This window comes from Amblyomma mixtum, chromosome 6 (genome assembly GCF_055824585.1).
Source record: "Amblyomma mixtum isolate Tamu chromosome 6, ASM5582458v1, whole genome shotgun sequence".
NCBI lineage: Eukaryota > Metazoa > Arthropoda > Arachnida > Ixodida > Ixodidae > Amblyomma > Amblyomma mixtum.
Window position 1 is genome coordinate 13,891,508 of NC_143017.1, and position 72,089 is coordinate 13,963,596.

Below are 72,089 nucleotides of genomic sequence, written 5' to 3' on the forward strand. Positions count from 1 at the left end.
GCAGACACATGCACAAATGAAACCTTTGTGAAAGTAAGGCAGTTGAGAACCCTTCAACTTTAACTAAGCAATGCAAAGTATAATAAACTACATGCCATTCATATATCTACATAATGCCATTAGTGTCATGGTGCTCTTAAAGAACAGATCAGAGCACCGCTTAAAATGCAAATTCAACTGCACAGGAACGTAAAAAAACAGACAACACAAACAGCCAGGGACTGGACCCTTTATTGTTTTACACTGTTATTTTGGAGTGTTTCAGTAAAGCAAGCAATGATACCAACTTGTAAGTGCTGTATTTGCCAAGGCTTGACCCCGTAAACACCTACAAGCAAGAAAATGTGTCCAGCTGCCACTTGGTCCTTACGTCTCAAGCTACCTAACGAGTAGAACAGCTATGCACCTGATATATCATTTGTTTGCTTTGGGTACTGTTATTGGAAATAGATACAACTTTCATGCTGCACCTCACAGCAGAAAATCAAATTGCAATGGCTCACTGAAAACATTTTTGAGACACTTAAGACCCGTATACAAGCATATTGTTACGGCTATAATCTTTATAGCCGGGGTGTTCTAGTTGGTTCAACAGGCCAGCGGCGAGAGGTTCGATCGGCGAGCGGGAATCAGCATCCAGCGGGGCACAACACTCTCAACCTCTTCTTCTTTTGTTCTCCGGCCTTGCTCTTCCTGCGTTTCTCCAATCCCGTAACACTTCCCCCGTCGCAGGCGAAGCCCGCTGGGCGAGTCAGGCATCGGCACGTGGATGACAAAGTTTCAGCCGCGCGACATGGGTGAGTTCTGTGCGGGCAGAACGTCGGCCGCTTGCGGTGACGCGCGCAATCCTATAAGTGAGGTCACTGAGTCGCTCCAAGATGACATAGGGACCGGTATAGTTCGCGAGCAGTTTCTGGCTTAAGCCACGCTTCCTGAGTGGACGCCAAACCCAGACCAACTTGCCAGGGAGGTAGGTGACTCGGCGATGATGGTCGTCATAGCGGGCTTTGGAGCGGTCCTGTGAGGCGAGAGTTCTCAGGCGGGCTAGTTGGCGGGCTTCTTCAGCATTGCAGAGGATCTCAGCGATGCCAGGGTCGTCGTCGGTGCAGAACGGAAGTATAGTGTCCAGGGTGTGTCGTGGAGAGCGGGCATAGAGGAGGAAGAACGGACTGTAACCCGTAGTTTCGTGTTGAGCGGTGTTGTATGCGTATGTGATAAAAGGTAGGATGGAGTCCCAGTCTTTGTGGTCAGGAGCGACGTACATGGAAAGCATGTTGGTGAGTGTCCGGTTGGTTCGCTCCGTTAAACCATTGGTTTGTGGATGATAGGGATGATAGGGAGGAGGACCGGTGGAACGTTTGTGACTCGCACACTGTGCACAACTAGCCACATACTTCTCTGTCGTATCGCGCATACGTGGCCAGTAAAAGCGCTCTTGGATGCGGTGGAGTGTCCTCGCAGAACCCAGGTGTCCCGAAGTGGGATCGTCATGCATGACACGCAAAACAGATGAGCGGAGACTTTCAGGCACAACCAGAAGGAAACGGAGACCAGTTGCGGAGTAGACCTTCTTGTAGAGAAGACCATCACGTACACAGAATGCACAGGAGGTTGTAGGGGCCTGCGCAGCGGTAAAGAATGACGTGAGATGCTGATCCTTCCGTTGCTCCTCGTGGAATGTACGGGCATCGGGGAATTTAGGTTCTACGGATGCGATGTAGTGGTCAAAGTCGTCGGCGTCACATTCCGTCGTTGCAAGCGGCAACCGAGAGAGACAGTCTGCGTCAGCGTGTCGGCGTCCACTCTTGTACGACACTGTATAATCAAACTATTGCAAACTAATTGCCCACCGTGCAAGACGGCCAGATGGGTCACGGAGGTTGATCAGCCAACAGAGGAAATGGTGGTCGGTAACCACTGTGAAAGGTCGCCCATAGAGGTAGCAGCGAAACCGCTGAACGGCAAAAACTACCGCAAGGCACTCCTGTTCAGTAATGGTATAGTTACGCTCAGATTTGCTCAGGCAACGGCTGGCATAAGCAATGACGTGTTCCTTGTCGCCATAACGCTGAATTAACACGGCACCAATGCCAACACCACTGGCATCAGTATGCACTTCTGTTGGGGCAGAAGGATTGAAATGGCGGAGAATTGGATGCGATGTGAGGAGAAACTTAAGCTGACGAAAAGAAGAATCGCACTCAGATGTCCAATCATAGGGAGCGTCTTTGTGGAGCAAGCTCGTGAGCGGGTGAGCGATGTCAGCGAAACGGGGAATAAAGCGGCGAAAATACGAACAAAGTCCGAGGAAGCTGCGAAGTTCCTTTGCAGTCTGAGGTGTTGGAAATGATGCTACAGCCGCGGTCTTCTGCGGGTCAGGGCGGACACCTTCACTGTCGACGAGGTGTCCGAGCACCAACGTCTGACGTTCACCGAAACGACATTTCTTCGAATTAAGCACCAGACCAGCGCGCTTCAGGCAATCCAGCACAAGGGCGAGGCGTTCGTTGTGCTCATTGAATGTCCGGCCAAAAATGACGACATCATCGAGATAGCACATACAAATATGCCATTTCAAGCCCCGTAAGATCGCGTCCATAAATCGCTCAAAAGTTGCAGGAGCATTACAGAGCCCAAAAGGCATTACGTTAAATTCAAAAAGGCCGTCCGGTGTGATAAAAGCGGTCTTCTCTTTGTCCTCGGGATGCATAGGGATCTGCCTGTAGCCCGACCGTAGGTCAACGGATGAGAAGTACGATGCAGAGAACAGGCAGTCAATGGCATCATCAATCCGAGGAAGCGGGTACACGTCTTTCTTTGTTACAGCATTCAGGCGGCGATAGTCCACACAAAAGCGCCATGTACCATCTTTCTTTTTGACCAGAATGACAGGAGCGACCCAAGGACTGCAGGACTCTTGTATAACACCCTCTTGCAGCATATCCCGAACTTGTTGATTGATGACCTGTCGTTCTGTTGGGGACACTCTGTACGGCTTCTGTCGAATGGGGTGTGAGTAACCGGTGTTAATCCTATGCTGTGTACGTGACACGGGAATGCTACGGGAACCACTGGGCTCTGAAAAGTCAAAGATAGACGAGTATTTGACCAGCAAGGCTTCTAAGGCATCACGCTCGACACTGTTCAGAGACTTGCTGATCATCCGACGCAGCTGTGAGTCAGTGGCTGGAGTAGCAGCTACTGCGTCTGGTGCGTCAGCAACCAAAGCCACCGAGGCAGGGACATCTTGATTACACGTGGCGACCTTCATGTGAATTGGTAAAACAACTGGTTGCGAAGAACAGTTGATGGCCCACAACTGGGTCCTGCCCTGGAACACTGACACCAGGCAATGTGGAACCAGAATGAGTTTCTTAGCGCAGTTAGAATATAGAGGCGCCACTGTGGCATCGAAGGTATCGGAAGCACGGCTGGGGCATGAAACTGGGACGCACTTGATAGAAAGCGGGGGCACACTGGTATCCTCGGATACACAAAACACATCTTGTCGAGCCGGCGTCTCTTCGAAGAGTCCAGATGGAAGGGAACCATCAACGCAGAGTTCCCCAGAGCGACAGTCAACAGTTGCGCCACACATTCGTAAAAAGTCAATACCTAAGATAACGTCATGCGTACATCTCGGAAGCACTGCAAACGCCGCTGTAAAAATGGCTCCGCCGAGGTACACCACAGCACTGCATATCCCCAAGGGGCACAATGACTCACCGCCCGCGCCATGAAAATTAACACTGCGGTCCCAAAGAAACATAACTTTGCGGCCTAACTGGTTCTTGAATGACAAACTCATAATTGAGACAGTTGCACCCGTATCCACTAACGCCATTGTGGGCACACCATCTACAAGCACATGAACTGTGTTCTTCAGCATAACAATTGAGGGAGGAATTTCTAAACGCAGCGCACAGTCTCCAGCGGCCTCACCTCCCGCGGCCGCGCTGACTAGTTTCCCGGCGAAGGCGATGGGGAACGTCGCCGGGGTGACGAATAACGGCGCACAGAAGAGGAAGGGGGTGGTGAGAAACTTCGGTCGGAGACGGGAGAGTGGCTGCGTTGTCCGTCGGGCAGAGGATAATCGCTCGAGGTCAAGGGCCGTTGAAAAGGAGGGTCGTACGAATTGTTGACCGGCGGAGGAGGATGGACGGGCCGCTCGTATCGAGGTGGTGGACGGCGGCGGCAATAGCGAGCGATGTGCCCCTCGATGCCGCAGCGGCGGCAAACGGGAGCGGTGCGACGAGGAGCTTGTTCTCTTGAAGACTCTGACGAGGCGGGAAGCACTGAATACCCACGCGCGTCCTTAGGCCTTCTGGCTGGGCGCCGGAAGGAGGGTGCAGGCGGTCTTGAACGATGTTCATAATCTGGATCGTAGTTCAATTCGAAGTCCGCCGAGCGTGGGTAGGAATGATAGGGATGACTGGGTCCACCAAACCTGGACGTGTGTGCAGTGTTTACAGAACTCAGCCCAGGCATCGAGGGGACTACTAATGGAGAACTTTGATAAACGGGAACTTCAGACGGCACAGATGGAGGACACCGTGCATGGGGCTCGAATCTCAGAAGTTCCTCGCGAACGATCTGGCGGATCGTCGTTGAGAGATCCGTAAAACGCTCTTCGACGCTGGCCACAGTTGGAACGTTAGCCAGTCGCCCAAATTTAGGCGTAATACGACGAGTCTTCAACGTCTCGAATGTGCGGACGTGCCGAATGACGTCTGAGACGGCCCCCAAGTCATCTTTGGTGATTAGAAAATTGTACACATCTTCTGCAATTCCCTTCAGAAGATGTCCTACTTTATCATCCTCGGTCATATTACTAATGCGTTCGTTGTTTTGCATAACTTAAGTATTTCTTCTATGTAGGTCGTGCACGTTTCGCCCGGTAACTGAGCCCTGTGTGCCAGCGTTTGTTCGGCCCGCTTGCGGCGCGCGAGGCAATCGCCAAAACACTGTCGCAGTTCAGTTACGAAGCGGTCCCAGGTGGTGAAGGAGTCCTCGTGGTTCTCAAACCACACCAAAGCTGTATGGGTCAGAAAGAAGACCACGTTGGCTAGCTGAGTGGCGGCGTCCCAGCGGTTATAGCGGCTCACCCTTTTGTAATGGGTCAGCCATTCCTCCACGTCCTCGCCTGCTGCTCCGGCGAAACTGCGAGGCTCCCGATAGTGCTGCGTTGAACCGGTCGCTGTGGCCACACGCTGGTCTGAAACTTGGATCGAAGCGTCACTTCGTGCTGCGGATGGCTCTTCGGGAGACTGCATGGTTTCGGTCAGCGGTTCCAGGCCGGCACGGCGACGACGCCGGCGGGGCTGCTCCAGTTGTTGCTGCGCCGTTTTGTTGCTGAGATCGTTACCCGGCGCCTCCACCAAGATGTTACGGCTATAATCTTTATAGCCGGGGTGTTCTAGTTGGTTCAACAGGCCAGCGGCGAGAGATTCGATCGGCGAGCGGGAATCAGCATCCAGCGGGGCACAACACTCTCAACCTCTTCTTCTTTTGTTCTCCGGCCTTGCCCTTCCTGCGTTTCTCCAATCCCGTAACAATATGATAAGAAAGCATTAATGGCTCCCATCTGCTACTAACCTCGCCGATTTTTAATTGTATACATGCACCTTTCTACTCAACATCTGATCCCTTAATTTGTGCCTCCATTGTCTCATAAATTCACATTAGCAAACAGACATATGTTTCATGGTCAAGACCACCTGACAAAGACATAAATCCCCGCTTTAACCAAGCCGCACGTACAGTCTTTGTCAAAAGTACACAGCCCAAGGGGTCTGCTTCTGAGCCGTGCAGCGTGGCTCCTCTTGCATACTCAGGGACCCTAATCGCACGAAAGCAGGAGGAACTTAAGCCCTCAACCCTCCCACGGTTAGGACTGTCAAATGTGCTTAAGAGGTCCGCTACACAGCTTGCAAGCAAAAGCAAACTCCTTGGGCTGTATATTTTTGACAAAGAGTAAAAGAACATCACGGTATAAAAATCTATTCTAACTTACTCAGCAGGTGTAGATGAACACCGCGCACTGATCCATGTATTCTAATTTCGAATGCATCATTTGAAAGAAGAAAGCACTCTTTTTTTTTTTTTATTCGTGAAGTCTGCCTTGAGGCATAAGTTGAGAAAAGGGGGAGTGGAATGTAGGTTACAGAAAGTTAAAAGAAGGAGTGTAGACCAGTTTCGGCGAGGTACTCGCATAGGCTGCTGGTGAAGTGATTGTCCATAGTCCACTTCACATAGTCCCCGTCGCGGTTCCACCACAGGCCGACCTCCCTGAGGAGCCGTTTTCTAATAGGGGCCGTCGCTGGGCAAGTCCACAACAGGTGCCGCACATCACAAATGTCCGGTGCAGCGCCGCAGTGAGGGCACCTGTCAGTTGCTGGCAGATATTTATCACCCCACCGATAACGGACAGATGGGGTCAGGGCCGCCCCTGCCCGAATCCGGCGCACTGATACCTCCTCCTGCCGAGTTAGACTACGGGGGAGAGGGTGCGAACACGGAGGAATTAGAGCGCGTGTTCGCTGGCGCAGAGCTTGTGAATCGGAGACATGGGACAGGAACGGATCTGGGGGAAGAGGGGAAGGTGGCGGGTCGTCTGATGTGTCAATGTGAGTCATAGCATCTGCTTGAATGCTATGTGGATCGTGAGCATGACCGCGAATCCAGTGTATGCGTACAGGACATGGGTATTTTGCGCAGAGTAGGTGAATTGATTGTGTAATCTGGAATGTGCGTCGAACAGCCTTAAGCTGTTTAAGGGCGGCGAGGGAGTCTGTACAAATATGAACTGCATTGAATGTGGGAACGAGCGGAAGGGAAGCAATGGCATTGTAAATGGCTTGAAGTTCCATTGCCAGGGGGGTACATGTATCTGCGGTGTACGTCGCACGAGAGTTGAGATGCGGATGGGAGGGACTATATACAGCGGTAACTCCCCGCTCTGCAGTATGTGAAGCATCGGTGTACAATATGCACCCTTCAGGCAGATGCGCGGCTGATACCGACGGGGAAACAGTGGGGCGATTGTCTGTGAGCTGACAATACGAGCACGGAGGGAGCGTCTTTAAACGATGAAGTTGTAGAGACTGTTTGCGAGCTCTGTTTGTCACTCTTGCAGTTGTAAGCGGCCAATCCTCGTATATGGGAGCAAGAAATAAAGATATATTCTTCAACTATTATTTCTGATAATAAAGAGAAAATCCTCAGCTTTCTTTAGAGATGGGAAAGTTGCTTTTCTCAGGCAGAACAGATGTGTAATAAAATCTTGCTGACATAATGAACAGCAAATCTGCTCCTTTCACACGGTAGCAAGTACAAAACAAGTGCTTTTACACATTTTGAACCTGTTACGGAAACGACACTATGGCAGGGAGTTTGACTTGACCTAACTTTTTACTGCAGCTGTGCTACTTATGCCTTGGGGATGCTTACTAAACATAGTGTACCAGAAAGGTCACTACAGCTTTCTCCAGGTGCACATAGCCTATGTAGCCAATCAAACAGCTAGAGACAACTATTATTAAGGAAAGCAAACACACATAAGGAACATGCACTTAAAATACCAGCTAAACTTATAAGGTGGACTGAAGCTTATCTAAGAGACAAAAGATAGCGAGTGATCCTAGTTGACGTATCGTCATCTTACAAGAATGTCTTGTATGGCATCCTGCAAGGTCCTGTTTTGAGCCCAGCTCTTTTCCTGGTGTTTACAATTGACCTTGCTGAAAGTGTACTAGCGTGAGTCAGACCTTACGCTGATTATTGCTGCTATTTATTGCAACGTTTTCTCCGAAACTGATCCCAACTCCTTGCAGGTGACCTCAACTCTCCTACCGTGGTGCAGCATGTGGAAGAAACTGTGACAAGGTTCACTGATAAAAAGTGGTCTTCCATTAAAGATTACCTGATCAATGACTTTCTCTTGCCTGTTATGACAGAGTTCAAATACCTAGGGGTTATATTTTCAAGTTCAATGTCATGGAACGCTCTTGTAGTGTACTGAATGGAAAAAACTAGCCTGCTGTGTGTTGAACTTCTTGCGACGCAACCTCAGAGATGCTCCACCGGAGCTACACAAGCCTTGGACATAGCAAATGTTTGCTTGAACATTGAATACACGTCCATGGCATGGTACCTGACAATAAAGAATATAGATATACTCTAATGTATACAGAAGCGTGCAGCACATTTCGCGACAGGAGACTATGATTTCACGAACTGGTCATCTGATAGTTTGAAATGTTTGGGCTGGCCCTTGCTTTCTGATAGGCGTAAATAATTACAACTATGTTTGCTTTTTAATATCCTAAAATCAAACTGGAATTATCAGTGAAACTTGCATAAAGAAACCTTCTTATGTGTCTGTCCGTGTGGACAACAGCATGAAAAAAAGAGAACACAACTCCCGACTAAATGTTTTTTAAATTTTCTTCCCCCCCCCCCCGCACAATACACGAGTGAAACAGTTTGCTAGATCCCATCGTCACTGTGCCTTCTATGTTGTTTGTTTTTTTTTCATTCCTACATGACCAATTTTTATATGTGGACAGAGCTGATCTGTTGCAGTGTTTCTCTTTTCTAATTGAATTCTCATAGTGATTCTTTTCTTGTGTACTGTCCACGATGTTGCTATCATCGAAAATGTTGCAGTGCTTATTTTGTTCATTTGCATACTGCATGTACTGTGTATAAAGCACTGCATTTCTACATTCCTTCTTTTTTTTTCATATCTCTGCCCTATAACAATGGCCTGAAGTGCCCTGTAGGAATGTGCATAAATAAATAAATAAAACTGCTTTCCTTATTAGTGTTTCCGTGTTTTCAAGCAGCGCCCTGAAGGCTGTAATGCATTATATGTACCACTTCTGCCAGCGAGTGAAACATCGCAAGGAACCATTTGCTTCTCTTTCAGAGCGTTTCTAGCTGGACGTTGACAGCTTCAAAAGCCACCTGTTTTCCATATCAGTTGCCTGTGAAAAATAAATAAGGGTCAAGCGACAGCCATAAAGTGAAGAGCACATTAATGCCCTTCATTTTCTGTTATACAAAATATGAATCGTCTAAGAACACAACTTGCCAACCCAAACTCCAGAGTGGTACAAAAGGATTCGCCCTTGTAATAACACTGCGGTCAGTTAGCATTGTTATCACAAATACTGCCAGCACAAATATGCACGGAGAGCCACAAGGAAGTCATGTAGGAGAATTAGCGTGAGAAGTTGAGCTAGTTGGTATGTATTAATGGCAGATGAGCACAAAACAGATGAAGATGACAGAGAAGACAGCACGACACAAGTGCTTGTGTTTTGTTGCCTTCTCTGCCACGAATGTAAAAGCATGCCTGACAATTTCAAACCTCGCGACACTCCGTATATTACATGGTTCGTACTAATGTAACTGCATTATTAACAAAGCAAGAAATATACAAAGGCTGCAAACACACCATTGTGGCCACTGCCTGTGAGCAGAAACATGAAAACATCCTTGTTTTTGCATATCACATGCCCCTATCTGCTCCAATCTACACCATAAAACCAATGTTGTGTGCTCACCAATACCGGCCATAAAAGCATGTGCAAGCTATGTGCAGCGTCACAGCAGGCTCAAGAGCGACGCTACGGAAATGATGACCCAACAAAACCAGTCACGGTGGTGATTATTTTGATTAACAGACCACTACTGAAAGATCCTAAACTTGGAGAAGCTGCGTATAGGTCATGTGCATAATTGAAATGCATCATATCAGATAAGCACACATAGTAGCAGGCCTTGCACAACACTGCATCTCCTGGTGACACTGCAGTTCCATTTTGAGCTTCAATTTGCTGATGCAGTAAGTACCTTGCCACAAAAGGTATTTTACACGGTACTAATCAGCCTTTGTACAGCTTAGGAAGACTTGCATTAATACCTCATGTGCCCTACAATTATACCAAAAGTTACATAGCTATCTTTTGTACTTGAGTCTGGCCATGGCCTCAAGTGATTTCAAGACCAACCGAGCTGCCCTTACGTTGACTTGTCCTGGAGACTATTATGCATTTTGAGAACTGCAAGCCCAGCCACCCGTCAACATATATGAAGGGGCTGTAGATAACCGAGTAGCCGAAGATCAAGCTCAGTAGCACCACTAACTTTCCAAAAGCCCAAGCATCTCTAGCAGTTCTAAGACTACAAGATAACAGTGGCCGGCCTGCAGTCACCTGAGACAGGAGCCCCTTCTCAAGCACTTGGCAGGCCTGCGTGGTCTGCACCCGGAAATACTTGGTTCCTCGTTGTTACAGAACACAAAGTTGACCCTTATATAAATGCAAGGTATGCAGGTCTGCTTGTAGACCTTGCTGTGGCAGAGGTATAGGAGTGAATCCAACAGAATTAAACTACAAGCTAAATGCCCTGTCCTAAGAGGAGCACATACTCCGGATGCACTGCAGATTTCCCACTTTTGGCTGCTGTCACATATGGGCGATATTTTTTTAGCATAATACACACCACAATGACGTCAACACCTTGGGAACCAGTACAAATTACAGGCACAGCGAGGAAGTGCACAGGTGCTGTGGTGCCCTTTTCTGGCGTGTGTTAGCCCTTTGCATTGCTTTCTCAGGTGATGCCACGGTCCATACAGCCCGCCAACTTTGCCAATAACAGAGCCGCATGGTGAGGATTTTAACCATTTAGAGTGTTCTATAGGGACGTCGCAAAGCACAATGGTATTATCGCGTCTAGCTTCTACAAAAAAAAAAGTTGCCATGTTTAGGGCTTGACCTCCTAGCACTAGCAGCCATGCATCACAGCAGCTCATCCACCACGGAGCAAACGTCAGAAAGCCCTGTTGCAGATCCTTGAAATCTCAAATGAATCTGGCCTTCCCAATCAGTCTGCTGCCCTAGTCTTGAGCCAGCTCACACAGAGGAAACCGTCCGCGCTTCCTTGGAATATCAGCAAAGACTAGAAACCTCTCGTGTTTGCAGCATCGGCGCCGTATGTTTGCGATGCCGGCACAAATCCCACCACCGGTTGTCTTCGTGAATCTAAAATTTTTTTCCCCGTGCTAACCACACTGTTTCTTTTACACAATAGCCGGATAAAAAAAAACGAATTCTTCGATACAGGGGAGTTTACTTTCCTTTTGGCCAGCATTTCAGGCTTCGAGGAGCAGCTAAAAGGCACTACGCAGATGCCGCCGTGATAGGGCGATATGCTGCACACGATTCTAACCGCTGACTTTGAAAATGAGCTACGTTTTGTAAAAATGCTACCTTGTGCGTCGACTTCCATTCAGTAGCATAAAAGTCAGCGTTTGTAGCAGGTACTCTGCGTTTCTGAAAGCACTGATTAACCGTCGCGGGAAAGTCCTCACTCACTACTGAAACCCGCAGTGCTAAGCAGTTCAATACACGAATCGCAAGATGTAGGAAGCACACATTTGTCAGCCGAAGGCACAGAATTCCTTGTGGTTACTTGGCAGAGGTCACTGCGACCTCGATCGTCTCGTGCTTGCGGTTGGTCAACGGCGACACTGTAGAACGACCCTCCATGCAACATCCATCACGCAAGCGTAGACCCATTTCGTCCTGTCGACATGCTTCCGGCACTATACTTATCATTCACCGAAGCGGCTGAAAACTGCGATACCAAAGCACAGTGGAACAAAATGGAACACTACACCGCGAGAAATCGTATCATGAATCGCATACACGCAACGCCTCAACCGCCATGGTCGTGAAAGCAGTCGCCCAGTGTTGATAGACCAGAAGAGGATCACAGGTCTGGAGCAGTCTGGAGGTGGAGCCCCATCAAAATAGTTGAAATGGCCTATTTTTATTAAAGCGGGGGTAAAGAACAGCTGATTTTTACAGTGAATGCATAATTCCGGTGTCTTCTTAATCTTTATCCGCTTATTTCAACTTTGTCAGCTCTACCGTATCAGGATCGTCTGCTACCAGCTTGAAGGCGGGAGAAAGTGCGACGGGTGCGCAGCTCAGCTAACGATTTCATTGTGCCGATCTCCCCAGTCTGTGTCGGTGGTTTGTTACATAACATTTACGCCTTGAAGCAAAGCTAAGGCGACGTCCTCTGCAGTCCTGCTGCACTCGGAGCACATCAGCCCAAGCTCGCAACAGCGCATCCAGCGATGTGAGTGCCTTTCCGATCGTCGTCTAGACGCGGGCTCTTTTAAGAGCTGAAAAAAATTTAGTTGGTTCTCGGACGCTGTTTTTTCTTTACACAGCACGTCAAGTCATTGCAGACAGAAATGAAGCGCTGTAGGCGCCCTATACATGACCTCAGTGAGCGACAGGTTAAGAGAAGAGTAGCCGAGAGTATTCAAAACCATCTTGCATGCATGTTTCCGACCGCCTTGCATTCCACACAAAAGAGCGGAAATGCTGGAGAACAAGCTGAAGACAGTAATCTTGACATCGGAGCTCCAAATGCTTTGGATGAGTCAGGAGCCATCGACTCTGTAGAACCTAGCTGCAGCTCAGAGGCTGGAGGTATTAAAAATAACATGCTAATCACAAGTGAAGAACAGCCAAGCCTAGTCAGCGAACTGGCAACATGGGCCCGTGATACAAAAGCTTGCGCATCACACGTTACCTTGCTTCTCAAAGTATTAAAGAGGCATGGCCACCCTGAACTTCCTGGTGATGCGAGAACACTCCTTAGAACTCCAAGGTCTTGCAACGTCAAAGAGATGGGATCTGGACTGTATCACTGCTTTGGAATCAAAACAACCTTACAACAAATTATGAGAAGTGGCAGCATCACTGGAGACACAATTTCACTTCTGGTCAACATTGATGGGCTCCCCATATCGAAAAGTTCAACAAAACAGTTCTGGCCCATATTGGCATCAGTTGCAGAAAATGACAAGCTAAAGCGGTTTGTCATAGCTTTGCTTGTAGGCAGTGCAAAACCCCACAGCGTGCAGGAATACCTTGATGATTTCATTGCTGAGATGAGTATGTTGCAAACAGAAGGAATAAGTGAAGGCGGACAAAAGTGCGCAGTCAAACTGCATGCATTCATTTGTGATGCGCCAGCGAGGGCATTTCTGAAGTGCATCAAGGGCCATGGTGGGTACTACAGTTGCGAAAAATGTACTCAGGAGGGAACCTTTTCCGCAAGAGCCAGGAAAGTTATCCACCCAGAGGTCAGTTGTCCACTAAGAACAAACGAATCTTTCCGAAACCAGCTGCAGAAAGAACACCATCACCAACAATCTCCTCTACTTGCTTTGCAGTTTGGCATGGTGAGGGATTTCCCACTAGAGTACATGCACCTCGTCTGCTTAGGGGCAATGCGGAGGCTTCTCCACTACTGGGAGCAGGGAGGGCCACACAAGGCAAAGCTGCCAGCACGTCTTCAGACTGCCATTTCAGGAATGCTAATGGAGCTGCAAAAGTACACACCTCAAGAAATGTCCCGCAAGCCAAGAAGCCTCTGTGAATTAGAAAGATGGATAGCCACTGAGTTCAGAAACTTCACAAGTAAGCTAAACTGGGCTAGTCGGAGAAGCGCTCGTGTCCTGTCTTCACCTTACCTGTGTCTTGTGTTTCGCGCTACGTTTGTTCAGAAACTTCCTCTTCTACTTTGGTCCTGTAGTACTGAATAACAACGTCGAGAAGCGCTACTACAATCATTTCATGAAGCTTTGTGTAGCAGTGTCCATCCTGGCAAGCCCTGGACTTTGCCAATCAAAGTTAAATGTAGCAGAGCACCTCCTCAGAGAATTTGTTATGGATGCTGAGAGCGTGTATGATGAAGGAATTTACGTATATAACATACACTCCCTAGTGCACCTTCCTGCTTATGTGAAGAAGTATGGACATATTGATTCCTTTTCTGCATTTCGTTTCGAGAACTTCTTGGGTAAACTGAAGCAGGACCTGAAGTCAGCAAACCGGCCACTGCAACAAATTATCAGGCGCTTTTATGAACGACATCAGCTCCCCAGAGCATGCGCAGTTAGACAAGCAAGTTTGCACAAGCCACACGATTCTGGCCCTACACCGCCTAGATTCACTGGTGAACAATTTCGCAAAATTGCTCTGCCAGATATGGTTGTTGAAATTAATGCTGCTGATTCGTGCCTTCTTATGGAAGATGGCAATGTGGTTGTTGCAACAAATGCTCTATCCCATGATGGAGACATTTAGATCTGTGGAAGATTTTTCACACAGCTCTCCAACTTCCACCAAGGCACTGCAGACACAACTGAACTGCATCATTACAAGGCTTCTGGCCTCTCGCCCACAAGTGCTGTGTGGTCTGTCAAGCAGATCAGATCAAAGTGTTGCCGGTTTCCTTGTGGACATGGTTTTGTGGTCATGCCACTGCTGCACACAACTTAATTTGGCCTCCATCCCCTGTACGGCGATTTGTACGCTCTATCGTAACACTGCTGTCAGACACATGCAGAATAGTCACAACTATTGTATGCTCTAATGCTGCTATGCATGGTGTAGTACAGTTTCTGAATTCCCAGCTGGGATAACTACCATTTGCATTGGACCATCCTCCAGATCTACTGGCCAGCCTCTTGCCTCCTCTGCTGTTGAAAAAAAAAAGAGCCTCAAAGGCAATGGTTAGGAGATTTTCCTGCGTGCAATGAAGAAAAATGAGAGGGATTCAATGCTGCTGAACAAAATGTGGAGCGAAAGCTCTGGCTGCGGGCGATCGAGTGTTTCATCGAACACAACCAACCTGCGCTCCGTTGAACGCATCAAAGTTAACTGCCGTTCCATGCTGAACCCACCTTCACGCTCTAAGCATGCGATGCCGGCAGACGCTTTCCTGCTCCACTCGGTCAGCTCTCCGCAGCAGCACGTGCGTCCGCAGTGTGGAAACTACCCTTCTCCTCCTCTCCACTCCGGCGCGCGCTTCTATTGGGATGCCACTACCGTGTCCTTCTCCTCTCTGCGATGAGCACCACGTACCTGACGACCCATTGGGTGAGCCACAAACGATTTGCACATGCACAGAGAGGCTGCATAACGAGGCACGTGAAGTCACAAGTTGGGGAAGCAGCGGAACAACTGTGGAACGGCGAAGCTAGTTGCCATGGTCACGGTGCATGTGCAGTTGTGGCCTCGGTTAGACACGGCGAAACTCGCTTCTACTAGCCTAGTGTAGCTTTCACTACAAAAAATGAAAGCAGGCATCATGAAAATGAGTTTCATGATAGTTTCCAATAGCAGCACCGGCAGCAGGATTTTGGCTGATGATCCCACTAATACAAGGACAGCTTCCGCACAGGGACACATGCGTCTAGCATTCTTTGGATAAAATTACCTCAAAGACCCATTTTCAAGCACATCACCCCAGAAAGTTAGCACCAGGCCAGGCAGGTTGCAGCAAAAGCTGGCGACTCCTTAGCAGCACTGGGGCCAAACCTCGCATTTATAGCACATAAGGTGTATGGGACATTATACCATGATGATTATCCAGAAGATGGCACACTCTGCAACACAGGTAAACATATGTTTTTCTAAGAACAATGAAACACATTGCCATAACCTCTTAGTGACCTTGGGCTATCCAGGAAAAATGCGCAGCCCCTTCTGCGCGAAACACTGGCTGTGTTAACGTGCGGGAGGCATCCCGTAGAAAATTGCATACTCCTTGCTCTCACATTGCAAAATTTGAAACTTATGGCACAGAAGCTCAGAAAATTGGGGACCTCAGCCAAACATCATTTCCTCTCTGTTCAATTGGCCACAGGCACATAAAAACATCTTGTAAAATGTCACTGATGACACATGAGGAGTAGAGCATTGTTGTAGCTGAGGTGCTTCACACGGGGCATACATTTAATGTATGCCCCTTACTCTATTCTTAGTGTATTTAATGTATTCTCCAGTGTACAAGGGGCACTGAAAAAAACATGTTTGCAAATGGACTGCACATATATGTTAAGACATTGCTTATGTTAGGTTGCATACTTTATTTCAAATCAAATAATACGCAACTTACACAATCTGCTATGTTGCTGTGCTCGTGACGTTTTCTTTTAGTTAAGGAAAAAGAAATTCCACGCCCTCACAGAGGGTCTGTGAGCAAGAAGAGCAAAAAACACTACATCAGAAGAGCAAAAACAAAATATAACAAAATAGTTCAGAGTATGACACTCAATTGTTGCACTTGGCAGCTTTTTTTGACAATGGTCTAAATTTTGCTTTTCAGATGTTCTCAGTAGTACAATTCACAGACTCTAATGACGTTGCTACACTACCATCAGCTTGGGTTCATAAAAACAAAGCCTTCTGGCCACCATTCAAGAGTTTGGCGAAAGTAAATGCTGCCATCAAGCACCAAAGGCAGCATGACACACAATGGCAACAGTCTGCCTGCAGATTCCTGTCGACCACAGGTAAGTATAGAACGCGATAGAAATGTCATTATTCAAAGATTACCTTTTTGCTACCTCAGAATGTAACACTACCCAAAACTGTCCAGCTTTAGAAGGCAATAAGTTTGCTCATGCCAAATTAGCTTCCTCTTTTTTTATGTGCAACCTGGCGGTGACCAGTCAGTGACCTGCCAGAGAGCAGTCCAAGAGAGGCAACACGAAGGCACCCAGCTGCAATTTCATTTGAGACTGACAAGCAGATGCTATAGTGAAATGTACAGACAGTGCACTAGCACGTGTGCCAGGGTGTTTCAGCTTGCATCTGACATCACCAGGCCTGAGTAGCGAAAGCTGCCGGATACTGCTTCTAAGCACTACTTAAAATTATAAAAAGTTCTCAATTCGCATAAATGCGTTTTGTGAAGTTGCGATGTCAAGAAAAAAAATTGGGTGCGTGAAAGCCTCAGTTGCTGCTTGAGGCTTAGTGCATGTACCTGTGCGTTTTGTTGTACGCTACTGTAAATCAGTAGCCATGTTACTATATTGCTGCTAGGTCAGGTGATGCATACAGCGCTTAGTATGGCTAATAGTTATCTCCTGATTGGAAGTATTCACAAGAGCCACTAAATTGGACAACACTTTAATAAGCTACCCTTTTACACCTCTATTTCGTTTTCTGCTGTTTGTGCACCTTATATGCATATGTGCTAATAATGTCAAACAACTTTGCTGTATACTGCTACTAACTTTCTGTTTGCAGACAGCTATGAAGTCGCACGTAGACGGGCTTTAAGGGCTGAAGATCAATCGGACTTGACATCAGAACCAGAACCAGTGAAGAGGACACGACGAACACCGAAGCAGCTCGAAGATTTCACTTCAGGAAGTGACACGTCACAATATGACAGCAGCCAAAAATCTTCCGATGATGATTGCACAGAGTTCCTCACACAGCCGCCAAAGCCACCAGCACCAAAAAATAGTGAGGCTTACTGTTACTCCAGCGTCATGAAAATGTAACTTATAATGTGGTGCAGTTTGCGTTGTACATTATGTGATTGAAGGAGTTGTAAAAATATCAATAATTGTTGAAGCAAAGCAAATGTCTAAATGACAGGGCCACAGTTGGGTATCTCAGTCTAAATGGTAAAGTCAAAAATAGTGTTTTCACAGATGAGATTGTGTACAAATCAGAAACAAAGATGAAGAAGGTCTACCGTCATGACAGCTGCACACACAAATGTACTACCTGGGTCTTGTTCATATAAAAAATTCAGGGGGGCACTTTGCTGACCCAATGTGTGGTGAGGCGAAAGCCTTTAGTGCGGTGTTGCAGCTTGTGTCACTGATCTGTGGTTAAGATGTTAATTCGGTACACAGCTGTTTGTGAATCTTAAAAGCTGGAGTGCGTTTGGGAGGCATCCGTCTCATTCGACGCCTTTCTGCAAGCCCTCTCTTTTAGCGTCCTAGACAAGGAGAACTACGTATGCGCTGGCAGGAAGTAGCGTAGCCATTAGCACGCTCGGCGGCGGAACGGAAGGGTGATGGCTCGTATCCCATCGTGCACAAAGGTTTTTTTTCTGGTCTGATTAGAAAAGGCGTGACACCTCTGCTGACAACCTTCTGGCGACAACGATGCGGCATTAAAGGTGTCCGCCTTTAAAAGTACATAAAACAATGGCTGCTTACGTTGTCACCAAGAGGTCCAAGCGTATGCCCCGAAGCTTTGGCGTCACACGTTCTGGGACAGGTTACGCATGCAGCTAGATGCATTCACATTTATGGCAGCTGTGTAGTGCTCACCTCCTTTTCTCTACCAGTTTCTCACCTTCATGCGTAGCAACGTAAACTCACAGTTATCATTCTTGTGTACAACACTAATCCGTAACTATTCTAGTTAACTGCATTGCAGCATGCCTCACATCTTTCAGCCAGCCCCGCCATGTCGTGGCTTGTGTTGCATTGGATTGGATTGCTTGCAGCACAGACAGATGCATTGCATCCAGTCCAGCTGCATGAATGCTTGCTTGGACACAAGTGCAACATTAGCTGTACGGTTCACCCATTGAAACATTTAGTGTCACTGCCGTCAATGGAGTACAGCACAGCTCTTTTTGTTTCTCAGCTACGTCAACAAGAGGAATTTACCACTGGTTTTAGTTTCAGTTTCGTTTTGGCGGCGATTTCGATTTTATTTCGGGATGATTGTCAATGCAAGTGAGATCACAGATTGAAAACATTTCAGTTACCACAAGTCAGCAGTACAGGAAGAAACAACCCTGCCAGCACTCATGCTGTAGAGAGCGAACATACTATCAGTTACGGGTCTGTATAGTTTTTAAGCAGCATTGTATTGAAACGAACTGTTCATAGTAGATGTCTGAATGAAAAAGAACCTTAGATATAGCGCATATATGCATTACTGAGACATAAATGAAGTCTGTCAATAATTTTACAAATACAGCTAGTATCCCTTACATTTCAAAGACGGTCACAATTAATAACAATACTTATACCGTGCTTGCAGGTCATGTCTCTCAACCAGTCAACCCTCTGCGTCCGCTTGTAAACCAGGAAGACCAAGTAGTATGCTTTCTAACAATGACAGTCATCCATCCGAGGCAGGTAAGTGAACTCTTCTTTTCTACCAAATTAATAAGGTACACAGTTTAAGCTGCATGCAGAGACATTTTTGCACATGACTTGTATGTTCTGCTGCTTTAATAAATTTGTTTTCCATTCAGAACAACCGGAAGCCTATCAATGGAGCTAGCACTTGAACATCCTGCAGTGAACAAAATCATACAGATTTTAATTTCGCTGAAACGGCAGCTGTTCAATTGTGCTTCTATATAATTGCATGCGCATGACTTTTTGCAATCCTGTAAATATTCTTGAGGTCAATTCTTTGTAATGTTACTGAATTATTTCTTTTTCTGTAGTGCAGCCCAGTGCCTTCATGATAGGCGCAGCACACTATATTTTTCATGTTTTTCTTTATGTCACCAAAATTAGGTTATCAGACAGAGCAGTGAAAATGCGGACTGTTAATTGCTTACAGAAATGAACACTTGTCTGATATCCTCGCATTAAAATGGACATACAGTAGCATTGCTTAGAATGGGAGCATGAAACCTTCATCCTAGTTCATAATGTATTTCTACATAGTATCCCTGTCTATATATATATATATATATATATATATATATATATATATATATATTACATTTAAGTTTGCTTCAACTTTATCTGAAACTTACACATCACAAACTTGCTTCCTTTCCCTTTTCTAGCTGTGGTCAAAATTCTGCGGGAGCTTGAGCACATCAAGGTGGAGCAAGCTCGACAGGCAGCTGTGCTTGCAAAAATAGCTGCGAAAATCATTACTGAAGTAGATTCTGCAGACACGGTTGCGCCAGGCGACATGCCTGTGTATCCAGTGAAGCCTAGGAAGAACTTGACAGCCTGGAGGCAAGCACAAAAGATGCGGCAACCTTTGCTGCACTAGTAAGTTAAATATCCTCAGCATCTTACTCTTACCCAAAAATAATAGGTGGGATTTGACATGTTTGCATTGTGTGGTTGCTTCCTTACTTTCAGGTGAAGACCCTAGGCCAGATTGGTGGAACTGATGTTGCCACGACAACAAGGCGGGTGTTCAAAAAATTGGTTTCTGATGATGTTGCTGTGCAATACAACTGGACAGGAAGGAAAGGAAAAAAAGAGCCGAAAAACTGGCCATCATCCGCCTCGTATTCGGTAAGAGTATACCCACACTGCACTGACACTGTTACTTTTTTTTCTATAACAGGACTTGTGTACCTAGAGTGGTGGTCCTGATCATTGCAAACATTGTTTGCAGCTGCTGTCCGGGTAACCCGCAGTGCTACAGACGATGAGATGGCACGCACACTCGCTGACTGGCTGCGCTTTAGCAACGCACGACTCACTGCAGCCAAGGCAAGGAACAATCTTACTTGTGCATGCATACTAATGTGGCAGTATAAAGCAGCTGTCTTTGGAAGCAAACATGTGGTTGCGATAACTGGCAGAAACAGTTTGGAAAATTCATATATGGGTCATTGTTCGCGACATTTTCAAGCTCCTGGTACCCAAATATCGCCTGGCATTTCTTTGTTACGCAAAAAAATTCACCCTGCACTTCCACTTTTCATCATGAACAGGTGTTACCTAAAGCTCACACTTGCTATTCAGAGAGAGATCAAATTTGCTGACAGCCCACCATGCTTAGATGTTCCGTGTTAAGCATTGCAGGTCACTTGCATGCACGTACGACAAGGTTTAGTATGCGCGTCATTTGCTTCTACTCGTTTCCGTCTGCACTGTGATTTGGCTACTGCTGAATACTGCACCACCGCCTCCGCTTGTGTTTTTGGCTGCACAATGTTACAGCTGTGCCTTTTATGATTTTGACATATCTTTGGCAGCAAGAGACATTTTCATTGCTGACAAGGTCACAGTGAAAACTGGCATATTAAGATTCTGATTCACTCCTTTGTTCACCTTTCACTTGCTGGCTTGAGAAGACTTGGAACTTGCTTTTTTGCATCTGTACTTTTACACTTTTACACGAAAAGAGTATATTGCTGTGCTTGTTCTATAAGCATGCTTGGATGCATGCATGCATGCATATTATATATATGCATGCCTCATGCATAACCTTCTCATGCATAACCTTAAGAGTATGTTTTATGAAGCTTTCACTCTGATAATAGGGGGCTAAGGGGCACAGATTTTTTTCCCCCAATACTATTGCTCAGCCATAACAAATGAATAATAAGCTAATTTTGCTGCACCAGTGCTTTATGCTACGCTAATGTGAACCTCATTCTTTCAACCACTGACAGACCGAAATATTAACCTGACCCTGATGAATCCTCAAAAAGCACTAGTGCTTAGCAGTTGAACTAGAGCCTGCTTACATTGACACACAGGTATGAGAATCAATAAGGTTGTCATGTTGCTGTCATCATTCTCTTTTTTTTCTACAGATGAAAAAGGTGTGATCCAGAGGTGTGTGTGCTCCAGGAAGGAACAGAGATTTTTCTTGCTGACTCCTGCTGGTTCCTGTTTTTCAAAGCTTATCGTAATTTTTTCCGTCTATAAGTCTTATGTATATATTTTGTACGGTACGTTCTTGTTTTTATAACTTACAGCAAAACTGCTATTATAGCTTACAGTACATCTATTCACCAGCCTTCCTGCTTGTACGCATCTTTGGACATTTTTCAGTTCAGTATTGTTCAGAACGACAGCATATTGCACTTAGTTTTTTGGTTCCTGTTCTACAAAGCTTATTGTCATTCTTTCAGTCTGTAAGCCCTGCGTATATATTCTGTATGGTATGTTCTTGTTTGTATAACTTACAGGAAACCTGTAACTATAGCTTACAGTATTTTGTTTAGCATGTCTGCTTGTTTACGCGCATTTTTGGACATTTTTCACTTCATTACAACAGCATATTACACTTAATTTTTCATTTGTATATGATCTAGCAATAAAAATTTCTACAACATTCGCTGCAGACTGAACTTACTTCAAATAATAGCATGTAGTTTCCTGTGGTTATACTAATGCTCTACCTACTGTGAATAGAGTGTGCTAATGCTTCAATATATGCTGCAAATAGGTACCTATTGCTGAAGCCATCGAATTGTTGGCAAGTACACTTAGTCAGAACGTGACATCAAATATCACTCTATTAAAATTATGACATGCGCATAGGTGATGCCATGCCCATTTTGCATGCCTGAGAAGTATGAACTCAAGACCACAGTGCATGATGCCTTTATCTGATTAATATAGCACAGCTTACGGTGGTCTTGAAAGGTTTTCACAATTTCGTAGTTTTTTACGTGTTTCACTAACATTTTCTTGAGCGTTTAGCGAACACTTCATAGAGGTTTCAGGTAAGTAGTGCGACTGTTGCTTCAGTGTTTTTTAAGCGTTCATTCATTACATTATCATAACGTTCTCCTCACGTTATACATACGTAGCAAAACTGTGTATGAGCTGTTAGGGAAACGTTATAGCAACGTTTATTAGTAACGTTACAGAAACGCTACGAAAAAATGACGCTAACCACCTAGTTGTAACGTTAGGCTCGAACAAAAATTTAACGTTATGATAACGTTTCTGTGCTACCTGGGAACGCCCATAGAATATTCTGTCTTTCGAGATTAGGGCTCTGGATAACTCTGCCAGTGTTATTATTGTTCCGTGCGAGCGGAAAGGGTTTTGGATTGGGTTCGATTTTTAGGTTTCTTCATGATGACAAAATTGGAATTTGCAGGTTGATTTGCTAATTCTGTTAAAATTCTGCTAATTCTGCCAAACTGCCCACCACTGCCCACTCCTGGTAGAGCCTTTGGACATGCACTTATCTTTCATTTGTTCTGCGAAAATTTGCTGTGGTGGTGCGCATTTTGCACGTTGAGAAATTTCATGACGGTGCAGATTTACAGAATTCGCGGTACTGCGACGCTGGACTAGGTAATCTAGGGCTTCCAGTACAAACTTGACAGCGAAAATTGTCCTTGAAAGCTATCACACTAGGTTGCTGATTTCATTAAATAATCTTTAGAAGTGCTTTTTTTAACGCTGGACATCATGAGCTTTCCTGCAGGCTATGCTCATCGCTACTGAGGAGGAAGAAGAAGAAAACGCCCATAGAATATTCTGTCTCTCGAGATTAGGGCTCTGGATAACTCTGCCAGTGTTATTATTGTTCCGTGCGAGCGCCAAAGGTTTTTGTATTGGGTTCAATTTTTAGGTTTCTTCATGATGACAAAATGGGAATTTGTAGGTTGATTTGCTAATTCTGTTAAAATTCTGCTAATTCTGCCAAACTGCCCGCCCACTCCTGGTAGAGCCTTTGGACATGCACTTATGTTTCATTTGTTCTGCGAAAATTTGCTGTGGTGGTGCGCATTTTGCACGTTGAGAAATTTCATGACGGTGCAGAGTTACAGAATTCCCGGTATTGCGACGCTGCACTAGGTAATCTAGGGCTTCCAGTACAAACTTGACAGCGAAAATTGCCCTTCAAAGCTATCACACTGGGTTGCTGATTTCATAAAATAATCTATAGAAGTGCTTTTTTTAACGGTGGACATCATGAGCTTTCCTGCAGGCTAAGCTCATCGCTACTGAGCAGGTAGAAGACGAAAACGCCCATAGAATATTCTGTCTTTCGAGATTTGGGCTCTGCATAACTCTGCCAGTGTTATTATTGCTCCGTGCGAGCGCCAAAAGTTTTTGTATTGGGTTCAATTTTCAGGTTTCTTCATGATGACAAAATTGGAATTTGTAGGTTGATTTGCTAATTCTGTTAAAATTCCGCTAATTCTGCCAAACTGCCCCCCCCCACTCCTGGCAGAGCCTTTGGGCATGCACCAATCTTTCATTTGTTCTGCGAAAATTTGCTGTGGTGGTGCGCATTTTGCACGTTGAGAAATTTCATGACGGTGCAGAGTTACAGAATTCCCGGTATTGCGACGCTGGACTAGGTAATCTAGGGCTTCCAGTACAAACATGACAGCGAAAATTGTCCTTCAAGGCTATCACACTGGGTTGCTGATTTCATTAAATAATCTTTAGAAGTGCTTTTTTTAACGCTGGACATCATGAAATTTCCTGCAGGCTATGCTCATCGCTACTCAGCAGGTAGAAGAAGAAAACGCCCATAGAATATTCTGTCTTTCGAGATTAGGGCTCTGGATAACTCTGCCAGTGTTATTATTGTTCCGTGCGAGCGCCAAAGGTTTTTGTATTGGGTTCAATTTCTAGGTTTCTCCATGATGACATAATTGGAATTTGTTGGTTGATTTGCTAATTCTGTTAAAATTCTGCTAATTCTGTCAAACTGCCCACCACTGCCCACTCCTGGCACAGCCTTTGGGCATGCACAAATTTTTGATTTGTTCTGCGAAAATTTGCTGTCGTGGTGCGCATTTTGCACGTTGAGAAATTTCATGACGGTGCAGAGTTACAGAATACCGGTACTGCGACGCTGCAGTAGGTAATCTAGGGCTTCCAGTACAAACTTGACAGCGAAAATTGCCCTTCAAAGCTATCACACTGGGTTGCTGATTTCATTAAATAATCTATAGAAGTGCTTTTTAGAGCGCAGCTCTTTGGCGTCCGTTCCTGGGTTTCGCGTCGTCGTCGGCCTCGTAACCAGCTCCGCCCCCAATATCACGCTTTTCAATTGGTCGAAATGCTCGTGACGTCACAGTGCGCGAATTTCAAATGGGGCCAATTGTACTTTGGCTAGTAACCATGCAACCAATCAAAGGGATCGTATAGTGATGCTGGAACTAAGTTGGACTGAGTTTAGTTAATTGCTTACTAAATCAATTAGCCTAATTAATATAGAGGAGAATGAAGAGGTCAGAGGAAAAGAAAAGAAAGACGCGCGCCGCAGCGACAACAGCGTCCGCGGAAGGAGACGCTGCTGAAAAAACAGATAAGTACGAAGCCGCGCTCCCTCCACAACCGCGCACTTCCCCACTCAGTAAGACGTTGCTCGTTTCATATACGTTGTGTCGAACATCCTAGACAGTTCCAACAATTGACAGGTTAATGACAGAACACGATGGATAGAAATACAATAATATAAATATGAAATAGCCTAATTAACCTTTCTAGTTAGACCGCATAAATCAATAAAACCGAGAAAGAAATTGGTCGAGTTGGGGAATCGAACCAGGGTCTCCGGAGTGCGATACGAGCACGCTAGCAACTCCGTAATGCCAGCTGAATGGTTTGGAATGAACAAAGGCGCGTCTAGCTAATACGGCGTCTTCGTTCACTCCCATCTTCCCCCTTTCCCTTACGGCGAGGTGCAGGTGTCCACCCAGATATGCGAGAGAGATACATTTCCTTTCCTCAAAAAATAAATTTACCGTCCAGAAAGGCGTACAGCCGAATTGGCGATGGCGTTCTGTGGACTCCCTGGCAGCGTTGCAAGACGCTGTCGCGTTCCACTCTTACAGGCGAAGCTTAACATGTTAACCACACATCAGTAACACATGCAGACAGCCAATGGACGCGTCATTCGCTGGCAGCACTTGATTCATCATTCACAACCACATTCGTGACAGAATGCTGTACTAAGGCTTTCGCCTTGCACCACTTTAGTCGCCAAACTGTCTCCTAATTTTAGAGCGCAGCTCTTTGGCGTCCGTTCCTGGGTTTCGCGCCGTCGTCGGCGTCGGCCTCGTAACCAGCTCCGCCCCCCTTTCATCCCCCCAGCGCTAGCAGCGACCGACTGATAACGACCGACTGATACCGATGGATGCCGCTGACGCCGCTAGAGAGTCAAGATAACTTGACTGCATAGAACACCGTCGCCGCCATGCAGAAAGAGGAGGAAAGGGTCCCCCCCCCCTGTTCTTGTGTGGCGGATAGGGTGCTCTTCAGTTGCCGACGCGCAGGTTATTTCACGTAGGCCCCGGCACGTCGACGAATACGTGACCACCTTCCCACGGCTAGACCTGGTTCTTAGCGCTGCGGAAGCGAGGGTATCATATTGTTTGTGTCGGCATCGGCGGCGTTGTCCCTGAAACCAACTCCGCAGCTGAGGTTGACTCACTATCGAAAAGGTGAAACAGCTTATTTGCTGCGCTCAAATTTCGCATTAGGAAGTAACGTAATCGTCGGTAATTTTTTTTTAACGGTGGACATCATGAGCTTTCCTGCAGGCTATGCTCATCGCTACTGAGCAGGTAGAAGACGAAAACGCCCATAGAATATTCTGTCTCACGAGATTAGGGCTCTGGATAACTCTGCCAGTGTTATTATTGTTCCGTGCGAGCGCCAAAGGTTTTTGTATTGGGTTCAATTTTCAGGTTTCTTCATGATGACAAAATTGGAATTTGTAGGTTGATTTGCTAATTCTATTAAAATTCTGCTAATTCTGCCAAACTGCCCCCCCACTCCTGGCAGAGCCTTTGGGCATGCACTTATCTTTCATTTGTTCTGCGAAAATTTGCTGTGGTGGTGCGCATTTTGCACGTTGAGAAATTTCATGACGGTGCAGAGTTACAGAATTCGCGGTACTGCGACGCTGGACTAGGTAATTTAGGGCTTCCAGTACAAACTTGACAGCGAAAATTGCCCTTCAAAGCTATCACACTGGGTTGCTGATATCATTAAATAATCTTTAGAAGTGCTTTTTTTAACGCTGGACATCATGAGCTTTCCTGCAGGCTATGCTGATTGCTACTGAGCAGGTAGAAGAAGAAAACGCCCATAGAATGGTATGTCTCTCGAGATTAGGGCTCTGGATAACTCTGCCAGTGTTATTATTGTTCCGTGCGAGCGCCAAAGGTTTTTGTATTGGGTTCAATTTCTAGGTTTCTCCATGATGACAAAATTGTGATTTTTAGGTTGATTTGCTAATTCTGTTAAAATTCTGCTAATTCTGTCAAACTGCCCACCACTGCCCAATCCTGGCACAGCCTTTGGGCATGCACTAATTTTTGATTTGTTCTGCGAAAATTTGCTGTCGTGGTGCGCATTTTGCACGTTGAGAAATTTCATGACGGTGCAGAGTTACAGAATACCGGTACTGCGACGCTGCAGTAGGTAATCTAGGGCTTCCAGTACAAACTTGACAGCGAAAATTGCCCTTCAAAGCTATCACACTGGGTTGCTGATTTCATTAAATAATCTATAAAAGTGCTTTTTTTAACGGTGGACATCATGAGCTTTCCTGCAGGCTATGCTCATCGCTACTGAGCAGGTAGAAGACGAAAACGCCCATAGAATATTCTGTCTCTCGAGATTAGGGCTCTGGATAACTCTGCCAGTCTTATTATTGCTCCGTGCGAGCGCCAAAGGTATTTGTATTGGGTTCAATTTTTAGGTTTCTTCATGATGACAAAATTGGAATTTGTAGGTTGATTTGCTAATTCTGCTAAAATTCTGCTAATTCTGCCAAACTGCCCCCCCACTCCTGGCAGAGCCTTTGGGCATGCACTTATCTTTCATTTGTTCTGCGAAAATTTGCTGTGGTGGTGCGCATTTTGCACGTTGAGAAATTTCATGACGGTGCAGAGTTACAGAATTCGCGGTACTGCGACGCTGGACTAGGTAATTTAGGGCTTCCAGTACAAACTTGACAGCGAAAATTGCGCTTCAAAGCTATCACACTGGGTTGCTGATATCATTAAATAATCTTTAGAAGTGCTTTTTTTAACGCTGGACATCATGAGCTTTCCTGCAGGCTATGCTGATTGCTACTTAGCAGGTAGAAGAAGTAAACGCCCATAGAATATTCTGTCTCTCGAGATTAGGGCTCTGGATAACTCTGCCAGTGTTATTATTGCTCCGTGCGAGCGCCAAAGGTTTTTGTATTGGGTTCAATTTTTAGGTTTCTTCATGATGACAAAATTGGAATTTGTAGGTTGATTTGCTAATTCTGCTAAAATTCTGCTAATTCTGCCAAACTGCCCCCCCACTCCTGGCAGAGCCTTTGGGCATGCACTTATCTTTCATTTGTTCTGCGAAAATTTGCTGTGGTGGTGCGCATTTTGCACGTTGAGAAATTTCATGACGGTGCAGAGTTACAGAATTCGCGGTACTGCGACACTGGACTAGGTAATTTAGGGCTTCCAGTACAAACTTGACAGCGAAAATTGCCCTTCAAAGCTATCACACTGGGTTGCTGATTTCAATAAATAATCTTTAGAAGTGCTTTTTTTAGCGCTGGACATCATGAGCTTTCCTGCAGGCTATGCTGATTGCTACTGAGCAGGTAGAAGAAGAAAACGCCCATAAAATATTCTGTCTCTCGAGATTAGGGCTCTGGATAACTCTGGCAGTGTTATTATTGTTCCGTGCGAGCGCCATAAGTTTTTGTATTGGGTTCAATTTTTAGGCTTCTTCATGATGACAAAATAGTGATTTGTAGGTTGATTTGCTAATTCTGTTAAAATTCTGCTAATTCTGTCAAAAATCCCACCACTGCCCACTCCTGGTAGAGCCTTAGGGCATGCACTTATCTTTCATTTGTTGTGCGAAAATTTGCTGTGGTGGTGCGCATTTTGCACGTCGAGAAATTTCATGACGGTGCAGAGTTACAGAATTCGCGGTACTGCGACGCTGGACTAGGTAATTTAGGGCTTCCAGTACAAACTTGACAGCGAAAATTGCCCTTCAAAGCTATCACACTGGGTTGCTGATATCATTAAATAATCTTTAGAAGTGCTTTTTTTAACGCTGGACATCATGAGCTTTCCTGCAGGCTATGCTGATTGCTACTGAGCAGGTAGAAGAAGAAAACGCCCATAGAATGGTGTGTCTCTCGAGATTAGGGCTCTGGATAACTCTGCCAGTGTTATTATTGTTCCGTGCGAGCGCCAAAGGTTTTTGTATTGGGTTCAATTTCTAGGTTTCTCCATGATGACAAAATTGTGATTTGTAGGTTGATTTGCTAATTCTGTTAAAATTCTGCTAATTCTGTCAAACTGCCCACCACTGCCCACTCCTGGCACAGCCTTTGGGCATGCACTAATTTTTGATTTGTTCTGCGAAAATTTGCTGTCGTGGTGCGCATTTTGCACGTTGAGAAATTTCATGACGGTGCAGAGTAACAGAATACCGGTACTGCGACGCTGCAGTAGGTAATCTAGGGCTTCCAGTACAAACTTGACAGCGAAAATTGCCCTTCAAAGCTATCACACTGGGTTGCTGATTTCATTAAATAATCTATAAAAGTGCTTTTTTTAACGGTGGACATCATAGGCTTTCCTGCAGGCTATGCTCATCGCTACTGAGCAGGTAGAAGACGAAAACGCCCATAGAATATTCTGTCTCTCGAGATTAGGGCTCTGGATAACTCTGCCAGTCTTATTATTGCTCCGTGCGAGCGCCAAAGGTATTTGTATTGGGTTCAATTTTCAGGTTTCTTCATGATGACAAAATTGGAATTTGTAGGTTGATTTGCTAATTCTGTTAAAATTCTGCTAATTCTGCCAAACTGCCCCCCCACTCCTGGCAGAGCCTTTCGCCATGCACTTATCTTTCATTTGTTCTGCGAAAATTTGCTGTGGTGGTGCGCATTTTGCCCGTTGAGAGATTTCATGACGGTGCAGAGTTACAGAATTCGCGGTACTGCGACGCTGGACTAGGTAATTTAGGGCTTCCAGTACAAACTTGACAGCGAAAATTGCGCTTCAAAGCTATCACACTGGGTTGCTGATATCATTAAATAATCTTTAGAAGTGCTTTTTTTAACGCTGGACATCATGAGCTTTCCTGCAGGCTATGCTGATTGCTACTTAGCAGGTAGAAGAAGAAAACGCCCATAGAATATTCTGTCTCTCGAGATTAGGGCTCTGGATAACTCTGCCAGTGTTATTATTGCTCCGTGCGAGCGCCAAAGGTTTTTGTATTGGGTTCAATTTTTAGGTTTCTTCATGATGACAAAATTGGAATTTGTAGGTTGATTTGCTAATTCTGCTAAAATTCTGCTAATTCTGCCAAACTGCCCCCCCACTCCTGGCGGAGCCTTTGGGCATTCACTTATCTTTCATTTGTTCTGCGAAAATTTGCTGTGGTGGTGCGCATTTTGCACGTTGAGAAATTTCATGACGGTGCAGAGTTACAGAATTCGCGGTACTGCGACACTGGACTAGGTAATTTAGGGCTTCCAGTACAAACTTGACAGCGAAAATTGCCCTTCAAAGCTATCACACTGGGTTGCTGATTTCAATAAATAATCTTTAGAAGTGCTTTTTTTAGCGCTGGACATCATGAGCTTTCCTGCAGGCTATGCTGATTGCTACTGAGCAGGTAGAAGAAGAAAACGCCCATAAAATATTCTGTCTCTCGAGATTAGGGCTCTGGATAACTCTGGCAGTGTTATTATTGTTCCGTGCGAGCGCCATAAGTTTTTGTATTGGGTTCAATTTTTAGGCTTCTTCATGATGACAAAATTGTGATTTGTAGGTTGATTTGCTAATTCTGTTAAAATTCTGCTAATTCTGTCAAAAATCCCACCACTGCCCACTCCTGGTAGAGCCTTAGGGCATGCACTTATCTTTCATTTGTTGTGCGAAAATTTGCTGTGGTGGTGCGCATTTTGCACGTTGAGAAATTTCATGACGGTGCAGAGTTACAGAATTCGCGGTACTGCGACACTGGACTAGGTAATTTAGGGCTTCCAGTACAAACTTGACAGCGAAAATTGCGCTTCAAAGCTATCACACTGGGTTGCTGATATCATTAAATAATCTTTAGAAGTGCTTTTTTTAACGCTGGACATCATGAGCTTTCCTGCAGGCTATGCTGATTGCTACTTAGCAGGTAGAAGAAGAAAACGCCCATAGAATATTCTGTCTCTCGAGATTAGGGCTCTGGATAACTCTGCCAGTGTTATTATTGCTCCGTGCGAGCGCCAAAGGTTTTTGTATTGGGTTCAATTTTTAGGTTTCTTCATGATGACAAAATTGGAATTTGTAGGTTGATTTGCTAATTCTGCTAAAATTCTGCTAATTCTGCCAAACTGCCCCCCCACTCCTGGCAGAGCCTTTGGGCATGCACTTATCTTTCATTTGTTCTGCGAAAATTTGCTGTGGTGGTGCGCATTTTGCACGTTGAGAAATTTCATGACGGTGCAGAGTTACAGAATTCGCGGTACTGCGACACTGGACTAGGTAATTTAGGGCTTCCAGTACAAACTTGACAGCGAAAATTGCCCTTCAAAGCTATCACACTGGGTTGCTGATTTCAATAAATAATCTTTAGAAGTGCTTTTTTTAGCGCTGGACATCATGAGCTTTCCTGCAGGCTATGCTGATTGCTACTGAGCAGGTAGAAGAAGAAAACGCCCATAAAATATTCTGTCTCTCGAGATTAGGGCTCTGGATAACTCTGGCAGTGTTATTATTGTTCCGTGCGAGCGCCATAAGTTTTTGTATTGGGTTCAATTTTTAGGCTTCTTCATGATGACAAAATAGTGATTTGTAGGTTGATTTGCTAATTCTGTTAAAATTCTGCTAATTCTGTCAAAAATCCCACCACTGCCCACTCCTGGTAGAGCCTTAGGGCATGCACTTATCTTTCATTTGTTGTGCGAAAATTTGCTGTGGTGGTGCGCATTTTGCACGTCGAGAAATTTCATGACGGTGCAGAGTTACAGAATTCGCGGTACTGCGACGCTGGGCTAGGTAATTTAGGGCTTCCAGTACAAACTTGACAGCGAAAATTGCCCTTCAAAGCTATCACACTGGGTTGCTGATATCATTAAATAATCTTTAGAAGTGCTTTTTTTAACGCTGGACATCATGAGCTTTCCTGCAGGCTATGCTGATTGCTACTGAGCAGGTAGAAGAAGAAAACGCCCATAGAATGGTGTGTCTCTCGAGATTAGGGCTCTGGATAACTCTGCCAGTGTTATTATTGTTCCGTGCGAGCGCCAAAGGTTTTTGTATTGGGTTCAATTTCTAGGTTTCTCCATGATGACAAAATTGTGATTTGTAGGTTGATTTGCTAATTCTGTTAAAATTCTGCTAATTCTGTCAAACTGCCCACCACTGCCCACTCCTGGCACAGCCTTTGGGCATGCACTAATTTTTGATTTGTTCTGCGAAAATTTGCTGTCGTGGTGCGCATTTTGCACGTTGAGAAATTTCATGACGGTGCAGAGTTACAGAATACCGGTACTGCGACGCTGCAGTAGGTAATCTAGGGCTTCCAGTACAAACTTGGCAGCGAAAATTGCCCTTCAAAGCTATCACACTGGGTTGCTGATTTCATTAAATAATCTATAAAAGTGCTTTTTTTAACGGTGGACATCATAGGCTTTCCTGCAGGCTATGCTCATCGCTACTGAGCAGGTAGAAGACGAAAACGCCCATAGAATATTCTGTCTCTCGAGATTAGGGCTCTGGATAACTCTGCCAGTCTTATTATTGCTCCGTGCGAGCGCCAAAGGTATTTGTATTGGGTTCAATTTTCAGGTTTCTTCATGATGACAAAATTGGAATTTGTAGGTTGATTTGCTAATTCTGTTAAAATTCTGCTAATTCTGCCAAACTGCCCCCCCACTCCTGGCAGAGCCTTTCGCCATGCACTTATCTTTCATTTGTTCTGCGAAAATTTGCTGTGGTGGTGCGCATTTTGCACGTTGAGAGATTTCATGACGGTGCAGAGTTACAGAATTCGCGGTACTGCGACGCTGGACTAGGTAATTTAGGGCTTCCAGTACAAACTTGACAGCGAAAATTGCGCTTCAAAGCTATCACACTGGGTTGCTGATATCATTAAATAATCTTTAGAAGTGCTTTTTTTAACGCTGGACATCATGAGCTTTCCTGCAGGCTATGCTGATTGCTACTTAGCAGGTAGAAGAAGAAAACGCCCATAGAATATTCTGTCTCTCGAGATTAGGGCTCTGGATAACTCTGCCAGTGTTATTATTGCTCCGTGCGAGCGCCAAAGGTTTTTGTATTGGGTTCAATTTTTAGGTTTCTTCATGATGACAAAATTGGAATTTGTAGGTTGATTTGCTAATTCTGCTAAAATTCTGCTAATTCTGCCAAACTGCCCCCCCACTCCTGGCAGAGCCTTTGGGCATGCACTTATCTTTCATTTGTTCTGCGAAAATTTGCTGTGGTGGTGCGCATTTTGCACGTTGAGAAATTTCATGACGGTGCAGAGTTACAGAATTCGCGGTACTGCGACACTGGACTAGGTAATTTAGGGCTTCCAGTACAAACTTGACAGCGAAAATTGCCCTTCAAAGCTATCACACTGGGTTGCTGATTTCAATAAATAATCTTTAGAAGTGCTTTTTTTAGCGCTGGACATCATGAGCTTTCCTGCAGGCTATGCTGATTGCTACTGAGCAGGTAGAAGAAGAAAACGCCCATAAAATATTCTGTCTCTCGAGATTAGGGCTCTGGATAACTCTGGCAGTGTTATTATTGTTCCGTGCGAGCGCCATAAGTTTTTGTATTGGGTTCAATTTTTAGGCTTCTTCATGATGACAAAATAGTGATTTGTAGGTTGATTTGCTAATTCTGTTAAAATTCTGCTAATTCTGTCAAAAATCCCACCACTGCCCACTCCTGGTAGAGCCTTAGGGCATGCACTTATCTTTCATTTGTTGTGCGAAAATTTGCTGTGGTGGTGCGCATTTTGCACGTTGAGAAATTTCATGACGGTGCAGAGTTACAGAATTCGCGGTACTGCGACGCTGGACTAGGTAATTTAGGGCTTCCAGTACAAACTTGACAGCGAATATTGCCCTTCAAAGCTATCACACTGGGTTGCTGATATCATTAAATAATCTTTAGAAGTGCTTTTTTTAACGCTGGACATCATGAGCTTTCCTGCAGGCTATGCTGATTGCTACTGAGCAGGTAGAAGAAGAAAACGCCCATAGAATGGTGTGTCTCTCGAGATTAGGGCTCTGGATAACTCTGCCAGTGTTATTATTGTTCCGTGCGAGCGCCAAAGGTTTTTGTATTGGGTTCAATTTCTAGGTTTCTCCATGATGACAAAATTGTGATTTGTAGGTTGATTTGCTAATTCTGTTAAAATTCTGCTAAATCTGTCAAACTGCCCACCACTGCTCACTCCTGGCACAGCCTTTGGGCATGCACTAATTTTTGATTTGTTCTGCGAAAATTTGCTGTCGTGGTGCGCATTTTGCACGTTGAGAAATTTCATGACGGTGCAGAGTTACAGAATACCGGTACTGCGACGCTGCAGTAGGTAATCTAGGGCTTCCAGTACAAACTTGACAGCGAAAATTGCCCTTCAAAGCTATCACACTGGGTTGCTGATTTCATTAAATAATCTATAAAAGTGCTTTTTTTAACGGTGGACATCATAGGCTTTCCTGCAGGCTATGCTCATCGCTACTGAGCAGGTAGAAGACGAAAACGCCCATAGAATATTCTGTCTCTCGAGATTAGGGCTCTGGATAACTCTGTCAGTGTTATTATTGTTCCGTGCGAGCGCCAAAGGTTTTTGTATTGGGTTCAATTTTTGGGCTTCTTCATGATGACAAAATTGTGATTTGTAGGTTGATTTGCTAATTCTGTTAAAATTCTGCTAATTCTGCCAAACTGCCCCCCCCCCCACTCCTGGCAGAGCCTTTCGCCATGCACTTATCTTTCATTTGTTCTGCGAAAATTTGCTGTGGTGGTGCGCATTTTGCACGTTGAGAGATTTCATGACGGTGCAGAGTTACAGAATTCGCGGTACTGCGACGCTGGACTAGGTTTTTTAGGGCTTCCAGTACAAACTTGACAGCGAAAATTGCGCTTCAAAGCTATCACACTGGGTTGCTGATATCATTAAATAATCTTTAGAAGTGCTTTTTTTAACGCTGGACATCATGAGCTTTCCTGCAGGCTATGCTGATTGCTACTTAGCAGGTAGAAGAAGAAAACGCCCATAGAATATTCTGTCTCTCGAGATTAGGGCTCTGGATAACTCTGCCAGTGTTATTATTGCTCCGTGCGAGCGCCAAAGGTTTTTGTATTGGGTTCAATTTTTAGGTTTCTTCATGATGACAAAATTGGAATCTGTAGGTTGATTTGCTAATTCTGCTAAAATTCTGCTAATTCTGCCAAACTGCCCCCCCACTCCTGGCAGAGCCTTTGGGCATGCACTTATCTTTCATTTGTTCTGCGAAAATTTGCTGTGGTGGTGCGCATTTTGCACGTTGAGAAATTTCATGACGGTGCAGAGTTACAGAATTCGCGGTACTGCGACACTGGACTAGGTAATTTAGGGCTTCCAGTACAAACTTGACAGCGAAAATTGCCCTTCAAAGCTATCACACTGGGTTGCTGATTTCAATAAATAATCTTTAGAAGTGCTTTTTTTAGCGCTGGACATCATGAGCTTTCCTGCAGGCTATGCTGATTGCTACTGAGCAGGTAGAAGAAGAAAACGCCCATAAAATATTCTGTCTCTCGAGATTAGGGCTCTGGATAACTCTGGCAGTGTTATTATTGTTCCGTGCGAGCGCCATAAGTTTTTGTATTGGGTTCAATTTTTAGGCTTCTTCATGATGACAAAATTGTGATTTGTAGGTTGATTTGCTAATTCTGTTAAAATTCTGCTAATTCTGTCAAAAATCCCACCACTGCCCACTCCTGGTAGAGCCTTAGGGCATGCACTTATCTTTCATTTGTTGTGCGAAAATTTGCTGTGGTGGTGCGCATTTTGCACGTTGAGAAATTTCATGACGGTGCAGAGTTACAGAATTCGCGGTACTGCGACACTGGACTAGGTAATTTAGGGCTTCCAGTACAAACTTGACAGCGAAAATTGCGCTTCAAAGCTATCACACTGGGTTGCTGATATCATTAAATAATCTTTAGAAGTGCTTTTTTTAACGCTGGACATCATGAGCTTTCCTGCAGGCTATGCTGATTGCTACTTAGCAGGTAGAAGAAGAAAACGCCCATAGAATATTCTGTCTCTCGAGATTAGGGCTCTGGATAACTCTGCCAGTGTTATTATTGCTCCGTGCGAGCGCCAAAGGTTTTTGTATTTGGTTCAATTTTTAGGTTTCTTCATGATGACAAAATTGGAATTTGTAGGTTGATTTGCTAATTCTGCTAAAATTCTGCTAATTCTGCCAAACTGCCCCCCCACTCCTGGCAGAGCCTTTGGGCATGCACTTATCTTTCATTTGTTCTGCGAAAATTTGCTGTGGTGGTGCGCATTTTGCACGTTGAGAAATTTCATGGCGGTGCAGAGTTACAGAATTCGCGGTACTGCGACACTGGACTAGGTAATTTAGGGCTTCCAGTACAAACTTGACAGCGAAAATTGCCCTTCAAAGCTATCACACTGGGTTGCTGATTTCAATAAATAATCTTTAGAAGTGCTTTTTTTAGCGCTGGACATCATGAGCTTTCCTGCAGGCTATGCTGATTGCTACTGAGCAGGTAGAAGAAGAAAACGCCCATAAAATATTCTGTCTCTCGAGATTAGGGCTCTGGATAACTCTGGCAGTGTTATTATTGTTCCGTGCGAGCGCCATAAGTTTTTGTATTGGGTTCAATTTTTAGGCTTCTTCATGATGACAAAATAGTGATTTGTAGGTTGATTTGCTAATTCTGTTAAAATTCTGCTAATTCTGTCAAAAATCCCACCACTGCCCACTCCTGGTAGAGCCTTAGGGCATGCACTTATCTTTCATTTGTTGTGCGAAAATTTGCTGTGGTGGTGCGCATTTTGCACGTCGAGAAATTTCATGACGGTGCAGAGTTACAGAATTCGCGGTACTGCGACGCTGGACTAGGTAATTTAGGGCTTCCAGTACAAACTTGACAGCGAAAATTGCCCTTCAAAGCTATCACACTGGGTTGCTGATATCATTAAATAATCTTTAGAAGTGCTTTTTTTAACGCTGGACATCATGAGCTTTCCTGCAGGCTATGCTGATTGCTACTGAGCAGGTAGAAGAAGAAAACGCCCATAGAATGGTGTGTCTCTCGAGATTAGGGCTCTGGATAACTCTGCCAGTGTTATTATTGTTCCGTGCGAGCGCCAAAGGTTTTTGTATTGGGTTCAATTTCTAGGTTTCTCCATGATGACAAAATTGTGATTTGTAGGTTGATTTGCTAATTCTGTTAAAATTCTGCTAATTCTGTCAAACTGCCCACCACTGCCCACTCCTGGCACAGCCTTTGGGCATGCACTAATTTTTGATTTGTTCTGCGAAAATTTGCTGTCGTGGTGCGCATTTTGCACGTTGAGAAATTTCATGACGGTGCAGAGTTACAGAATACCGGTACTGCGACGCTGCAGTAGGTAATCTAGGGCTTCCAGTACAAACTTGGCAGCGAAAATTGCCCTTCAAAGCTATCACACTGGGTTGCTGATTTCATTAAATAATCTATAAAAGTGCTTTTTTTAACGGTGGACATCATAGGCTTTCCTGCAGGCTATGCTCATCGCTACTGAGCAGGTAGAAGACGAAAACGCCCATAGAATATTCTGTCTCTCGAGATTAGGGCTCTGGATAACTCTGCCAGTCTTATTATTGCTCCGTGCGAGCGCCAAAGGTATTTGTATTGGGTTCAATTTTCAGGTTTCTTCATGATGACAAAATTGGAATTTGTAGGTTGATTTGCTAATTCTGTTAAAATTCTGCTAATTCTGCCAAACTGCCCCCCCACTCCTGGCAGAGCCTTTCGCCATGCACTTATCTTTCATTTGTTCTGCGAAAATTTGCTGTGGTGGTGCGCATTTTGCACGTTGAGAGATTTCATGACGGTGCAGAGTTACAGAATTCGCGGTACTGCGACGCTGGACTAGGTAATTTAGGGCTTCCAGTACAAACTTGACAGCGAAAATTGCGCTTCAAAGCTATCACACTGGGTTGCTGATATCATTAAATAATCTTTAGAAGTGCTTTTTTTAACGCTGGACATCATGAGCTTTCCTGCAGGCTATGCTGATTGCTACTTAGCAGGTAGAAGAAGAAAACGCCCATAGAATATTCTGTCTCTCGAGATTAGGGCTCTGGATAACTCTGCCAGTGTTATTATTGCTCCGTGCGAGCGCCAAAGGTTTTTGTATTGGGTTCAATTTTTAGGTTTCTTCATGATGACAAAATTGGAATTTGTAGGTTGATTTGCTAATTCTGCTAAAATTCTGCTAATTCTGCCAAACTGCCCCCCCACTCCTGGCAGAGCCTTTGGGCATGCACTTATCTTTCATTTGTTCTGCGAAAATTTGCTGTGGTGGTGCGCATTTTGCACGTTGAGAAATTTCATGACGGTGCAGAGTTACAGAATTCGCGGTACTGCGACACTGGACTAGGTAATTTAGGGCTTCCAGTACAAACTTGACAGCGAAAATTGCCCTTCAAAGCTATCACACTGGGTTGCTGATTTCAATAAATAATCTTTAGAAGTGCTTTTTTTAGCGCTGGACATCATGAGCTTTCCTGCAGGCTATGCTGATTGCTACTGAGCAGGTAGAAGAAGAAAACGCCCATAAAATATTCTGTCTCTCGAGATTAGGGCTCTGGATAACTCTGGCAGTGTTATTATTGTTCCGTGCGAGCGCCATAAGTTTTTGTATTGGGTTCAATTTTTAGGCTTCTTCATGATGACAAAATAGTGATTTGTAGGTTGATTTGCTAATTCTGTTAAAATTCTGCTAATTCTGTCAAAAATCCCACCACTGCCCACTCCTGGTAGAGCCTTAGGGCATGCACTTATCTTTCATTTGTTGTGCGAAAATTTGCTGTGGTGGTGCGCATTTTGCACGTTGAGAAATTTCATGACGGTGCAGAGTTACAGAATTCGCGGTACTGCGACGCTGGACTAGGTAATTTAGGGCTTCCAGTACAAACTTGACAGCGAATATTGCCCTTCAAAGCTATCACACTGGGTTGCTGATATCATTAAATAATCTTTAGAAGTGCTTTTTTTAACGCTGGACATCATGAGCTTTCCTGCAGGCTATGCTGATTGCTACTGAGCAGGTAGAAGAAGAAAACGCCCATAGAATGGTGTGTCTCTCGAGATTAGGGCTCTGGATAACTCTGCCAGTGTTATTATTGTTCCGTGCGAGCGCCAAAGGTTTTTGTATTGGGTTCAATTTCTAGGTTTCTCCATGATGACAAAATTGTGATTTGTAGGTTGATTTGCTAATTCTGTTAAAATTCTGCTAAATCTGTCAAACTGCCCACCACTGCTCACTCCTGGCACAGCCTTTGGGCATGCACTAATTTTTGATTTGTTCTGCGAAAATTTGCTGTCGTGGTGCGCATTTTGCACGTTGAGAAATTTCATGACGGTGCAGAGTTACAGAATACCGGTACTGCGACGCTGCAGTAGGTAATCTAGGGCTTCCAGTACAAACTTGACAGCGAAAATTGCCCTTCAAAGCTATCACACTGGGTTGCTGATTTCATTAAATAATCTATAAAAGTGCTTTTTTTAACGGTGGACATCATAGGCTTTCCTGCAGGCTATGCTCATCGCTACTGAGCAGGTAGAAGACGAAAACGCCCATAGAATATTCTGTCTCTCGAGATTAGGGCTCTGGATAACTCTGTCAGTGTTATTATTGTTCCGTGCGAGCGCCAAAGGTTTTTGTATTGGGTTCAATTTTTGGGCTTCTTCATGATGACAAAATTGTGATTTGTAGGTTGATTTGCTAATTCTGTTAAAATTCTGCTAATTCTGCCAAACTGCCCCCCCCCCCCCCCACTCCTGGCAGAGCCTTTCGCCATGCACTTATCTTTCATTTGTTCTGCGAAAATTTGCTGTGGTGGTGCGCATTTTGCACGTTGAGAGATTTCATGACGGTGCAGAGTTACAGAATTCGCGGTACTGCGACGCTGGACTAGGTTTTTTAGGGCTTCCAGTACAAACTTGACAGCGAAAATTGCGCTTCAAAGCTATCACACTGGGTTGCTGATATCATTAAATAATCTTTAGAAGTGCTTTTTTTAACGCTGGACATCATGAGCTTTCCTGCAGGCTATGCTGATTGCTACTTAGCAGGTAGAAGAAGAAAACGCCCATAGAATATTCTGTCTCTCGAGATTAGGGCTCTGGATAACTCTGCCAGTGTTATTATTGCTCCGTGCGAGCGCCAAAGGTTTTTGTATTGGGTTCAATTTTTAGGTTTCTTCATGATGACAAAATTGGAATCTGTAGGTTGATTTGCTAATTCTGCTAAAATTCTGCTAATTCTGCCAAACTGCCCCCCCACTCCTGGCAGAGCCTTTGGGCATGCACTTATCTTTCATTTGTTCTGCGAAAATTTGCTGTGGTGGTGCGCATTTTGCACGTTGAGAAATTTCATGACGGTGCAGAGTTACAGAATTCGCGGTACTGCGACACTGGACTAGGTAATTTAGGGCTTCCAGTACAAACTTGACAGCGAAAATTTCCCTTCAAAGCTATCACACTGGGTTGCTGATTTCAATAATCTTTAGAAGTGCTTTTTTTAGCGCTGGACATCATGAGCTTTCCTGCAGGCTATGCTGATTGCTACTGAGCAGGTAGAAGAAGAAAACGCCCATAAAATATTCTGTCTCTCGAGATTAGGGCTCTGGATAACTCTGGCAGTGTTATTATTGTTCCGTGCGAGCGCCATAAGTTTTTGTATTGGGTTCAATTTTTAGGCTTCTTCATGATGACAAAATTGTGATTTGTAGGTTGATTTGCTAATTCTGTTAAAATTCTGCTAATTCTGTCAAAAATCCCACCACTGCCCACTCCTGGTAGAGCCTTAGGGCATGCACTTATCTTTCATTTGTTGTGCGAAAATTTGCTGTGGTGGTGCGCATTTTGCACGTTGAGAAATTTCATGACGGTGCAGAGTTACAGAATTCGCGGTACTGCGACACTGGACTAGGTAATTTAGGGCTTCCAGTACAAACTTGACAGCGAAAATTGCGCTTCAAAGCTATCACACTGGGTTGCTGATATCATTAAATAATCTTTAGAAGTGCTTTTTTTAACGCTGGACATCATGAGCTTTCCTGCAGGCTATGCTGATTGCTACTTAGCAGGTAGAAGAAGAAAACGCCCATAGAATATTCTGTCTCTCGAGATTAGGGCTCTGGATAACTCTGCCAGTGTTATTATTGCTCCGTGCGAGCGCCAAAGGTTTTTGTATTGGGTTCAATTTTTAGGTTTCTTCATGATGACAAAATTGGAATTTGTAGGTTGATTTGCTAATTCTGCTAAAATTCTGCTAATTCTGCCAAACTGCCCCCCCACTCCTGGCAGAGCCTTTGGGCATGCACTTATCTTTCATTTGTTCTGCGAAAATTTGCTGTGGTGGTGCGCATTTTGCACGTTGAGAAATTTCATGACGGTGCAGAGTTACAGAATTCGCGGTACTGCGACACTGGACTAGGTAATTTAGGGCTTCCAGTACAAACTTGACAGCGAAAATTGCCCTTCAAAGCTATCACACTGGGTTGCTGATTTCAATAAATAATCTTTAGAAGTGCTTTTTTTAGCGCTGGACATCATGAGCTTTCCTGCAGGCTATGCTGATTGCTACTGAGCAGGTAGAAGAAGAAAACGCCCATAAAATATTCTGTCTCTCGAGATTAGGGCTCTGGATAACTCTGGCAGTGTTATTATTGTTCCGTGCGAGCGCCATAAGTTTTTGTATTGGGTTCAATTTTTAGGCTTCTTCATGATGACAAAATAGTGATTTGTAGGTTGATTTGCTAATTCTGTTAAAATTCTGCTAATTCTGTCAAACTGCCCACCACTGCCCACTCCTGGCACAGCTTTTGGGCATGCACTAATTTTTTATTTGTTCTGCGAAAATTTGCTGTCGTGGTGCGCATTTTGCACGTTGAGAAATTTCATGACGGTGCAGAGTTACAGAATACCGGTACTGCGACGCTGCAGTAGGTAATCTAGGGCTTCCAGTACAAACTTGACAGCGAAAATTGCCCTTCAAAGCTATCACACTGGGTTGCTGATTTCATTAAATAATCTATAAAAGTGCTTTTTTTAACGGTGGACATCATAGGCTTTCCTGCAGGCTATGCTCATCGCTACTGAGCAGGTAGAAGACGAAAACGCCCATAGAATATTCTGTCTCTCGAGATTAGGGCTCTGGATAACTCTGCCAGTCTTATTATTGCTCCGTGCGAGCGCCAAAGGTATTTGTATTGGGTTCAATTTTCAGGTTTCTTCATGATGACAAAATTGGAATTTGTAGGTTGATTTGCTAATTCTGTTAAAATTCTGCTAATTCTGCCAAACTGCCCCCTCACTCCTGGCAGAGCCTTTCGCCATGCACTTATCTTTCATTTGTTCTGCGAAAATTTGCTGTGGTGGTGCGCATTTTGCACGTTGAGAGATTTCATGACGGTGCAGAGTTACAGAATTCGCGGTACTGCGACGCTGGACTAGGTAATTTAGGGCTTCCAGTACAAACTTGACAGCGAAAATTGCGCTTCAAAGCTATCACACTGGGTTGCTGATATCATTAAATAATCTTTAGAAGTGCTTTTTTTAACGCTGGACATCATGAGCTTTCCTGCAGGCTATGCTGATTGCTACTTAGCAGGTAGAAGAAGAAAACGCCCATAGAATATTCTGTCTCTCGAGATTAGGGCTCTGGATAACTCTGCCAGTGTTATTATTGCTCCGTGCGAGCGCCAAAGGTTTTTGTATTGGGTTCAATTTTTAGGTTTCTTCATGATGACAAAATTGGAATTTGTAGGTTGATTTGCTAATTCTGCTAAAATTCTGCTAATTCTGCCAAACTGCCCCCCACTCCTGGCAGAGCCTTTGGGCATGCACTTATCTTTCATTTGTTCTGCGAAAATTTGCTGTGGTGGTGCGCATTTTGCACGTTGAGAAATTTCATGACGGTGCAGAGTTACAGAATTCGCGGTACTGCGACACTGGACTAGGTAATTTAGGGCTTCCAGTACAAACTTGACAGCGAAAATTGCCCTTCAAAGCTATCACACTGGGTTGCTGATTTCAATAAATAATCTTTAGAAGTGCTTTTTTTAGCGCTGGACATCATGAGCTTTCCTGCAGGCTATGCTGATTGCTACTGAGCAGGTAGAAGAAGAAAACGCCCATAAAATATTCTGTCTCTCGAGATTAGGGCTCTGGATAACTCTGGCAGTGTTATTATTGTTCCGTGCGAGCGCCATAAGTTTTTGTATTGGGTTCAATTTTTAGGCTTCTTCATGATGACAAAATAGTGATTTGTAGGTTGATTTGCTAATTCTGTTAAAATTCTGCTAATTCTGTCAAAAATCCCACCACTGCCCACTCCTGGTAGAGCCTTAGGGCATGCACTTATCTTTCATTTGTTGTGCGAAAATTTGCTGTGGTGGTGCGCATTTTGCACGTCGAGAAATTTCATGACGGTGCAGAGTTACAGAATTCGCGGTACTGCGACGCTTGACTAGGTAATTTAGGGCTTCCAGTACAAACTTGACAGCGAAAATTGCCCTTCAAAGCTATCACACTGGGTTGCTGATATCATTAAATAATCTTTAGAAGTGCTTTTTTTAACGCTGGACATCATGAGCTTTCCTGCAGGCTATGCTGATTGCTACTGAGCAGGTAGAAGAAGAAAACGCCCATAGAATGGTGTGTCTCTCGAGATTAGGGCTCTGGATAACTCTGCCAGTGTTATTATTGTTCCGTGCGAGCGCCAAAGGTTTTTGTATGGGGTTCAATTTCTAGGTTTCTCCATGATGACAAAATTGTGATTTGTAGGTTGATTTGCTAATTCTGTTAAAATTCTGCTAATTCTGTCAAACTGCCCACCACTGCCCACTCCTGGCACAGCCTTTGGGCATGCACTAATTTTTGATTTGTTCTGCGAAAATTTGCTGTCGTGGTGCGCATTTTGCACGTTGAGAAATTTCATGACGGTGCAGAGTTACAGAATACCGGTACTGCGACGCTGCAGTAGGTAATCTAGGGCTTCCAGTACAAACTTGACAGCGAAAATTGCCCTTCAAAGCTATCACACTGGGTTGCTGATTTCATTAAATAATCTATAAAAGTGCTTTTTTTAACGGTGGACATCATAGGCTTTCCTGCAGGCTATGCTCATCGCTACTGAGCAGGTAGAAGACGAAAACGCCCATAGAATATTCTGTCTCTCGAGATTAGGGCTCTGGATAACTCTGCCAGTCTTATTATTGCTCCGTGCGAGCGCCAAAGGTATTTGTATTGGGTTCAATTTTCAGGTTTCTTCATGATGACAAAATTGGAATCTGTAGGTTGATTTGCTAATTCTGTTAAAATTCTGCTAATTCTGCCAAACTGCCCCCCCACTCCTGGCAGAGCCTTTCGCCATGCACTTATCTTTCATTTGTTCTGCGAAAATTTGCTGTGGTGGTGCGCATTTTGCACGTTGAGAGATTTCATGACGGTGCAGAGTTACAGAATTCGCGGTACTGCGACGCTGGACTAGGTAATTTAGGGCTTCCAGTACAAACTTGACAGCGAAAATTGCACTTCAAAGCTATCACACTGGGTTGCTGATATCATTAAATAATCTTTAGAAGTGCTTTTATAACGCTGGACATCATGAGCTTTCCTGCAGGCTATGCTGATTGCTACTTAGCAGGTAGAAGAAGAAAACGCCCATAGAATATTCTGTCTCTCGAGATTAGGGCTCTGGATAACTCTGCCAGTGTTATTATTGCTCCGTGCGAGCGCCAAAGGTTTTTGTATTGGGTTCAATTTTTAGGTTTCTTCATGATGACAAAATTGGAATTTGTAGGTTGATTTGCTAATTCTGCTAAAATTCTGCTAATTCTGCCAAACTGCCCCCCCACTCCTGGCAGAGCCTTTGGGCATTCACTTATCTTTCATTTGTTCTGCGAAAATTTGCTGTGGTGGTGCGCATTTTGCACGTTGAGAAATTTCATGACGGTGCAGAGTTACAGAATTCGCGGTACTGCGACACTGGACTAGGTAATTTAGGGCTTCCAGTACAAACTTGACAGCGAAAATTGCCCTTCAAAGCTATCACACTGGGTTGCTGATTTCAATAAATAATCTTTAGAAGTGCTTTTTTTAGCGCTGGACATCATGAGCTTTCCTGCAGGCTATGCTGATTGCTACTGAGCAGGTAGAAGAAGAAAACGCCCATAAAATATTCTGTCTCTCGAGATTAGGGCTCTGGATAACTCTGTCAGTGTTATTATTGTTCCGTGCGAGCGCCAAAGGTTTTTGTATTGGGTTCAATTTTTGGGCTTCTTCATGATGACAAAATTGTGATTTGTAGGTTGATTTGCTAATTCTGTTAAAATTCTGCTAATTTTGTGAAAAATCCCACCACTGCCCACTCCTGGCACAGCCTTTGGGCATGCACTAATTTTTGATTTGTTCTGCGAAATTTTGCTGTCGTGGTGCGCATTTTGCACGTTGAGAAATTTCATGACGGTGCACAGTTAGAGAATACCGGTACTGCGACGCTGCAGTAGGTAATCTAGGGCTTCCAGTACAAACTTGACAGCGAAAATTGCACTTGAAAGCTATGACACTGGGTTGCTGATTTCATTAAATAATCTATAGAAGTGCTTTTCTAACAGTGGACATCATGAGCTTTCCTGCAGGCTATGCTCATCGCTACTGAGCAGGTAGCAGACGAAAACGCCATAGAATATTCTGTCTCTCGAGATTAGGGCTCTGAATAACTCTGCCAGTGTTATTATTGTTCCGTGCGAGCGCCAAAGGTTTTTGTATTGGGTTCAATTTTTGGGCTTCTTCATGATGACAAAATTGTGATTTGTAGGTTGATTTGCTAATTCTGTTAAAATTCTGCTAATTCTGCCAAACTGCCCCCCACTCCTGGTAGAGCCTTTCGGCATGCACTTATCTTTCATTTGTTCTGCAAAAATTTGCTGTGGTGGTGCGCATTTTGCACGTTGAGAAATTTCATGACGGTGCAGAGTTACAGAATTCGCGGTACTGCGACGCTGGACTAGGTAATTTAGGGCTTCCAGTACAAACTTGACAGCGAAAATTGTCCTTCAAAGCTATCACACTGGGTTGCTGATATCATTAAATAATCTTTAGAAGTGCTTTTTTTAACGCTGGACATCATGAGCTTTCCTGCAGTCTATGCTGATTGCTACTTAGCAGGTAGAAGAAGAAAACGCCCATAGAATATTCTGTCTCTCGAGATTAGGGCTCTGGATAACTCTGCCAGTGTTATTATTGTTCCGTGCGAGCGCCAAAGGTTTTTGTATTGGGTTCAATTCCTAGGTTTGTCCATGATGACAAAATTGTGATTTGTAGGTTGATTTGCTAATTCTGTTAAAATTCTGCTAATTCTGTCAAACTGCCCACCACTGCCCACTCCCGGTACAGCCTTTGGGCATGCACTAATCTTTCATTTGTTCTGCGAAAATTTGCTGTCGTTGGTATGTAGAAAACCAGCGAAAAAGACGCATTCACAAGGAGGAGAAGTACACAGGACAACGCTGGAAACACAACTGAAAATTCTTTACTTCGCCAACATCAGAACAGGGCGCACATGCGCGAGAGCACCACAAATGCTATCAAAACAGCAAAACACAAAACTGATTAAGCGAGCGAAGAAACATGTGGCAACCTATGTCCCATTCATGAAAGTGTACTCTTTTGCCGTGAACCTGACAGAGCTGTCGCTGACGCATTCAGTACCTAACTGCTTGATTTTAAAAGCTTCTAAGATTTCTCGTTCTATCTGTGTTTTGCCGCGGCCGATGATTTTGACATTATGGAACAGAGGGGTGCAGTCTTTGCAGTGGTTGCAGTGTCTTGGAAGATTTGCTGTGTTGCCTGGCTGCAGCGAAGTGCGGTGCTGCCTCATACGGTCGTTGACGCATTGACCCGTTTGACCTATGTAGGCCTTACCACAGGACAGTGGGAGCGAGTAAACAACATCGGTTGTGCATTTGGTGAACATGCTCTGGTGTTTAACATTACATTTCTTTTTTGTGCTGATTTTTGAGATACGTGAACAAAGTGACGACAGTTTGGTGGGCGCAGAAAAGACTACCTTAACACCGTATTTCTTGGCTACCTTCTTAACGTTATGTGAGACTTTATGCAGGTATGGCATTACAGCAGGTCTGGATTCCTCACTAGGCGTTTCATCTCTTTTGTATTGTGACTTAAATTTACTGGTCAAGGTCTCAGCAATAGAAACGAGGACGTCCTCAGGGTAGCCCGCTGACCTCAAGCGGTCAAGTTGCGCTAAGAAACTCTTTTGCATACTGTGTGCACAAGACCTGCGCAGAGCATTACCGAGGCAAAGGTTGGCAATGCCTCTCTTCACAAGTTTGGAATGTGAGGAGGAATGTGGAGAACCTCAATCTTAACGGTTTGCTTAAAGAAGTTAATAAGAAAGATAATACCGACGTGCTGAGAATGTTTTTCACAACAAAAACGCATAAAACTGGCTGTCCTGTTAGGGCCATTGTCACAGAGGACAGTTCGTGGCAGAAATTAGTGGGCCAGTTTTTGAAACGATCCTTGGACCCCTTGGCACCTGACGACCCTTTTAGCGCTCGGACCTCGATGGACGTCGTGGACTACTTATCCGCTACCAGTGTGAGTGCCAATTCCGCCTTTTCCGTGGACATCGAAGACCTCTTCTATTCAGTTCCCCAAAAGGACTTGTTAGTTACTGTGCGGGATCTCATCGAAAACCGAGGTGCAGTGGCCTTCCAGAACAGCTCGGGCATATCGGTGAATTCCTTTTTGGAACTTTTGACTTGCTACCTTTCCTCCACTGTTGTAGAACATGAAAACTGCAGGTACATACAGAAGCAGGGCGTTCCCATTGGCTCGTGTGTAGCTCCTATTTTGTGCCACATATTTTTATCTCATTTTGACAGTTTGTTGCATGATACGCTTATTGACGATCGAGTAGTGAAAGTTTTTAGGTATGTAGACGATTTCTTAATTTTCTTGAAACTAACTTCCCGTGACAGTGTCGAAGCGGCCGCAAATGACATTTTGACCTTCTTTACCGATACCTGTCCTGACTTGAGTTTTACTCATGAAGTGCCCCTTGATGACTCAATTAGGTTTTTAGATTTGACTCTCACCTTCTCTGATGAAAGCCATGTTTGCTGGAGCTACTCTCCACGGACCAAGAAAAGCCTGCTGCCCTACTCCTCCTCACATTCCAAACTTGTGAAGAGAGGCATTGCCAACCTTTGCCTCGGTAATGCTCTGCGCAGGTCTTGTGCACACAGTATGCAAAAGAGTTTCTTAGCGCAACTTGACCGCTTGAGGTCAGCGGGCTACCCTGAGGACGTCCTCGTTTCTATTGCTGAGACCTTGACCAGTAAATTTAAGTCACAATACAAAAGAGATGAAACGCCTAGTGAGGAATCCAGACCTGCTGTAATGCCATACCTGCATAAAGTCTCACATAACGTTAAGAAGGTAGCCAAGAAATACGGTGTTAAGGTAGTCTTTTCTGCGCCCACCAAACTGTCGTCACTTTGTTCACGTATCTCAAAAATCAGCACAAAAAAGAAATGTAATGTTAAACACCAGAGCATGTTCACCAAATGCACAACCGATGTTGTTTACTCGCTCCCACTGTCCTGTGGTAAGGCCTACATAGGTCAAACGGGTCAATGCGTCAACGACCGTATGAGGCAGCACCGCACTTCGCTGCAGCCAGGCAACACAGCAAATCTTCCAAGACACTGCAACCACTGCAAAGACTGCACCCCTCTGTTCCATAATGTCAAAATCATCGGCCGCGGCAAAACACAGATAGAACGAGAAATCTTAGAAGCTTTTAAAATCAAGCAGTTAGGTACTGAATGCGTCAGCGACAGCTCTGTCAGGTTCACGGCAAAAGAGTACACTTTCATGAATGGGACATAGGTTGCCACATGTTTCTTCGCTCGCTTAATCAGTTTTGTGTTTTGCTGTTTTGATAGCATTTGTGGTGCTCTCGCGCATGTGCGCCCTGTTCTGATGTTGGCGAAGTAAAGAATTTTCAGTTGTGTTTCCAGCGTTGTCCTGTGTACTTCTCCTCCTTGTGAATGCGTCTTTTTCGCTGGTTTTCTACATACCATGCACCAACTGGCCCAACAAGCTACGCTTCTTCAATACTTTGCTGTCGTTGTGCGCATTTTGCACGTTGAGAAATTTCATGACAGTGCAGAGTTACAGAACTCCCGGTACTGCGACGATGAACTAGGTAATCTAGGGCTTCCAGTACAATCTTGACAGCGAAAATTGAACTTCAAAGCCATCACACTGGGTTGCTGATTTCATTAAATAATCTATAGAAGTGCTTTTTTAACGGTGGGCATCATGAGCTTTCCTGCAGGTTATGCTCATCGCTACTGAGCAGGTAGAAGACGAAAACGCCCATAGAATATTCTGTCTCTCGAGATTAGGGCTCTCGATAACTCTCCCAGTGTTATTATTGCTCCGTGCGAGCGCCAAAGGTTTATGTATTGGGTTCAATTTTTAGGTTTCTTCATGATTGCAAAATTGGAATTTGTAGGTTGATTTGCTAATTCTGTTAAAATTCTGCTCATTCAGCCAAACTGCCCCCCACTCCTGGCAGAGCCTTTGGGCATGCACTTATCTTTCATTTGTTCTGCGAAAATTTGCTGTGGTGGTGCGCATTTTGCACGTTGAGAGATTTCATGACGGTGCAGAGTTACAGAATTCGCGGTACTGCGACGCTGGACTAGGTAATTTAGGGCTTCCAGTACAAACTTGACAGCGAAAATTGCGCTTCAAAGCTATCACACTGGGTTGCTGATATCATTAAATAATCTTTAGAAGTGCTTTTTTTAACGCTGGACATCATGAGCTTTCCTGCAGGCTATGCTGATTGCTACTTAGCAGGTAGAAGAAGAAAACGCCCATAGAATATTCTGTCTCTCGAGATTAGGGCTCTGGATAACTCTGCCAGTGTTATTATTGCTCCGTGCGAGCGCCAAAGGTTTTTGTATTGGGTTCAATTTTTAGGTTTCTTCATGATGACAAAATTGGAATTTGTAGGTTGATTTGCTAATTCTGCTAAAATTCTGCTAATTCTGCCAAACTGCCCCCCCACTCCTGGCAGAGCCTTTGGGCATGCACTTATCTTTCATTTGTTCTGCGAAAATTTGCTGTGGTGGTGCGCATTTTGCACGTTGAGAAATTTCATGACGGTGCAGAGTTACAGAATTCGCGGTACTGCGACACTGGACTAGGTAATTTAGGGCTTCCAGTACAAACTTGACAGCGAAAATTGCCCTTCAAAGCTATCACACTGGGTTGCTGATTTCAATAAATAATCTTTAGAAGTGCTTTTTTTAGCGCTGGACATCATGAGCTTTCCTGCAGGCTATGCTGATTGCTACTGAGCAGGTAGAAGAAGAAAACGCCCATAAAATATTCTGTCTCTCGAGATTAGGGCTCTGGATAACTCTGGCAGTGTTATTATTGTTCCGTGCGAGCGCCATAAGTTTTTGTATTGGGTTCAATTTTTAGGCTTCTTCATGATGACAAAATAGTGATTTGTAGGTTGATTTGCTAATTCTGTTAAAATTCTGCTAATTCTGTCAAAAATCCCACCACTGCCCACTCCTGGTAGAGCCTTAGGGCATGCACTTATCTTTCATTTGTTGTGCGAAAATTTGCTGTGGTGGTGCGCATTTTGCACGTCGAGAAATTTCATGACGGTGCAGAGTTACAGAATTCGCGGTACTGCGACGCTTGACTAGGTAATTTAGGGCTTCCAGTACAAACTTGACAGCGAAAATTGCCCTTCAAAGCTATCACACTGGGTTGCTGATATCATTAAATAATCTTTAGAAGTGCTTTTTTTAACGCTGGACATCATGAGCTTTCCTGCAGGCTATGCTGATTGCTACTGAGCAGGTAGAAGAAGAAAACGCCCATAGAATGGTGTGTCTCTCGAGATTAGGGCTCTGGATAACTCTGCCAGTGTTATTATTGTTCCGTGCGAGCGCCAAAGGTTTTTGTATGGGGTTCAATTTCTAGGTTTCTCCATGATGACAAAATTGTGATTTGTAGGTTGATTTGCTAATTCTGTTAAAATTCTGCTAATTCTGTCAAACTGCCCACCACTGCCCACTCCTGGCACAGCCTTTGGGCATGCACTAATTTTTGATTTGTTCTGCGAAAATTTGCTGTCGTGGTGCGCATTTTGCACGTTGAGAAATTTCATGACGGTGCAGAGTTACAGAATACCGGTACTGCGACGCTGCAGTAGGTAATCTAGGGCTTCCAGTACAAACTTGACAGCGAAAATTGCCCTTCAAAGCTATCACACTGGGTTGCTGATTTCATTAAATAATCTATAAAAGTGCTTTTTTTAACGGTGGACATCATAGGCTTTCCTGCAGGCTATGCTCATCGCTACTGAGCAGGTAGAAGACGAAAACGCCCATAGAATATTCTGTCTCTCGAGATTAGGGCTCTGGATAACTCTGCCAGTCTTATTATTGCTCCGTGCGAGCGCCAAAGGTATTTGTATTGGGTTCAATTTTCAGGTTTCTTCATGATGACAAAATTGGAATCTGTAGGTTGATTTGCTAATTCTGTTAAAATTCTGCTAATTCTGCCAAACTGCCCCCCCACTCCTGGCAGAGCCTTTCGCCATGCACTTATCTTTCATTTGTTCTGCGAAAATTTGCTGTGGTGGTGCGCATTTTGCACGTTGAGAGATTTCATGACGGTGCAGAGTTACAGAATTCGCGGTACTGCGACGCTGGACTAGGTAATTTAGGGCTTCCAGTACAAACTTGACAGCGAAAATTGCACTTCAAAGCTATCACACTGGGTTGCTGATATCATTAAATAATCTTTAGAAGTGCTTTTTTTAACGCTGGACATCATGAGCTTTCCTGCAGTCTATGCTGATTGCTACTTAGCAGGTAGAAGAAGAAAACGCCCATAGAATATTCTGTCTCTCGAGATTAGGGCTCTGGATAACTCTGCCAGTGTTATTATTGCTCCGTGCGAGCGCCAAAGGTTTTTGTATTGGGTTCAATTTTTAGGTTTCTTCATGATGACAAAATTGGAATTTGTAGGTTGATTTGCTAATTCTGCTAAAATTCTGCTAATTCTGCCAAACTGCCCCCCCACTCCTGGCAGAGCCTTTGGGCATTCACTTATCTTTCATTTGTTCTGCGAAAATTTGCTGTGGTGGTGCGCATTTTGCACGTTGAGAAATTTCATGACGGTGCAGAGTTACAGAATTCGCGGTACTGCGACACTGGACTAGGTAATTTAGGGCTTCCAGTACAAACTTGACAGCGAAAATTGCCCTTCAAAGCTATCACACTGGGTTGCTGATTTCAATAAATAATCTTTAGAAGTGCTTTTTTTAGCGCTGGACATCATGAGCTTTCCTGCAGGCTATGCTGATTGCTACTGAGCAGGTAGAAGAAGAAAACGCCCATAAAATATTCTGTCTCTCGAGATTAGGGCTCTGGATAACTCTGTCAGTGTTATTATTGTTCCGTGCGAGCGCCAAAGGTTTTTGTATTGGGTTCAATTTTTGGGCTTCTTCATGATGACAAAATTGTGATTTGTAGGTTGATTTGCTAATTCTGTTAAAATTCTGCTAATTTTGTGAAAAATCCCACCACTGCCCACTCCTGGCACAGCCTTTGGGCATGCACTAATTTTTGATTTGTTCTGCGAAATTTTGCTGTCGTGGTGCGCATTTTGCACGTTGAGAAATTTCATGACGGTGCACAGTTAGAGAATACCGGTACTGCGACGCTGCAGTAGGTAATCTAGGGCTTCCAGTACAAACTTGACAGCGAAAATTGCACTTGAAAGCTATGACACTGGGTTGCTGATTTCATTAAATAATCTATAGAAGTGCTTTTCTAACAGTGGACATCATGAGCTTTCCTGCAGGCTATGCTCATCGCTACTGAGCAGGTAGCAGACGAAAACGCCATAGAATATTCTGTCTCTCGAGATTAGGGCTCTGAATAACTCTGCCAGTGTTATTATTGTTCCGTGCGAGCGCCAAAGGTTTTTGTATTGGGTTCAATTTTTGGGCTTCTTCATGATGACAAAATTGTGATTTGTAGGTTGATTTGCTAATTCTGTTAAAATTCTGCTAATTCTGCCAAACTGCCCCCCACTCCTGGTAGAGCCTTTCGGCATGCACTTATCTTTCATTTGTTCTGCAAAAATTTGCTGTGGTGGTGCGCATTTTGCACGTTGAGAAATTTCATGACGGTGCAGAGTTACAGAATTCGCGGTACTGCGACGCTGGACTAGGTAATTTAGGGCTTCCAGTACAAACTTGACAGCGAAAATTGTCCTTCAAAGCTATCACACTGGGTTGCTGATATCATTAAATAATCTTTAGAAGTGCTTTTTTTAACGCTGGACATCATGAGCTTTCCTGCAGTCTATGCTGATTGCTACTTAGCAGGTAGAAGAAGAAAACGCCCATAGAATATTCTGTCTCTCGAGATTAGGGCTCTGGATAACTCTGCCAGTGTTATTATTGTTCCGTGCGAGCGCCAAAGGTTTTTGTATTGGGTTCAATTCCTAGGTTTGTCCATGATGACAAAATTGTGATTTGTAGGTTGATTTGCTAATTCTGTTAAAATTCTGCTAATTCTGTCAAACTGCCCACCACTGCCCACTCCCGGTACAGCCTTTGGGCATGCACTAATCTTTCATTTGTTCTGCGAAAATTTGCTGTCGTTGTGCGCATTTTGCACGTTGAGAAATTTCATGACAGTGCAGAGTTACAGAACTCCCGGTACTGCGACGATGAACTAGGTAATCTAGGGCTTCCAGTACAATCTTGACAGCGAAAATTGAACTTCAAAGCCATCACACTGGGTTGCTGATTTCATTAAATAATCTATAGAAGTGCTTTTTTAACGGTGGGCATCATGAGCTTTCCTGCAGGTTATGCTCATCGCTACTGAGCAGGTAGAAGACGAAAACGCCCATAGAATATTCTGTCTCTCGAGATTAGGGCTCTCGATAACTCTCCCAGTGTTATTATTGCTCCGTGCGAGCGCCAAAGGTTTATGTATTGGGTTCAATTTTTAGGTTTCTTCATGATTGCAAAATTGGAATTTGTAGGTTGATTTGCTAATTCTGTTAAAATTCTGCTCATTCAGCCAAACTGCCCCCCACTCCTGGCAGAGCCTTTGGGCATGCACTTATCTTTCATTTGTTCTGCGAAAATTTGCTGTGGTGGTGCGCATTTTGCACGTTGAGAAATTTCATGACGGTGCAGAGTTACAGAATTCGCGGTACTGCGACGCTGGACAAGGTAATCTAGGGCTTCCAGTACAAACTTGACAGCGAAAATTGCCCTTCAAAGCTTTCACACTGTGTTGCTGATTTCATTAAATAATCTTTAGAAGTGCTTTTTTTAACGCTCGACATCATGTGCTTTCCTGCAGGCTATGCTCATCGTTACAGAGCAGGTAGAAGAAGAAAACGCCCATAGAATATTCTGTCTCTCGAGATTAGGTCTCTGATAACTCTGCCAGTGTTATTATTTTTCCGTGCGAGCGCCAAAGGTTTTTGTGTTGGGTTCAATTTTTAGGCTTTTTGATGATGACAAAATTGTGATTTGTAGGTTGATTTGCTAATTCTGCTAAAATTCTGCTAATTCTGCCAAACTGCCCCCCCACTCCTGGCAGAGCCTTTGGGCATTCACTTATCTTTCATTTGTTCTGCGAAAATTTTCTGTAGTGGTGCGCATTTTGCACGTTGAGAAATTCCATGACGGTGCAGAGTTACAGAATTCGCGGTACTGCGACACTGGACTAGGTAATTTAGGGCTTCCAGTACAAACTTGACAGCGAAAATTGCCCTTCAAAGCTATCACACTGGGTTGCTGATTTCAATAAATAATCTTTAGAAGTGCTTTTTTTAGCGCTGGACATCATGAGCTTTCCTGCAGGCTATGCTGATTGCTACTGAACAGGTAGAAGAAGAAAACGCCCATAAAATATTCTGTCTCTCGAGATTAGGGCTCTGGATAACTCTGCCAGTGTTATTATTGCTCCGTGCGAGCGCCAAAGGTTTTTGTATTGGGTTCAATTTTTAGGCTTCTTCATGATGACAAAATTGTGATTTGTAGGTTGATTTGCTAATTCTGTTAAAATTCTGCTAATTCTGTCAAAAATCCCAACACTGCCCACTCCTGGTAGAGCCTTAGGGCATGCACTTATCTTTCATTTGTTGTGCGAAAATTTGCTGTGGTGGTGCGCATTTTGCACGTTGAGAAATTTCATGACGGTGCAGAGTTACAGAATTCGCGGTACTGCGACGCTGGACAAGGTAATCTAGGGCTTCCAGTACAAACTTGACAGCGAAAATTGCCCTTCAAAGCTTTCACACTGTGTTGCTGATTTCATTAAATTATCTTTAGAAGTGCTTTTTTTAGCGCTGGACATCATGAACTTTCCTGCAGGCTATGCTCATCGCTACTGAGCAGTTAGAAGAAGAAAACGCCCATGAATATTCTGTCTTTCGAGATTAGGGCTCTGGATAACTCTGCCAGTGTTATTATTGTTCCGTGCGAGCGCCAAAGGTTTTTGTATTGGGTTCAATTTCTAGGTTTCTCCATGATGACATAATTGGAATTTGTGGGTTGATTTGCTAATTCTGTTAAAATTCTGCTAATTCTGCCAAACTGCCCACCACTGCCCACTCCTGGCAGAGCCTTTGGGCATGCACTAATTTTTGATTTGTTCTTCGAAAATTTGCTGTCGGGGTGCGCATTTTGCACGTTGAGAAATTTCATGACGGTGCAGAGTTACAGAATTCCTGGTACTCCGACGCTGCAGTAGGTAATCCAGGGCTTCCAGTACAAACTTGACAGCGAAAATTGAACTTCAAAGCTATCACACTGGGTTGCTGATTTCATTAAATAATCTATAGAAGTGCTTTTTTAACGGTGGGCATCATGAGCTTTCCTGCAGGTTATGCTCATCGCTACTGAGCAGGTAGAAGACGAAAACGCCCAGGGAATATTCTGTCTCTCGAGATTAGGGCTCTGGATAACTCTGCCAGTGTTATTATTGCTCCGTGCGAGCGCCAAAGGTTTTTGTATTGGGTTCAATTTTTAGGTTTCTTCATGATGACAAAATTGGAATTTGTAGGTTGATTTGCTAATTCTGTTAAAATTCTGCTAATTCTGCCAAACTGCCCCCCACTCCTGGCAGAGCCTTTGGGCATGGACTTATCTTTCATTTGTTCTGCGAAAATTTGCTGTGGTGGTGCGCATTTTGCACGTTGAGAAATTTCATGACGGTGCAGAGTTACAGAATTCGCGGTACTGCGACGCTGGACAAGGTAATCTAGGGCTTCCAGTACAAACTTGACAGCGAAAATTGCCCTTCAAAGCTTTCACACTGTGTTGCTGATTTCATTAAATTATCTTTAGAAGTGCTTTTTTTAGCGCTGGACATCATGAACTTTCCTGCAGGCTATGCTCATCGCTACTGAGCAGTTAGAAGAAGAAAACGCCCATGAATATTCTGTCTTTCGAGATTAGGGCTCTGGATAACTCTGCCAGTGTTATTATTGTTCCGTGCGAGCGCCAAAGGTTTTTGTATTGGGTTCAATTTCTAGGTTTCTCCATGATGACATAATTGGAATTTGTGGGTTGATTTGCTAATTCTGTTAAAATTCTGCTAATTCTGCCAAACTGCCCACCACTGCCCACTCCTGGCAGAGCCTTTGGGCATGCACTAATTTTTGATTTGTTCTTCGAAAATTTGCTGTCGGGGTGCGCATTTTGCACGTTGAGAAATTTCATGACGGTGCAGAGTTACAGAATTCCTGGTACTCCGACGCTGCAGTAGGTAATCCAGGGCTTCCAGTACAAACTTGACAGCGAAAATTGAACTTCAAAGCTATCACACTGGGTTGCTGATTTCATTAAATAATCTATAGAAGTGCTTTTTTAACGGTGGGCATCATGAGCTTTCCTGCAGGTTATGCTCATCGCTACTGAGCAGGTAGAAGACGAAAACGCCCAGGGAATATTCTGTCTCTCGAGATTAGGGCTCTGGATAACTCTGCCAGTGTTATTATTGCTCCGTGCGAGCGCCAAAGGTTTTTGTATTGGGTTCAATTTTTAGGTTTCTTCATGATGACAAAATTGGAATTTGTAGGTTGATTTGCTAATTCTGTTAAAATTCTGCTAATTCTGCCAAACTGCCCCCCACTCCTGGCAGAGCCTTTGGGCATGGACTTATCTTTCATTTGTTCTGCGAAAATTTGCTGTGGTGGTGCGCATTTTGCACGTTGAGAAATTTCATGACGGTGCAGAGTTACAGAATTCGCGGTACTGCGACACTGGACTAGGTAATTTAGGGCTTCCAGTACAAACTTGACAGCGAAAATTGCCCTTCAAAGCTATCACACTGGGTTGCTGATTTCAATAAATAATCTTTAGAAGTGCTTTTTTTAACGCTGGACATCATGAGCTTTCCTGCAGGCTATGTTGATTGCTACTGAGCAGGTAGAAGAAGAAAACGCCCATAAAATATTCTGTCTCTCGAGATTAGGGCTCTGGATAACTCTGCCAGTGTTATTATTGTTCCGTGCGAGCGCCAAAGGTTTTTGTATTGGGTTCAATTTTTAGGCTTCTTCATGATGACAAAATTGTGATTTGTAGGTTGATTTGCTAATTCTGTTAAAATTCTGCTAATTCTGTCAAAAATCCCACCACTGCCCACTCCTGGTAGAGCCTTAGGGCATGCACTTATCTTTCATTTGTTGTGCGAAAATTTGCTGTGGTGGTGCGCATTTTGCACGTTGAGAAATTTCATGACGGTGCAGAGTTACAGAATTCGCGGTACTGCGACGCTGGACAAGGTAATCTAGGGCTTCCAGTACAAACTTGACAGCGAAAATTGCCCTTCAAAGCTTTCACACTGTGTTGCTGATTTCATTAAATAATCTTTAGAAGTGCTTTTTTTAACGCTCGACATCATGTGCTTTCCTGCAGACTATGCTCATCGTTACAGAGCAGGTAGAAGAAGAAAACGCCCATAGAATATTCTGTCTCTCGAGATTAGGTCTCTGATAACTCTGCCAGTGTTATTATTTTTCCGTGCGAGCGCCAAAGGTTTTTGTATTGGGTTGAATTTTTAGGCTTTTTGATGATGACAAAATTGTGATTTGTAGGTTGATTTGCTAATTCTGTTAAAATTCTGCTAATTCTGCCAAACTGCCCACCACTGCCCACTCCTGGCAGAGCCTTTGGGCATGCACTAATTTTTGATTTGTTCTGCGAAAATTTATGTCGCGGTGCGCATTTTGCACGTTGAGAAATTTCATGACGGTGCAGAGTTACAGAATTCCCGGTACTGCGACGCTGCAGTAGGTAATCTAGGGCTTCCAGTACAAACTTGACAGCGAAAATTGAACTTCAAAGCTATCACACTGGGTTGCTGATTTCATTAAATAATCTATAGAAGTCCTTTTTCAACGGTGGGCATCATGAGCTTTCCTGCAGGTTATGCTCATCGCTACTGAGCAGTTAGAAGACGAAAACGCCCATAGAATATTCTGTCTCTCGAGATTAGGGCTCTGGATAACTCTGCCAGTGTTATTATTGCTCCGTGCGAGCGCCAAAGGTTTTTGTATTGGGTTCAATTTTTAGGTTTCTTCATGATGACAAAATTGGAATTTGTAGGTTGATTTGCTTATTCTGTTAAAATTCTGCTAATTCTGCCAAACTGCCCCCCCACTCCTGGCAGAGCCTTTGGGCATGCACTTATCTTTCATTTGTTCTGCGAAAATTTGCTGTGGTGGTGCGCATTTTGCACGTTGAGAAATTCCATGACGGTGCAGAGTTACAGAATTCGCGGTACTGCGACACTGGACTAGGTAATTTAGGGCTTCCAGTACAAACTTGACAGCGAAAATTGCCCTTCAAAGCTATCACACTGGGTTGCTGATTTCAATAAATAATCTTTAGAAGTGCTTTTTTTAGCGCTGGACATCATGAGCTTTCCTGCAGGCTATGCTGATTGCTACTGAACAGGTAGAAGAAGAAAACGCCCATAAAATATTCTGTCTCTCGAGATTATGGCTCTGGATAACTCTGCCAGTGTTATTATTGTTCCGTGGGAGCGCCAAAGGTTTTTGTATTGGGTTCAATTTTTAGGCTTCTTCATGATGACAAAATTGTGATTTGTAGGTTGATTTGCTAATTCTGTTAAAATTCTGCTAATTCTGTCAAAAATCCCACCACTGCCCACTCCTGGTAGAGCCTTAGGGCATGCACTTATCTTTCATTTGTTGTGCGAAAATTTGCTGTGGTGGTGCGCATTTTGCACGTTGAGAAATTTCATGACGGTGCAGAGTTACAGAATTCGCGGTACTGCGACACTGGACTAGGTAATTTAGGGCTTCCACTACAAACTTGACAGCGAAAATTGCCCTTCAAAGCTATCACACTGGGTTGCTGATTTCAATAAATAATCTTTAGAAGTGCTTATTTTAACGCTGGACATCATGAGCTTTCCTGCAGGCTATGCTGATTGCTACTGAGCAGGTAGAAGAAGAAAACGCCCATAAAATATTCTGTCTCTCGAGATTAGGGCTCTGGATAACTCTGCCAGTGTTATTATTGTTCCGTGCGAGCGCCAAAGGTTTTTGTATTGGGTTCAATTTTCAGGTTTCTTCATGATGACAAAATTGGAATTTGTAGGTTGATTTGCTAATTCTGTTAAAATTCCGCTAATTCTGCCAAACTGCCCCCCCACTCCTGGCAGAGCCTTTGGGCATGCACCAATCTTTCATTTGTTCTGCGAAAATTTGGTGTGGTGGTGCGCGTTTTGCACGTTGAGAAATTTCATGACGGTGCAGAGTTACAGAATTCGCGGTACTGCGACACTGGACTAGGTAATTTAGGGCTTCCAGTACAAACTTGACAGCGAAAATTGAACTTCAAAGCCATCACACTGGGTTGCTGATTTCATTAAATAATCTATAGAAGTGCTTTTTTAACGGTGGGCATCATGAGCTTTCCTGCAGGTTATGCTCATCGCTACTGAGCAGGTAGAAGACGAAAACGCCCATAGAATATTCTGTCTCTCGAGATTAGGGCTCTGGATAACTCTCCCAGTGTTATTATTGCTCCGTGCGAGCGCCAAAGGTTTATGTATTGGGTTCAATTTTTAGGTTTCTTCATGATTGCAAAATTGGAATTTGTAGGTTGATTTGCTAATTCTGTTAAAATTCTGCTAATTCTGCCAAACTGCCCCCCACTCCTGGCAGAGCCTTTGGGCATGCACTTATCTTTCATTTGTTCTGCGAAAATTTGCTGTGGTGGTGCGCATTTTGCACGTTGAGAAATTTCATGACGGTGCAGAGTTACAGAATTCGCGGTACTGCGACGCTGGACTAGGTAATCTAGGGCTTCCAGTACAAACTTGACAGCGAAAATTGTCCTTCAAGGCTATCACACTGGGTTGCTGATTTCATTAAATAATCTTTAGAAGTGCTTTTTTTAACGCTGGACATCATGAACTTTCCTGCAGGCTATGCTCATCGCTACTGAGCAGGTAGAAGAAGAAAACGCCCATAGAATATTCTATCTCTCGAGATTAGGGCTCTGGATAACTCTGCCAGTGTTATTATTGTTCCGTGCGAGCGCCAAAGGTTTTTGTATTGGGTTCAATTTATAGGCTTTTTGATGATGACAAAATTGTGATTTGTAGGTTGATTTGCTAATTCTGTTAACATTTTGCTAATTCTGTCAAACTGCCCACCACTGCCCACTCGTGGTAGAGCCTTTGGGCATGCACTAATCTTTCATTTGTGCTGCGAAAATTTGCTGTCGTTGTGCGCATTTTGCACGTTGAGAAATTTCATGACAGTGCAGAGTTACAGAACTCCCGGTACTGCGACGCTGGACTAGGTAATCTAGGGCTTCCAGTACAAACTTGACAGCGAAAATTGTCCTTCACGGCTATCACACTGGGTTGCTGATTTCATTAAATAATCTATAGAAGTCCTTTTTCAACGGTGGGCATCATGAGCTTTCCTGCAGGTTATGCTCATCGCTACTGAGCAGTTAGAAGACGAAAACGCCCATAGAATATTCTGTCTCTCGAGATTAGGGCTCTGGATAACTCTGCCAGTGTTATTATTGCTCCGTGCGAGCGCCAAAGGTTTTTGTATTGGGTTCAATTTTTAGGTTTCTTCATGATGACAAAATTGGAATTTGTAGGTTGATTTGCTAATTCTGTTAAAATTCTGCTAATTCTGCCAAACTGCCCCCCCCACTCCTGGCAGAGCCTTTGGGCATGCACTTATCTTTCATTTGTTCTGCGAAAACTTGCTGTGGTGGTGCGCATTTTGCACGTTGAGAAATTCCATGACGGTGCAGAGTTACAGAGTTCGCGGTACTGCGACACTGGACTAGGTAATTTAGGGCTTCCAGTACAAACTTGACAGCCAAAAATTGCCCTTCAAAGCTATCACACTGGGTTGCTGATTTCAATAAATAATCTTTAGAAGTGCTTTTTAGCGCTGGACATCATGAGCTTTCCTGCAGGCTATGCTGATTGCTACTGAACAGGTAGAAGAAGAAAACGCCCATAAAATATTCTGTCTCTCGAGATTAGCGCTCTGGATAACTCTGCCAGTGTTATTATTGTTCCGTGCGAGCGCCAAAAGTTTTTGTATTGGGTTCAATTTTTAGGCTTCTTCATGATGACAAAATTGTGATTTGTAGGTTGATTTGCTAATTCTGTTAAAATTCTGCTAATTCTGTCAAAAATCCCACCACTGCCCACTCCTGGTAGAGCCTTAGGGCATGCACTTATCTTTCATTTGTTGTGCGAAAATTTGCTGTGGTGGTGCACATTTTGCACGTTGAGAAATTTCATGACGCTGCAGAGTTACAGAATTCGCGGTACTGCGACGCTGGACAAGGTAATCTAGGGCTTCCAGTACAAACTTGACAGCGAAAATTGCCCTTCAAAGCTTTCACACTGTGTTGCTGATTTCATTAAATTATCTTTAGAAGTGCTTTTTTTAGCGCTGGACATCATGAACTTTCCTGCAGGCTATGCTCATCGCTACTGAGCAGTTAGAAGAAGAAAACGCCCATGAATATTCTGTCTTTCGAGATTAGGGCTCTGGATAACTCTGCCAGTGTTATTATTGTCCGTGCGAGCGCCAAAGGTTTTTGTATTGGGTTCAATTTTTAGGTTTCTTCATGATGACAAAATTGGAATTTGTAGGTTGATTTGCTAATTCTGTTAAAATTCTGCTAATTCTGCCAAACTGCCCCCCACTCCTGGCAGAGCCTTTGGGCATGGACTTATCTTTCATTTGTTCTGCTAAAATTTGCTGTGGTGGTGCGCATTTTTCACGTTGAGAAATTTCATGACGGTGCAGAGTTACAGAATTCGCGGTACTGCGACACTGGACTAGGTAATTTAGGGCTTCCAGTACAAACTTGACAGCGAAAATTGCCCTTCAAAGCTATGACACTGGGTTGCTGATATCAATAAACAATCTTTAGAAGTGCTTTTTTTAACGCTGGACATCATGAGCTTTCCTGCAGGCTATGCTGATTGCTACTGAGCAGGTAGAAGAAGAAAACGCCCATAAAATATTCTGTCTCTCGAGATTAGGGCTCTGGATAACTCTGCCAGTGTTATTATTGTTCCGTGCGAGCGCCAAAGGTTTTTGTATTGGGTTCAATTTTTAGGCTTCTTCATGATGACAAAATTGTGATTTGTAGGTTGATTTGCTAATTCTGTTAAAATTCTGCTAATTCTGTCAAAAATCCCACCACTGCCCACTCCTGGTAGAGCCTTAGGGCATGCACTTATCTTTCATTTGTTGTGCGAAAATTTGCTGTGGTGGTGCGCATTTTGCACGTTGAGAAATTTCATGACGGTGCAGAGTTACAGAATTCGCGGTACTGCGACGCTGGACAAGGTAATCTAGGGCTTCCAGTACAAACTTGACAGCGAAAATTGCCTTCAAAGCTTTCACACTGTGTTGCTGATTTCATTAAATAATCTTTAGAAGTGCTTTTTTTAACGCTGGACATCATGTGCTTTCCTGCAGGCTATGCTCATCGTTACTGAGCAGGTAGAAGAAGAAAACGCCCATAGAATATTCTGTCTCTCGAGATTAGGTCTCTGATAACTCTGCCAGTGTTATTATTGTTCCGTGCGAGCGCCAAAGGTTTTTGTATTGGGTTCAATTTTTAGGCTTTTTGATGATGACAAAATTGTGATTTGTAGGTTGATTTGCTAATTCTGTTGAAATTCTGCTAATTCTGTCAAACTGCCCACCACTGCCCACTCCTGGTAGAGCCTTTGGGCATGCACTAATCTTTCATTTGTGCTGCGAAAATTTGCTGTCGGTGTGCGCATTTTGCACGTTGAGAAATTTCATGACAGTGCAGAGTTACAGAACTCCCGGTACTGCGACGCTGGACTAGGTAATCTAGGGCTTCCAGTACAAACTTGACAGCGAAAATTGTCCTTCAAGGCTATCACACTGGGTTGCTGATTTCATTAAATAATCTTTAGAAGTGCTTTTTTTAACGCTTGACATCATGAACTTTCCTGCAGGCTATGCTCATCGCTACTGAGCAGGTAGAAGAAGAAAACACCCATAGAATATTCTATCTCTCGAGATTAGGGCTCTGGATAACTCTGCCAGTGTTATTATTGTTCCGTGCGAGCGCCAAAGGTTTTTGTATTGGGTTCAATTTCTAGGTTTCTCCATGATGACAAAATTGTGATTTGTAGGTTGATTTGCTAATTCTGTTAAAATTCTGCTAATTCTGCCAAACTGCCCACCACTGCCCACTCCTGGCAGAGCCTTTGGGCATGCACTAATTTTTGATTTGTTCTGCGAAAATTTGCTGTCGTGGTGCGCATTTTGCACGTTGAGAAATTTCATGACGGTGCAGAGTTACAGAATTCCCGGTACTGCGACGCTGCAGTAGGTAATCTAGGGCTTCCAGTACAAACTTGACAGCGAAAATTGAACTTCAAAGCTATCACACTGGGTTGCTGATTTCATTAAATAATCTATAGAAGTGCTTTTTTAACGGTGGGCATCATGAGCTTTCCTGCAGGTTATGCTCATCGCTACTGAGCAGGTAGAAGACGAAAACGCCCATAGAATATTCTGTCTCTCGAGATTAGGGCTCTGGATAACTCTGCCAGTGTTATTATTGCTCCGTGCGAGCGCCAAAGGTTTTTGTATTGGGTTCAATTTTTAGGTTTCTTCATGATGACAAAATTGGAATTTGTAGGTTGATTTGCTAATTCTGTTAAAATTCTGCTAATTCTGCCAAACTGCCCCCCCACTCCTGGCAGAGCCTTTGGGCATGCACTTATCTTTCATTTGTTCTGCGAAAATTTGCTGTGGTGGTGCGCATTTTGCACGTTGAGAAATTTCATGACGGTGCAGAGCTACAGAATTCGCGGTACTGCGACACTGGACTAGGTAATTTAGGGCTTCCAGTACAAACTTGACAGCGAAAATTGAACTTCAAAGCCATCACACTGGGTTGCTGATTTCATTAAATAATCTATAGAAGTGCTTTTTTAACGGTGGGCATCATGAGCTTTCCTGCAGGTTATGCTCATCGCTACTGAGCAGGTAGAAGACGAAAACGCCCACAGAATATTCTGTCTCTCGAGATTAGGGCTCTGGATAACTCTCCCAGTGTTATTATTGCTCCGTGCGAGCGCCAAAGGTTTATGTATTGGGTTCAATTTTTAGGTTTCTTCATGATTGCAAAATTGGAATTTGTAGGTTGATTTGCTAATTCTGTTAAAATTCTGCTAATTCTGCCAAACTGCCCCCCACTCCTGGCAGAGCCTTTGGGCATGCACTTATCTTTCATTTGTTCTGCGAAAATTTGCTGTGGTGGTGCGCATTTTGCACGTTGAGAAATTTCATGACGGTGCAGAGTTACAGAATTCGCGGTACTGCGACGCTGGACAAGGTAATCTAGGGCTTCCAGTACAAACTTGACAGCGAAAATTGCCCTTCAAAGCTTTCACACTGTGTTGCTGATTTCATTAAATAATCTTTAGAAGTGCTTTTTTTAACGCTCGACATCATGTGCTTTCCTGCAGGCTATGCTCATCGTTACAGAGCATAGAAGAAGAAAACGCCCATAGAATATTCTGTCTCTCGAGATTAGGTCTCCGATAACTCTGCCAGTGTTATTATTTTTCCGTGCGAGCGCCAAAGGTTTTTGTATTGGGTTCAATTTTTAGGCTTTTTGATGATGACAAAATTGTGATTTGGAGGTTGGTTTGATAATTCTGTTAAAATTCTGCTAATTCTGTCAAACTGCCCACCACTGCCCACTCGTGGTAGAGCCTTTGGGCATGCACTAATCTTTCATTTGTGCTGCGAAAATTTGCTGTCGTTGTGCGCATTTTGCACGTTGAGAAATTTCATGACAGTGCAGAGTTACAGAACTCCCGGTACTGCGACGCTGGACTAGGTAATCTAGGGCTTCCAGTACAAACTTGACAGCGAAAATTGTCCTTCAAGGCTATCACACTGGGTTGCTGATTTCATTAAATAATCTTTAGAAGTGCTTTTTTTAACGCTGGATATCATGAACTTTCCTGCAGGCTATGCTCATAGCTACTGAGCAGGTAGAAGAAGAAAACGCCCATTGAATATTCTATCTCTCGAGATTAGGGCTCTGGATAACTCTGCCAGTGTTATTATTGTTCCGTGCGAGCGCCAAAGGTTTTTGTATTGGGTTCAATTTTTAGGCTTTTTGATGATGACAAAATTGTGATTTGTAGGTTGATTTGATAATTCTGTTAAAATTCTGCTAATTCTGTCAAACTGCCCACCACTGCCCACTCGTGGTAGAGCCTTTGGGCATGCACTAATCTTTCATTTGTGCTGCGAAAATTTGCTGTCGTTGTGCGCATTTTGCACGTTGAGAAATTTCATGACAGTGCAGAGTTACAGAACTCCCGGTACTGCGACGCTGGACTAGGTAATCTAGGGCTTCCAGTACAAACTTGACAGCGAAAATTGTCCTTCAAGGCTATCACACTGGGTTGCTGATTTCATTAAATAATCTTTAGAAGTGCTTTTTTTAACGCTGGATATCATGAACTTTCCTGCAGGCTATGCTCATAGCTACTGAGCAGGTAGAAGAAGAAAACGCCCATAGAATATTCTATCTCTCGAGATTAGGGCTCTGGATAACTCTGCCAGTGTTATTATTGTTCCGTGCGAGCGCCAAAGGTTTTTGTATTGGGTTCAATTTTTAGGCTTTTTGATGATGACAAAATTGTGATTTGTAGGTTGATTTGCTAATTCTGTTAAAATTCTGCTAATTCTGTCAAACTGCCCACCACTGCCCACTCGTGGTAGAGCCTTTGGGCATGCACTAATCTTTCATTTGTGCTGCGAAAATTTGCTGTCGTTGTGCGCATTTTGCACGTTGAGAAATTTCATGACAGTGCAGAGTTACAGAACTCCCGGTACTGCGACGCTGGACTAGGTAATCTAGGGCTTCCAGTACAAACTTGACAGCGAAAATTGTCCTTCAAGGCTATCACACTGGGTTGCTGATTTCATTAAATAATCTTTAGAAGTGCTTTTTTTAACGCTGGACATCATGAACTTTCCTGCAGGCTATGCTCATCGCTACTGAGCAGGTAGAAGAAGAAAACGCCCATAGAATATTCTATCTCTCGAGATTAGGGCTCTGGATAACTCTGCCAGTGTTATTATTGTTCCGTGCGAGCGCCAAAGGTTTTTGTATTGGGTTCAATTTATAGGCTTTTTGATGATGACAAAATTGTGATTTGTAGGTTGATTTGCTAATTCTGTTAACATTTTGCTAATTCTGTCAAACTGCCCACCACTGCCCACTCGTGGTAGAGCCTTTGGGCATGCACTAATCTTTCATTTGTGCTGCGAAAATTTGCTGTCGTTGTGCGCATTTTGCACGTTGAGAAATTTCATGACAGTGCAGAGTTACAGAACTCCCGGTACTGCGACGCTGGACTAGGTAATCTAGGGCTTCCAGTACAAACTTGACAGCGAAAATTGTCCTTCAAGGCTATCACACTGGGTTGCTGATTTCAATAAATTATCTTTAGAAGTGCTTTTTTTAGCGCTGGACATCATGAACTTTCCTGCAGGCTATGCTCATCGCTACTGAGCAGTTAGAAGAAGAAAACGCCCATGAATATTCTGTCTTTCGAGATTAGGGCTCTGGATAACTCTGCCAGTGTTATTATTGTTCCGTGCGAGCGCCAAAGGTTTTTGTATTGGGTTCAATTTTTAGGTTTCTTCATGATGACAAAATTGGAATTTGTAGGTTGATTTGCTAATTCTGTTAAAATTCTGCTAATTCTGCCAAACTGCCCCCCACTCCTGGCAGAGCCTTTGGGCATGGACTTATCTTTCATTTGTTCTGCTAAAATTTGCTGTGGTGGTGCGCATTTTTCACGTTGAGAAATTTCATGACGGTGCAGAGTTACAGAATTCGCGGTACTGCGACACTGGACTAGGTAATTTAGGGCTTCCAGTACAAACTTGACAGCGAAAATTGCCCTTCAAAGCTATGACACTGGGTTGCTGATATCAATAAACAATCTTTAGAAGTGCTTTTTTTAACGCTGGACATCATGAGCTTTCCTGCAGGCTATGCTGATTGCTACTGAGCAGGTAGAAGAAGAAAACGCCCATAAAATATTCTGTCTCTCGAGATTAGGGCTCTGGATAACTCTGCCAGTGTTATTATTGTTCAGTGCGAGCGCCAAAGGTTTTTGTATTGGGTTCAATTTTTAGGCTTCTTCATGATGACAAAATTGTGATTTGTAGGTTGATTTGCTAATTCTGTTAAAATTCTGCTAATTCTGTCAAAAATCCCACCACTGCCCACTCCTGGTAGAGCCTTAGGGCATGCACTTATCTTTCATTTGTTCTGCGAAAATTTGCTGTGGTGGTGCGCATTTTGCACGTTGAGAAATTTCATGACGGTGCAGAGCTACAGAATTCGCGGTACTGCGACACTGGACTAGGTAATTTAGGGCTTCCAGTACAAACTTGACAGCGAAAATTGAACTTCAAAGCCATCACACTGGGTTGCTGATTTCATTAAATAATCTATAGAAGTCCTTTTTCAACGGTGGGCATCATGAGCTTTCCTGCAGGTTATGCTCATCGCTACTGAGCAGGTAGAAGACGAAAACGCCCATAGAATATTCTGTCTCTCGAGATTAGGGCTCTCGATAACTCTCCCAGTGTTATTATTGCTCCGTGCGAGCGCCAAAGGTTTATGTATTGGGTTCAATTTTTAGGTTTCTTCATGATTGCAAAATTGGAATTTGTAGGTTGATTTGCTAATTCTGTTAAAATTCTGCTCATTCAGCCAAACTGCCCCCCACTCCTGGCAGAGCCTTTGGGCATGCACTTATCTTTCATTTGTTCTGCGAAAATTTGCTGTGGTGGTGCGCATTTTGCACGTTGAGAAATTTCATGACGGTGCAGAGTTACAGAATTCGCGGTACTGCGACGCTGGACAAGGTAATCTAGGGCTTCCAGTACAAACTTGACAGCGAAAATTGCCCGTCAAAGCTTTCACACTGTGTTGCTGATTTCATTAAATAATCTTTAGAAGTGCTTTTTTTAACGCTCGACATCATGTGCTTTCCTGCAGGCTATGCTCATCGTTACAGAGCAGGTAGAAGAAGAAAACGCCCATAGAATATTCTGTCTCTCGAGATTAGGTCTCTGATAACTCTGCCAGTGTTATTATTTTTCCGTGCGAGCGCCAAAGGTTTTTGTGTTGGGTTCAATTTTTAGGCTTTTTGATGATGACAAAATTGTGATTTGTAGGTTGATTTGCTAATTCTGCTAAAATTCTGCTAATTCTGCCAAACTGCCCCCCCACTCCTGGCAGAGCCTTTGGGCATTCACTTATCTTTCATTTGTTCTGCGAAAATTTTCTGTAGTGGTGCGCATTTTGCACGTTGAGAAATTCCATGACGGTGCAGAGTTACAGAATTCGCGGTACTGCGACACTGGACTAGGTAATTTAGGGCTTCCAGTACAAACTTGACAGCGAAAATTGCCCTTCAAAGCTATCACACTGGGTTGCTGATTTCAATAAATAATCTTTAGAAGTGCTTTTTTTAGCGCTGGACATCATGAGCTTTCCTGCAGGCTATGCTGATTGCTACTGAACAGGTAGAAGAAGAAAACGCCCATAAAATATTCTGTCTCTCGAGATTAGGGCTCTGGATAACTCTGCCAGTGTTATTATTGCTCCGTGCGAGCGCCAAAGGTTTTTGTATTGGGTTCAATTTTTAGGCTTCTTCATGATGACAAAATTGTGATTTGTAGGTTGATTTGCTAATTCTGTTAAAAGTCTGCTAATTCTGTCAAAAATCCCAACACTGCCCACTCCTGGTAGAGCCTTAGGGCATGCACTTATCTTTCATTTGTTGTGCGAAAATTTGCTGTGGTGGTGCGCATTTTGCACGTTGAGAAATTTCATGACGGTGCAGAGTTACAGAATTCGCGGTACTGCGACGCTGGACAAGGTAATCTAGGGCTTCCAGTACAAACTTGACAGCGAAAATTGCCCTTCAAAGCTTTCACACTGTGTTGCTGATTTCATTAAATTATCTTTAGAAGTGCTTTTTTTAGCGCTGGACATCATGAACTTTCCTGCAGGCTATGCTCATCGCTACTGAGCAGTTAGAAGAAGAAAACGCCCATGAATATTCTGTCTTTCGAGATTAGGGCTCTGGATAACTCTGCCAGTGTTATTATTGTTCCGTGCGAGCGCCAAAGGTTTTTGTATTGGGTTCAATTTCTAGGTTTCTCCATGATGACATAATTGGAATTTGTGGGTTGATTTGCTAATTCTGTTAAAATTCTGCTAATTCTGCCAAACTGCCCACCACTGCCCACTCCTGGCAGAGCCTTTGGGCATGCACTAATTTTTGATTTGTTCTTCGAAAATTTGCTGTCGGGGTGCGCATTTTGCACGTTGAGAAATTTCATGACGGTGCAGAGTTACAGAATTCCTGGTACTCCGACGCTGCAGTAGGTAATCCAGGGCTTCCAGTACAAACTTGACAGCGAAAATTGAACTTCAAAGCTATCACACTGGGTTGCTGATTTCATTAAATAATCTATAGAAGTGCTTTTTTAACGGTGGGCATCATGAGCTTTCCTGCAGGTTATGCTCATCGCTACTGAGCAGGTAGAAGACGAAAACGCCCAGGGAATATTCTGTCTCTCGAGATTAGGGCTCTGGATAACTCTGCCAGTGTTATTATTGCTCCGTGCGAGCGCCAAAGGTTTTTGTATTGGGTTCAATTTTTAGGTTTCTTCATGATGACAAAATTGGAATTTGTAGGTTGATTTGCTAATTCTGTTAAAATTCTGCTAATTCTGCCAAACTGCCCCCCACTCCTGGCAGAGCCTTTGGGCATGGACTTATCTTTCATTTGTTCTGCGAAAATTTGCTGTGGTGGTGCGCATTTTGCACGTTGAGAAATTTCATGACGGTGCAGAGTTACAGAATTCGCGGTACTGCGACACTGGACTAGGTAATTTAGGGCTTCCAGTACAAACTTGACAGCGAAAATTGCCCTTCAAAGCTATCACACTGGGTTGCTGATTTCAATAAATAATCTTTAGAAGTGCTTTTTTTAACGCTGGACATCATGAGCTTTCCTGCAGGCTATGTTGATTGCTACTGAGCAGGTAGAAGAAGAAAACGCCCATAAAATATTCTGTCTCTCGAGATTAGGGCTCTGGATAACTCTGCCAGTGTTATTATTGTTCCGTGCGAGCGCCAAAGGTTTTTGTATTGGGTTCAATTTTTAGGCTTCTTCATGATGACAAAATTGTGATTTGTAGGTTGATTTGCTAATTCTGTTAAAATTCTGCTAATTCTGTCAAAAATCCCACCACTGCCCACTCCTGGTAGAGCCTTAGGGCATGCACTTATCTTTCATTTGTTGTGCGAAAATTTGCTGTGGTGGTGCGCATTTTGCACGTTGAGAAATTTCATGACGGTGCAGAGTTACAGAATTCGCGGTACTGCGACGCTGGACAAGGTAATCTAGGGCTTCCAGTACAAACTTGACAGCGAAAATTGCCCTTCAAAGCTTTCACACTGTGTTGCTGATTTCATTAAATAATCTTTAGAAGTGCTTTTTTTAACGCTCGACATCATGTGCTTTCCTGCAGACTATGCTCATCGTTACAGAGCAGGTAGAAGAAGAAAACGCCCATAGAATATTCTGTCTCTCGAGATTAGGTCTCTGATAACTCTGCCAGTGTTATTATTTTTCCGTGCGAGCGCCAAAGGTTTTTGTATTGGGTTGAATTTTTAGGCTTTTTGATGATGACAAAATTGTGATTTGTAGGTTGATTTGCTAATTCTGTTAAAATTCTGCTAATTCTGCCAAACTGCCCACCACTGCCCACTCCTGGCAGAGCCTTTGGGCATGCACTAATTTTTGATTTGTTCTGCGAAAATTTATGTCGCGGTGCGCATTTTGCACGTTGAGAAATTTCATGACGGTGCAGAGTTACAGAATTCCCGGTACTGCGACGCTGCAGTAGGTAATCTAGGGCTTCCAGTACAAACTTGACAGCGAAAATTGAACTTCAAAGCTATCACACTGGGTTGCTGATTTCATTAAATAATCTATAGCAGTCCTTTTTCAACGGTGGGCATCATGAGCTTTCCTGCAGGTTATGCTCATCGCTACTGAGCAGTTAGAAGACGAAAACGCCCATAGAATATTCTGTCTCTCGAGATTAGGGCTCTGGATAACTCTGCCAGTGTTATTATTGCTCCGTGCGAGCGCCAAAGGTTTTTGTATTGGGTTCAATTTTTAGGTTTCTTCATGATGACAAAATTGGAATTTGTAGGTTGATTTGCTTATTCTGTTAAAATTCTGCTAATTCTGCCAAACTGCCCCCCCACTCCTGGCAGAGCCTTTGGGCATGCACTTATCTTTCATTTGTTCTGCGAAAATTTGCTGTGGTGGTGCGCATTTTGCACGTTGAGAAATTCCATGACGGTGCAGAGTTACAGAATTCGCGGTACTGCGACACTGGACTAGGTAATTTAGGGCTTCCAGTACAAACTTGACAGCGAAAATTGCCCTTCAAAGCTATCACACTGGGTTGCTGATTTCAATAAATAATCTTTAGAAGTGCTTTTTTTAGCG

The 72,089-nt window shown here is 43.9% G+C and overlaps 3 pseudogenes; 2 read left to right on the forward strand and 1 right to left on the reverse strand.

Moving 5' to 3' along the window:
• Window positions 1-3,059: 3,059 nt before the first annotated feature.
• Window positions 3,060-5,273, reverse strand: LOC149338242 (uncharacterized; annotated as a pseudogene).
• A 7,001-nt stretch (window positions 5,274-12,274) lies between these two features.
• LOC149338243 (uncharacterized) lies at window positions 12,275-14,375 on the forward strand (annotated as a pseudogene).
• Window positions 14,376-14,945: 570 nt separating this feature from the next.
• On the forward strand, window positions 14,946-20,379 carry LOC149338244 (uncharacterized; annotated as a pseudogene).
• The last annotated feature ends 51,710 nt before the right edge of the window (window positions 20,380-72,089 follow it).